Raw genomic sequence first — 66,627 nt, 5'->3', positions numbered from 1 at the left:
GTCCCAGAACCGCCTCCTGCCCTCTCCATCCATGGTGTCCGGGCGGGATGGAGGAGACAGGGGACAGCCCTGAGCAGCTCTGGGCTGAGCGCAGGATGTGTCCGGCAGAGCTGGACAGCAGCGCGGGGAATGTGCTGCATTTCCAGCTGCGCTGCTCCCGCAGCGTGGCAGCCAGGCCGTGCCGCATCCTGCTGAGCTCCTGCTGCTCGCCCGGGGCTCGGTGGCCCGGCCACCCCGTCCCCTGCGAGCCACAGCTCCTGGCGAGCGGCAGAATCCGGGCTGCAGTGGCTCAGTGGCCCACGGGCCACCGAGATGCTCAAGTTTATCCAGTCTGCGCTTCCGTGCTCGGTGAGAAACCGCAGCTCTGCAGCCCCCCGAGGTGCTGGCGGCCCGGCGGGCTCCGTGTCACCCCCACTTGTGCGTGTGGCCGCCCCATTGCTCATCATCCCTGCGCCCCACACCCCCCTGCAGAACCCCCCCCACAGCCCCGCGTCACACCCCCCGCGCCCGCGCGCGACCCACTCCACGCGTGTGGCACTTGGGGGATGGGACGGACGGGACACGCCACCCCCACCCCGGAGCGCGACCCCCCCTCCCCATGTGCGTGTTCACCGCTCACCCCCCGCCCCCCGTGCGGCCCCCGCCGCCCCCCCAGCGCTGCAGCAGCAGCAGCGGCAGCGGCAGCCCGGGGGTCACCTCCCCCCGCACACACACGGCGGGGGCGGGAGCGGCGGAGCGGGGAGAGGGGAGGGGAGGGTTTTTTTGGGGTGGGGTGGGGGGGTCCCCGCCGTGCCCGGTGCTGTCACACACCGCCCCGCGCCCGGCGCATGCAGCAAGTGCCCGAGCGGCGCGCGCCGCCGCCGCCCCCGCGCCCCCCGCTCCCCCAGCCCCCCCTTCTCCCTTCCCTTCCCCTCCCCACCGCATCCGCCGCCGCCGCCGCCGCCACCGGGGCCCGGCGCGCTGCGCGCCCGCTCCCGGCCGCGCTCCCGGCCGCGCTCCCGGCCGCGCTCCCGGCCCCGCTCGCCGCCGCCGCCGCCGCCGCCTCCGCCGCGCTCCCCCGGGCGCGCCCGGGCACCACCGGCTGCCGCCGCCGCCGCCGCCGCTCGGGGATGGCCAGCCCGCTGCTCGCCGCGCCGCGCCGGGGCTACACGCGCTGCTAACGGAGCGCAGGTAAGGGCGGCCGCGACCCCCTTCTCCGGTGCGCCGGTATCTCCCCCCTCCCCTCTCTCCGGTGAAACCCTCCCCCCCCTCGCCTCTTTCCCGGTGCGGCGGCTCCGCTCCCCCCCGGCGCGGCGCAGCGGGGGCGGCAGCTCTCCGCCGATGCGGGCTGCGGCTGCCGGTGCTGCCGCTTGGCAGAGCCCCGCTTCCACCGGGGACCCCCCCAGCTCAACTTTCCTGCCCCGGCGGTGGGGCTGCGGGAACGGGGAGCTGCGGGTGCCCCGTGCCCGGTGCTCGGTACCCCCGGGGCGGCCCCGGCCCTGCCGGGAAGTTGCGCGGGGCTGCGGCGGCGCGGAGGGCTCGGTACCGGGGCTGCCTGAGGTCCCCACCTCTCCCGGCGCTGCCGATCTCCTGCTCCCGGTTCTTCCCCCCCTCTGCCGGTTCTCCCCGGTTCCCCGGGGTCCCGCTCCCCCTCAGGACGCTGGCGCCCCCAGCCAGGCTCCGTTTCCTCCCTCGCGGTGCCAATCCCTCGCCTTTAAAACAGCGCGGAGGGGCTGCACGCGTGCCCGCGGGCACACGCGTGTTCCTGGGCGCACCGCGGTGTGTCACACAGCAAGGCCACGGGTGGGTGCGGGGCTCCCTGCTGGCATCCCGGCTGCGGGCACACGTGCGGCTTGTGCCAGCCTGGCCCGCGTGGGTGCTCGGCGGGCTCGGTCACGCCGCGTTGTCACCCCCCGGGCAGGGCCCTGGGGACTCGGCACGCACCGGGGGCCGCGTGGGCGGGCGCGTCGGCGGCTCCCCGGGGGTGGGTGGGTGGGTGGGCTCGTGGGTGGGTTTGCAGCCCTCCCCCCGCGTGCCGGAGCTTTGTTCGGTGCCAGCGTGGGGGGGGCCGCCGTGCCACGGCACCCGTGGGCGTGCGGGAGGGCACACGTGGGCACCCAGCGTGTGCCACCGCGGGCACGTGCGGCTGGCAGGTGGCAACCGGGGCTTGGGGCGAGCTGCAGCCCAGGGCTTGGTGGCACCGAGCGGTGCCAGGCGTGTGCCCCACGCCGGTCACTTGTTGAGGACGGGGAGGATTTTCCGCAGCCGGAGCGGGGAGGGGGGACAGCGCGGCGTGTGAACAACCCTTCGCTTTTCTAGGTCATGTCACTGCTGGCTGCGCTGCCTGGCGCCTGGCAGCAGCCGGGGCCGCCGGTGACGCGGGGAGGTGGCCCCGGGGTGGCCGAGAGCCCGGCCGGGGGTTCTGTGCGGGGCGCACGTGGCGCTGGTGGCACGGGGCTGGCTCCGAGCGGTGGCACCGGGGTTGTCCCCGGTGGTTGGGGACAGACTCGTCCCTCCTTTGAAAGCCGCGTCTGAGCTGAGGGGGGTCGTGGGGAGGCACCGTGGGCTCGCATGGGGAGGAGCGGGGTGGCGCAGCTGTTGTCGCTGTCACCGTCAGCGTCACCTGGCTGCTCTCCAGCCGCCCTCAGCGGGGAGGGTCCGCTCCCCGTGCCCAGCGGGGCTCCTTGGTGATGGCACGGTGGCACTGGCAGTGCCAGCCCCGCTGTGCCTGGCAGCAGCGACTCTCCCAGGCCTGCCCAGTCGCTTGTCAAGCCTTGTCACCAGCCCCTGCTTTGATCCAGGATCCTACAAATTCTGTGCTGGAGAGAAAATGGACTCGGAGCCGGCACAGCGGGCGCTCGCTCTCGGAGCAGGAGCCGCGTGGCAGAGGGGCTCCAGCACGGGCTGGGACACGCTGCCAGCTCTTCCCAGCTCCCTCTGGTTCTTCTCAGCACCTCCAGGATCTTTGGCAGTGGGATTTTCTGCCTGGAGTCTCTCCCTGCCGTGCTGGAGATGGGCGCTCGGCTCTTCCCGGTGGAGAGCTCTGCCCTGGCACTGCTGTGGGAATAGATGGGAATTCCACCCTCCAGGGTGTCCCCATTGCTGCCAGATCGCCACATCCCTGCTTCTCAGACGGGATGGGGCTGCAGGATGGACTCCCCACATCCCCGTGCCTGGAGGAAGATGATGCTCCATCCCTGGGCTGCCTCAACCCTTCTCCACGGGAGTTTGGACTGAGGCCCTGCAAACTCATTTCCTACCACGGGCCCGTCCTCTAATGGGGACGGGGCTGGCTCGGGGCCACCCGGCTGGGCTGCCAAACGTCAGAAGCGCTGTAGCTGCTCACGAGGGCCATCGTGTCCCTCTGCGCTGCTCCTGTCTGCTCCTTCTTGATGTCCTCCAAGAGCAGGATGGAGTCCCTTGTCCTCCCTGGAGCACCTCAGAGGCTCCTGGGTCTGGATGAGAAAAAAAATCCCCCTTTTGGGATGAGCACAGAACTCCCTTTTGAGCCTCCCTGTGTCTCCCAGAATGGAGCTGATGGAAAAGAAGGACTCACATCCCAAGGATATGGAAGAAACTCCTTGGAAGAGGCTGTGGGAGTGCCCCAGGGACCCCCCCCAACCCTGCAGGTCCAGGGAGGGAGGCAGCACTCCCCATTCCCTGGCAGAACAAATCCCTAATCCCTGCGGAGATCTCTCTGTGCTGTCTCCCGGCCTTGCTTTTGGAGTGGAGTTTTACCAACAGCAGTTAAGTAAAATAAATAAAGGGGCCTGTGCCTGCCAGTGCCGGCGAGGCCGTGCCAGGGATTGGCAAAGCAGCACCATTAATTACAGCCCGGCTCCAGGAGAGGCCGTGGCAGCACGCCGGGGAGCCAGAGGGAGAAGGGAGACGTGGAATCGTGGAAGGGAGGGGAAAACGCGGTTCTGGGCACTGAGGGAACGGTGCCAGAGCGGGTGGGAGCTGCTGGGGTGTCGCTGTCCCTGCTGTGTGTCCGTGTGTGCAGTGCAGGGGTCTGTGGGTCCGGGCTGGAGGCTGGGAGTGCAGCGGGGTTATCCCAGGAATGGGGCTGATCTGCTGCCGGAGGGGCTGGGAAGGCTCAGGATGCCCCAGCTCAGTGCTGGGGGTCCCCTGGAGGTGTTTTGGAGCAGGTTTGGAGTCTCCAGGTGCCTTTGAGCAGCTGGGGAAGATCCTGGGGGCTGGAGGGTGCTGAAGGTTCCCCTGGAGGTGTTTTGGAGCAGGTTTGGAGTCCCTGGGTACCTTTGAGCAGCCAGGAAGGATCCTGGGGGTTGGAGGGTGCTGACGGTTCCCATGGAGGTGCTTTGGATGCCTCTGAGCATCTGGGGAAGATCCTGGGGCTCGGAGGGTGCTGAGGGTTCCCCTGGAGGTGTTTTGGAGCAGGTTTGAAGTCTCTGGATGCCTTTGAGCAGCCAGGGAAGATCCTGGAGGTTGGAGGGCACTGTGGGTCCCCATGGAGATGTTTCAGAGCAGCTTTGGATGCCTTTGAGCAGCCAGGAAGGATCCTGAGGATTGCAGGGTGCTGAGGGTCCCCATGGAGAAGCTTTGGATGCCTTTGAGCAGCTGGAGAAGATCCTGGGGCTCGGAGGGTGCTGGGAACTGCTCGTTGTGTTTGTCGCTGTCACCGCCGGGTGGGCAGGGATGGGATCCCATGGGATGGAGCCTCACGGCCGTGCCTCACAACCTGCTCGTTTCTGCAGGGAAGCGAGGCTGTTCCATGGTGTATCAACCACCCAGGACGCCCCAGCCTTTCCTTACTTTTTATTCCTTTATCCTAAGCCATGTCCATGTTAGGAATTTTCATGGATCAGGTCTTTTTTTCCGTGGATTTTGTATTTTCTACAGCCTGTTAATAGAACAGTTGGGTTAAAAACCACATCCCTCCACCCCCCCCAAATCTCCTTTACTCTGCCATTAATCGTTTCTCAGATTATTGATGTCGAGAGGTTTAGTGCTGCCCATTTATCACTTTTTTTTTTTGGGATTGGTTGCTTGTCCCTGGCTTTTCCTGGCTGGGTACCGTCACGATCTGGGCTCCTGCCGTGCCGGGTTGATGGAGCTGGACCGGGATCCAGCCAAAATCCAGGCAAAACATCCTCAGGGAAACAACCTGTTTGTGCGTCGGGAGCAGTGCCGTGCCGTGGCCAGGGAGAGACGAGCCCCGCTCGGATCCTGCTTTTCCCGGAGCGATATTCCAGCAGGGATGGAGCCCGGCTTGTCGCTTCCCAGCTCTGTGATGGCTCTTTAAAAGCTTTAATTAAAGCTTTAAACCCACCCCCTTCCCTGCGCCCGGGCGGGAACAAAGGCAGATGGAAGGGGCTGGAGCGTGCCAGGCTGTGCCCGGGTGACATCGCCGTCCCCGGGGAGCACCAGCCACCCTCCAGCGAGGCGCGGGGGGGGGTCCCTGGGTGGTCTCCAGCTGCCCCCAGGGACCCAGCAGCGCTGCCGGGATGCGGTCACGGCTGTCGGGGGGTTCAGCGGGGGTTTTGGAGGCGGCGGGGGCGATGCCAGCCGGGCGGAGAGCGCAGGCGGTGACGCTGCAGGGCTCGAGGTCCCCGCAGCGCTGCCGGGTGGGGGGCACGGTGACCCCTCACCCCGCCGGGTGACTCGGTGGCCCCGATGTTAAAGGAGGAAATATTTTCACTGCGGCGGCTCCAGCGCTGCAGGGAGCGAGGCTGGTGCCGAGCGAGCTCTGCCCGGTTCGGTTCAGCCCCGGCAGGTTTTTGGGGCTGGGAGGAAGCTCCTCATATCCCAGAACAGCTGGATCATGCGTGCCTGGAGAGGTGAGGCGGGGGCTGCCCGGCTGTGTCCAACCCCGACCCTTCCAGCAGCGGGAGGGATGGATGGAGGATGGATGGAGGATGGATGGATGGATGGATGGATGGATGGATGGATGGATGGATGGATGGTGGTGCCGGAGCGTCCCTGCTCGCTGCTCCGAGGGAAGCAAGCACCATCTTGTGTCCCTGCCAGGCTGCGGGAGCCCCAGGAGCTCGCTGCAGAGCAGCGGCGTGTCCCTGCCTGACCTCCTCCTCCTCTCCCTCCTCCTCCTCCTCCTCCTCCTCCTCCTCCTCCTCCTCCTCCTCCCCCCCAGCTCTCCCGGAGCAGCGGAGGGGGCTGCGACTCTCTGGGAGTCCCCCGCTCCTTGGTGCCCGCGGTGCTCCCCGCTCCGGCTGCAGCTGGAATTTGCTTCTTTTGGGTCTCTCCTGTTGCATTTCCTGGGGTCTCCGGATTCACTCCCGGAAAACGGGGATTTCTTCTGCCCCACATCCCCCTGCTTGCATCGGGGAGGTCCAGCCCGGTTCTGCTCCACGCCAGCCCCGGCGTGGGGGGAACGCCAGCACCGACCCCCCCGTGCTGCCGGGGCGGCAGGAGCCAGCGCCAGCCTGTTGCATGAGAATCGGGATATTTTTAGCTCTCTAATGTCCCCGGAGTGGCTCCAGCGCAGGCTCGGCCAAGGCTCCGTGTCCCTCCCGGTGAGCCGGGGGATGCCCCAGTATCGCCAGGGGTGGCTGGGATTGGGATTTGCTGTTTGGGGGTGGAGAAGGGCAATCCCCGCTCCGTGCCAAGCGCTCGGCATCCCCAGCACACGGCTGGGCGGAGGCGAGCGGCGACCTCAGCGATTTTGGAATCAACCTCTGCCACGGCGTCTGGCCCTGTGGCCACCTCCGGAATGTCCCCTGCTGTCCCCAGGGCTGTCCCCTTGCCACCGCTGCCCCGGGCACAGGCTGAGTGATGCTGACACGTGCGCGGCGGCCTCGGCCTCTGTAGAGCCGCGCTCCGGGCTCACTTAATAAGGCCAGCGCGTGCATTATTTTATTAATGAGGTATTAAAAAGCCATTCACGGTGATGCTCTGCATTCCCAGAGAGGTATCCGAGAAATCTGTGCTGAGCAGCGGCTGCTCACGCTGTGCCCGGCTCTCAGATATGGGGACAGCCACTCTGCTGGGGTGTCACCGTGCACCCCGAGCTGCCAGCCTGTCCCCACCGAGCTCCAGGGCACCAGAACCAGCTCCAAGGGATTTTGTAGCCCTGTCTGAAGTTGTTCGGTGGCTCCTTGCCCAGGCTGTGCTGGGCCAGCTCGGGGTGCGGGGGTGTGAGCTGAGAGCGGGGGGAGTCACTGCAGTGGGGATCTGTGGGGCTGGGTCTCTGCTCTGGTGCTTTTGGGGTGAAGTCCTCGCTCTGTGCTGCACTGTCCCCAACCTGGGGACTCCTTGGAACAGCAGGGAGTGTCCTGAGACCCTGCGAGGTGGCAGAGGAGGACACGGACCAGGAGGGGACACGAACCGGGAGGGACATGGGGTAACTGCGATGCTGCCCCCACACCGGGCTCAGGGCAGGCTGCTGACCCCCAGTGACCAAACCTCCGGGTAAACATCTGTCCACGTGTCCACCTGTCTGTCCGCAGGGCAAATGCCATAGGATGACCGCTGCTGGTCCCCTCTTACTGGCTGTGATATCGTCTGTCCTGTGGCTCACGCGGGGCTTCGACCCGGCTCCCAGCGCCTGCTCCGCCCTGGCCTCCGGCGTCCTCTACGGCTCCTTCTCCCTCAAGGACCTGTTCCCCACCATCTCCTCCGGCTGCTCCTGGACCCTGGAGAACCCCGACCCCACCAAGTACTCGCTCTACCTCCGCTTCAACCGGGAGGAGCAGGTCTGCACCCACTTCTCGCCCATGGTGCTGCCGCTCGACCATTACCTGGCCAACTACACCTGCGACCCCCGGGGCGAGGCCAGCCCCGCGCCCACCCGCCAGCACCCGGAGCAGCAGCAGCAGGAGGAGGAGGAGGACGAGGAAGCCGAGCTGGAGCTGTGCGAGGGCACGGGACCCTTCACCTTCCTGCACTTCGACAAGAACTTCGTGCAGCTGTGCCTGGCGGCCGAGCCCGAGGCGGCCCCGCGGCTGCTGGAGCCGCAAGCGCTGGAATTCCGCTTCGTGGAGGTGCTGCTGATCAACAACAACAACTCCAGCCAGTTCACCTGCAGCGTGCTGTGCCGCTGGCTCGAGGAGTGCCTGCAGGCTCCCGGCGCCCGCCGCTGCGGCTTCACCCACGCCGGCTGCAGCTGCCAGGCTGAGAGCCCTCCGACCCCCCGGAGAAACGGCACCCGGCCCCCGGCACAGCCCCTGCCCACCCCGGTGCCCCCCGGCCCCGACTGCTGCCCCACCGAGCTGCATTCTGCGAATGCCAACGAGCTCGAGCTGCCCGAGGTGCCGCACGGTGAGTGGGGAGCGGGGGTGGACCCGCAGGGCGGGGCAGGGCAGGGCAGGAACGGGCAGGGTGGGGCAGGGCAGGAATGAGCGGGTTCTGCGGGGAATGGGGTGGTGGGGGCTGTGTGTGGAGCAGGGAATTGTGCAGTGGGTGGATGCTGCTTGTGAGAGCTCTGTGGGGCTGGAAGTGCAGCTGGGAACTGTGAATGGAGCAGGGAATGCATGGGATTGATCCTGGGGCTGGAGGTGCCAATGGGGCGTTGAGCATAGAGCAGGGAATCCATGGAATGGATGAATCCCGCCTTAGCCCATTCCTTATTGCTGGAAGTTTCCAACGGGACACTGTGCATGGAGCAGGGAATCCATGGGATGGATCCTGGGGCTGGAAGTGCCAATGGGGCGTTGAGCATAGAGCAGGGAATCCATGGGATGGATGAATCCTGGGGCAGGATGGTGCCAGTGGGGCACTGGGCATGGAGCAGGGAATCCATGGGATGGATGAATTCCGCCTGAGCACACTCCTTATTGCTGGAAGTTTCCAATGGGACACTGTGCATGGAGCCGGGAATCCATGGGATGGATGAATCCCGGGGCAGGATGGTGCCAGTGGGGCACTGGGCAAGGAGCAGGGAATCCATGGGATGGATGAATCCTGAGCACACTCCTTATTGCTGAAGTTTCCAATGGGACACTGTGCATGGAGCCGGGAATCCATGGGATGGATGAATCCCGGGGCAGGATGGTGCCAGTGGGGCACTGGGCAAGGAGCAGGGAATCCATGGGATGGATGAATCCTGCCTTAGCCCATTCCTTATTGCTGGAAGTTTCCAACGGGACACCAGGCATGGAGCAGGGAATCCATGGGATGGATGAATCCCGGGGCAGGATGGTGCCAGTGGGGCACTGGGCATGGAGCTGGGAATCCATGGGATGGATGAATCCTGGGGCAGGATGGTGCCAGTGGGGCACTGGGCAAGGAGCAGGGAATCCATGGGATGGATCCTGGAGCTGGAAGTGCCAATGGGGCGTTGAGCATAGAGCGGGGAATCCATGGGATGGATGAATCCTGCCTTAGCCCATTCCTTATTGCTGGAAGTTTCCAACGGGACACCAGGCATGGAGCAGGGAATCCATGGGATGGATCCTGGGGCTGGAGGTGCCAATGGGGCATTGAGCATAGAGCAGGGAATCCATGGGATGGATGAATCCCGGGGCAGGATGGTGCCAGTGGGGCACTGGGCAAGGAGCAGGGAATCCATGGGATGGATGAATCCTGAACACACTCCTAATTGCTGGAAGTTTCCAACGGGACACGATGCATGGGACAGGGAATCCATGGGATGGATGAATCCTGGGGCAGGATGGTGCCAGTGGGGCACTGGGCAAGGAGCAGGGAATTAATGGAATGGATGAATCCTGCCTGAGCACACTCCTTATTGCTGGAAGTTTCTAACGGTGCATGGAGCAGGGAATCCACACAAAGTTCAACCCCGTGGAGCTGCAGCCTGGGTGGCTCAGCCGTGCCCGGGAGCACCGCGGTGACCCCGGGGCTGAAGCCACGGCTGCTCTGGCACATCCCCCGTGGCTCCCTGGCCTGGCTCGCCGCCTCCTCGGCACGGGGCAGGAGCGGGAGCCGACCCGCTCTGCCTTGGTGGAGACGTGGAAAACAATTTGCAGGTAAAATGACCCTTTCCCGTGGCAAATTGCCCTTGACTGCTGCAGCCCCGGCGCTTGTTATTCCAGGCAGGGTGTCACGGCCGGGCTGTTAACCAGGCGGAATGAGGCCATTCGCTCGTGCCGGGATTGTAGGAGCGGCTCCGGGATCGGGGCCGCCTCACCCTGCTGCTGCCCGCCTCTGGGATACGGGGATTTCGGCACACATCTGGCCAGATGTGCCCTCCAGCAGCCTCAGGGTGATGCGCGGGGTCTTTATCTGGCAGATTAGGTGGCAGGGCCGGGCCGGGGGTGTAGAGATAATTTCATTGGGCTTTAGCATTTATTTCAGGAGCTAAATGTCATTACGGGCAGATCCCCCACTAAATCCCCGGTCCGTTACAGCTCGAAATCGTCTCATCCCGAGGGGAGCTGCTTGAGCTGATTTTGTTTTATGTTTTTTTTCCCCCGTTTTTGTTTTTTTTTTTTCCCCTCTAAATACCGCTGCCCGTGGGGATTAAGAGCTCAGCGCCAGGGTCAGGTGCCAGCCCCAAGGTCGGGTTGGCTGACCCTGTGCCCGAGGGGTGACACCTGTGGTGGCCAGGGAAAAATGGAATCGGGGATGAGATGGAGGAATGGGATCGGGGATGGGATGGAAAAGTGAGATCGAGAATGGGATGGAGGAATGGGATCCAGGATGGGATGGGGAAACTGAATCTATGATAGGATGGAAAAGTGAGATCTAGGATGGGATGGGGAAACTGAATCTGTAATGGGATGGAAAAGTGAGATCCAGGATGGGATGGAGAGGTGAGATGCAGGATGGAATGAAAAGCGGGATCCAGGATGGGATGGAGAAATGGGATCCACGATGGGATGGAAAAGCTGGGTGCAGAATGGGGTGGAGAAGTGGAATGCAGGATGGGATGGAGAAGGAGGATCCAGGATGGGATGGAGAAGCAAGATGCTCCTCCAGGGGATCCAGGATGGGATGGAGAAATAGGATCCCGGAGAGAATGGAGAAATGGGATCCAGGAGGGAATGGAGAAATGGGATCCAGGATGGGATGGAGAAATGGGATCCAGGAGAGAATGGAGAAATGGGATCCAGGATGGGATGGAGAAATGGGATCCAGGAGAGAATGGAGAAATGGGATCCCGGAGAAAATGGAGAAATGGGATCCAGGAGAAAATGGAGAAATGGGATCCAGGAGAAAATGGAGAAATGGGATCCAGGAGGGAATGGAGAAATGGGATCCAGGGTGGGATAGAAAAGCAGGATCCAGGATGGGATGAAAAAGTGGGATGGAGGAAGGGAATAGAGATGGGGATGCTCCTCCAGGGGATCCAGGACGAGATGGAACAGCAGGATGCTCCTCCAGGGGATTCAGGACGGGATGGAGAAGGGAGATGCAGGACAGGATGGAGAAGCAGAACGCCCCTCCAGGGTATCTGGGATGGGATGGAACATCAGGATGCTCCTCCAGGGGCTCCAGCAGCTCCCCAGGGTGTCTCGGCCGGGTTGTTTCCCCCGATCCTGGCGCAGGGCGCTGCCCAGGGGTGTCCCTGCAGAGCTGGCAGCGCTCAGTGCCACATCCCGCCTCTCCTTCTGCCACGGCCGCAGCGCAAACTCCGGCTCCTTCTCCAAATTACATTTGACATTCAATTAGAGGCTGGAGCGCTCTGGGGGGGGTTCAGTGTTATTGCGGTGCCGGAGCCGCGGGGGTGTCGCTCAGCCCCTCGTGCCACACCGCTGCCACCGTCCCCGCTCGGTGTCACCGCGCCGAGCCCGCAGCACAGAGCGCCCTTCATGCTGCCGGGGGGGGGGTCCCGGGCTCCCACCTGGCCTCCCCCCGGCCCCCCGGGGCGGAGAATGGTCGCCTTTCAGGGCGATGGTGGCACACAGGGCCGGGGGGCTGAATGGCGCCTGTGAGCCGAGGCTTGGCGGGCGCCCAGCGCTGATCTCAGCGGCTCCTCCGCCGCAGCGACGTGGGGCTGGCACCGGCCCAGAGCCCCCCCAGAGCGCTGACCCCGGGGTCCCCCCGCCCGCGTCATCCCCGCCCTGGGGAGGCTCTCCCGGAGGGGGATCCGGGCCGGAGGCACGTGGGAGGAAAGCGTGGATGGGTTGGAGTTTTGTGGGATTTGCTTTGGGTGCGTTCAAACCCCGCTGCTCCAAGGTTTTAAGACCCCCAAAAGGATGACCCCCGCTCTTTTTGATGACCTCCAGGTGACCCTGCCGTGTCGAGGCCGAGCAGCTCCAAGTTTGGCTTTCCCACACCCCAAACCCATCCCGGCTCAGAAACCAACCCGCAGCGAGGTGCTGCTGGCACAAGGGCTCAACCAGCACCTCGGGTCCCCAAAGGAACACCCCAGATGTCCCCAAAATCACCTCCGACCCTTGCACCCCCCTCTGGGGGACCCCCGGGCAGGGCGGGGTGCGGTGCCGGGTTTGGCCGCAGCCTCCCGGCGGTGACAGCCGAGGATTTAGTGCTCTCTGAAGGAAATTGAATTTGGTGTCTCTGTCGAACACAGCCAGCGAGAACGCCCTCATATATCCTCGGGATTTATGGTTTTCCCCGCGCTCCTGCTGTGCCGCGTGTAATTCTGCTGCTCCCGGGGAGGGGGGATGGCCCTGTGGGGAATTCGGGCCCCACAGAACCCCCGGGCACCCCCTCAGTGTCTCCTATTCCACCGGGAATTCCGTGGAGTGGGATGTCCCACATTCCAAGGACAGGATCTGAGGGTGCCAGCCGGTTGAGGCAAAACTCGGCAAATTTGGGTTGTTTTTTTTTTGACAGCACAACCAGCGGCAGAGCAGGCTGTGCTCCCCGCCTGGGGCTGGCTGTCCCTGCTCCGTGTCCCAGCGGGAGCCACCATGTGCCAGTGCCAGGTGTCCCCGTGCCACCTCCACGCCTTGGGGACATCGCTGTGTTTGACAGCAGCTCAACGAGCCGCCTGTGCCACCCCTGGCTGCTCTGCATTTTTGGGGGTGACATCCCGCACATCCAGCAGGGATGAATCCGTGGGATTTTCACAGCGCAGATTTGGGGACAAGAGTCCCTCCGGAGGACAGGGAGGGTTGTGGGGGTGGCCGGGGGACGCGTCCCCCCGCGCCCGTAGCCGCGCCCCCCGCCCAGCCCCGCACATGCCAGTTAATTTCACGCCAAGTGCTCTTGATGGATCGCTTGTTATTTTTGGTGAGCCGAGCCATAAATTGGTGCCACCTCGCTGCAGCAATGGGGACGGGGGAGCACCTCCGCCTGGCACGGTGGGGACACGGGCACCCTGCCTGCTCCAGGGACCTGGCACCCCGGGCTGGGGTCCAGCTGCCACCCCGGGGACAGTTTTGGGGTTGATGTGACACAGTTTTGGGGGGCTGGGAGCGTGCTCAACCAGGGGTTGCTCTCAGGGGGGCTCAGCATCCCTGTAACCCCCTGAAATGTCCTATGCTGGCCTGTCCCCTGTCCCCATCCTGTCCTCAGCCCTGTCCCAGCCTGTCCCAACCTGTCCCCTGCCCTGTCCCCTGCCCTGTTCCCTGTCCCCTGCCCTGTCCCCAGCCCTGTCCCAACCTGTCCCCAGCCCTGTCCCCAGCCCTGTCCCCTGCCCTGCCCTGTTCCCAGCCTTGTTCCCTGTCCCCTGTCCCCAGCCCTGTCCCCTGTCCGCTGCCCTGCCGTGTCCCCTGTTCCCTGTCCCCTGCTCTGTCCCCTGTCCCCTGTCCCCAGCCCTGTCCCATGCCTGTCCCCAGCCCTGTCCCCTGTCCCAGCCCTGTCCCCTGCCCCGTCCCAGCCTGTCCCCTGTCCCCAGCCTGTCCCCAGCCTGTCCCAGCCCTGTTCCCTGTCCCCTGTCCCAGCCCTGTCCCCTGCCCTGTCCCCAGCGCTGTCCCCTGTTTCCCCTGTCCCCAGCCTGTCCCCAGCCTGCCCTGTCCCCTGCCCTGTCCCCAGCCCAGCCCTGTCCCTAGCCTGTCCCCAGACCTGTCCCAGCCCTGTCCCCAGCCCTGTTCCCTGTCCCCTGTCCCAGCCCTGTCCCCTGTCCCCAGCCCTGTCCCCAGCCCTGTTCCCTGTCCCTGCCCTGTCCCCTGCCCTGTCCCAGCCTGTCCCCTGTCCCAGCCCTGTCCCCAGCCTGTCCCCAGCCTGTTCCCTGCCCTGTCCCCTGCCCTGTCCCCAGCCTGTCCCCAGCCCTGTCCCCTGTCCCCTGTCCCAGCCCTGTCCCCTGTCCCAGCCCTGTCCCCTGTTCTCAGCCTGTCCCCTGTCCCCTGCCCTGCCCTGTCCCAGCCCTGTCCCCTGCCCACTCTCATTCAGGCGTTTCTCTCTCCCAGGCAATGCGGTCGAGGAGAACCAGAAGGTGAAGACCCAGTGGCCACGGTCAGCGGATGAACCCGGGGTCTACATGGCCCAGACAGGTACCAGGAGCAGGCAGGGGGACACTGGTGACACCAGGCTCGTGCACCTGGGGTGACAGAGATGGAGAGACTCCCTTTAGCTTCCTGCCCACGCACTGGCTTAATTTGCTCCATTTATATATTTTTTCCTCTGCACTTTCCTCCGAGGGTTGTAAAGCAAAGAAAAAAAAAAAAAAAGAAAAAAAAATCTATTAATTGTTTCGTTCAAATGTATTTATTTGGCAAATCCATCTGGGTAATTTGAGCGTGCTGCTCCCCCCTCCTCAGCCTCCCTGATTTATGGTCGGAGGGCTCGGAGGCGAGCGGGAGATGGATGAGCCGCGGCTCTGCTCCATGTGCCTGGCGTGCAGAATTCCAGAATTCCCGGCCACACTCGGCTGCTCACGGGGGCTCTGCCCCGCTGGGGGCTCCTGGGTGACCCCAGCGGTGACCCTGTGTGACACAGAGCAGCCCCAGCACGTTGTCACCGCCGCGGGTGACACGGAGCCCGCGTCCTGCCTGTCTCCAGGACAAATGGGTCCCCTTTGGAGCCCTCCCCATTTATCCCGGTTTAATTGAAACGGATGGGCTCTGCTGCTGGGCTGTCCACGAGCCTCAGAGACATCATCAACCTTAATAAGAGCCGCTTGTTGTAAATGTCACCGTGTGATGGGGTGGGGAGAGAGGGACGTGGAGGGCTGTCCGTGCTGCCCGGGCTGATCCTACCCAGTGCCCGGTGCCCACTGCCCACCCTGCCCAGTGCCCACTGGTGACCCTGCCCGTGCTGATCACTGCCCACTGCCCACCACCCACCGCCCACCCTACCCACTGCCCAGTTCCCACCCTGCCCAGTGCCCACTGCCCACCCTGCCCGTGCTGATCATCCTGCCCATGCTGCCCACTGCTCACCCTGCCCACCCAGCTCACCCTGCCCGTGCTGATCACTGCCCACTGCCCACCCTGCCCACTGCCCACCCTACCCACTGCCCAGTTCCCACCCTGCCCATTGCCCAGTGCCCACCCTGCCCGTGCTGATCATCCTGCCCATGCTGCCCACTGCTCACCCTGCCCACCCTGCTCGCCCTGTCCGTGCTGCCCACTGCTCACCCTGCCCACCCAGCTCACCCTGTCCGTGCTGCCCACTGCTCACCCTGCCCACCCTGCTCGCCCTGTCCGTGCTGCCCCCTGCCCACCCTGCCTGCATCACCATCACCTCCCAGGGCGGATCCTGTCCCTCCCCCCAGCTGCCATCCCGTGCTCCAATCCCTTCTCCAGCTCTATCTGATGCTGAGCCCAGTGACACCCTCAGTGCCACCCGTGTCACCCACCCCTCATCCTCCTCCGTGTCACCCACCCCTCATCCTCACCCCGCGCTCACCAGCGCCACCCACCCACCTCCCTGCCCCGTTCGCGGCACTGCGCCGGTGGCGTGTCCCTGTCCCCGCGGGCTCTCAGGCTCGCTGTCTCCCTCAGGGGACCCTGCGGCGGAGGAGTGGTCGCAGTGGAGCGTGTGCTCCCTGACGTGCGGCCAGGGCTCCCAGGTGCGGACGCGCTCCTGCGTCTCCTCTCCCTACGGGACGCTGTGCAGCGGGCTGCTCCGGGAGACCCGCGCCTGCAACAACACCGCCACCTGCCCAGGTACGGGGGACACCGGGGACACCACCGGGGACACGGGGGACACCACCGGCTCCCCGCAGGGCTGAGCAGCCGGATGGGGACACAGAGGATGCGTTGCTGGGACATCTCTGGGGTGTCCTCGGGGTGTTGTGGTGGATGAGAAGGGCGGCTTGGCGCGGTTCTGGTGCCCACCCTGCGCTGGGATGCTCCGAGTGCTGCTGGCATCCTCCGTCCTCTCTTGGGAAACCGCAAGGGAGGTGTCTGAAACGGGAGCCCTGCACCCTGTGCCCCGCCAGCAGGGCTGCTGATGGGGATGTGGCTCGGGGGCTCCGTCCTCTGCCAGCTGTGGGCTCCTCCTGGATGGATGTCCCCGAGGTTTTGTGCTGGAGCCGGGGGGATTTGGAGCCTGGCATTCCGAGAGGTTCCCGGGGCTGAGCTGCTGGGTGCCGTGAGGGAGGTGACAGGCGGGTGACAGGCAGGATGCCGGGGGTCGCCTGTCTGTCCGTGGTGCTGTCCGTGCGTCTCGTGTGGAAATCAGAGCGACCTCAGGATGTCACGGTGGCAGCCGCACTGCCCTGTCCCACCCTGGGCTGTCTCAGGGGATTGTCACCTCTGGGACACGCAGTGTCGGTTCCCCTCCCTATCTGGGGGTGCAGCCCTGTCCTGGCACCCCGAGGACATTGAGGTGGATCATCCTTTAGGATGGCCCCGATCCTTTCCTGGGAGCTCCTGTGTGTCTTTGGGGGGGAACATGCGCCGCCAGTGCCGAGACCCCAAAAGAGAGGCTGGAGCAGCAGAGGGGCGGCAGCGGCAGCGCTGCCAGCTCAGGGATTCGGTTCGATGGCTGAGCTGAGCCCTGCGCAGGGCAGGAGGAGGAGGAGGAGGAGGCTGGAGCCCCGGGCTGTGCTGTGTTGCAGTGCCCGGCGCGTGGCAGGCGTGGTCCCCGTGGAGCCTGTGCTCGGTGACCTGCGGGCGGGGCGCCAGGACCAGGAGGCGGCTCTGCGCGGCCTCGCGGCGCCGAGGGATGGCCTGCGAGGGCCCCGAGCTGCAGGCCAAGCCCTGCAATATCGCGATATGCCCCGGTCAGTACCTCCCTCTCCCCACGCTCCTTCTTCCCGCCGGGAATGCCAGGAGACGGCGCCGGGAGGGTCGCGCTGGGACAGCAGGTGTGACACTGAGTGCACCGTGCTGTCCCCCCTGGAAATCCAAAATCAGACCCCAGTGTGGTCAGGGAACCACAGAGGAGGTGGCTCCTTCCCTCCCCATCTGCTGCGTGTGGCACTGGGGTGGCACGGGGAGGTGACAACTGCAGGGTCTGTTTGCACACAGGTGGCACTGCCACACCTGTCCCTTGTCCTGCGTGCCAGGAGTGGCCGTGGTGGCGGCTGTGGGGTTTCTGTGGTGATGGGCAGGGATGTTGTGTCTTGGATGGTGTCCCCATGGGGACCCCACGTCACCCTGAGCAGGGGAGGGCGGGAGCTGCTCCTGCAGCAGCTCTGGCAGGGATGTGGCACCCATGGCACAGCTCTGGCCACGGCCAAAGCCCTCTGGAGCCTCGAGCTTGGCAGGGCACCATGCCAGGGATGCTGGATTTGGTTGGAAGTGATGCCAGTGGTGCTGGATTTGGCCAGAAGTGATAACAGCGATCTTGGGTTTGGCTGGGAGTGACACCAGGGATTCTGGGTTTGGTTGGAAGAGATGCCAGAAATTCTGGGTTTGGTTGGAAATGATGCCAGAGATGCCAGATCTGGTTGGAAAGCAATGCTGGAGCTTCTGGATTTGGTAGGACCGATGCCAGAGATGCTGGATTTGGCCAGAAGCGACACCAGGGATTCTGGATTTGTTGGGAAAGCAATGCTGGAGCTTCTGGATTTGGTAGGACCGATGCCAGAGATGCTGGATTTGGCCAGAAGCGACACCAGGGATTCTGGATTTGTTGGGAAAGCAATGCTGGAGCTTCTGGATTTGTCACGACCAATGCTGGAGATGCTGGGTTTGGCCAGAAGTGACACGAGGTATTCTGGATTTGGTCGGAAATGATGCCAGGGATGCTGGATTTGCTTGGAAGTGATACCAGGGATGCTTGATTCGGCAGGACTGGTGCCAGGAGTGCTGGATTTGGTTGGAAGTGATACCAAGTATTCTGGATTTGGCTGAAAATGATGCCAGGGATGCTGGATTTGGTTGGAAATTATGCCAGGGATTCTCGATTTGCTTGGAAAGCAATGCTGGAGTTTCTAGATTTGTCAGGACCGATGCCAGAGATGCTGGGTTTGGCCAGAAGCGACACCAGATATTCTGGATTTCATTGAAAATGATGCCAGGGATGCTGGATTTGGCCAGAAGTGACACCAGGGATGCTGGATTTGCTTGGAAAGCAATGCTGGAGTTTCTAGATTTGTCAGGACCGATGCCAGGGATTCTGGATTTGGTTGGAAGTGACACCAGATATTCTGGATTTGGTTGGAAATGATGACAAGGATGTTGGATTTGCTTGGGAAACAATGCTGGAGTTTCTGGATTTGTCAGGACCCGATGCCAGAGATGCTGGGTTTGGCCAGAAGTGACACCAGATATTCTGGATTTGGCCAGAAGTGACACCAGGGATTCTGGATTTGCTTGGAAAGCAATGCTGGAGTTTCTGGATTTGTCAGGACCGATGCCAGGGATGCTGGGTTCGGTTGGAAGCGATGCCAAAGTTGCCAGAAATACCAAATGTGGCGCGAGCAGCACCCGGGTCCCCACTCTGAGCGTGCCCCTCGTGTCACAGCCGCCGTGGGGCCGGTCCCGTGGGCCCGTAGGTCGGACCCGTCGGCCAGGACGAGGAGGGAGCTGACGCCGCTGTCCTTGTCCCCGCAGTGGAAGGGCAGTGGCTGGAGTGGGGCGCCTGGAGCCGCTGCTCCGTCACCTGCGCCAACGGCACCCAGCAGCGGACGCGCAGGTGCAGCGTCTCGGCCCACGGGTGGGCCGAGTGCCGCGGGGCCCACGCCGACGCCCGGGAGTGCTCCAACCCCGCCTGTCCCAGTAAGGCCCCGCGCGCTTCTTGGGGTTTTGGGGAGCGGGGGGACGCCGCCGGTGGCGCCCGGAGTGCCTCCGCTGCGGAGAGGGAGCCTGAGGGCGATGCCAGGGATCCCCGGGCGCGGCTCAGCTGCAGGTTGGCGCTGTCCTCGCGTTGGGGCGCGTTGGGGACCCGCCGGTGCCAGGCGGCTGCGGGTGCGGCCGTGCTTTGGGTGTAAAAGCATGAGGGACACCTCGCGTGTGCGCACCTGGCGCGGGATGGACCGCGGGGTCCTCACCCCGTCCTTCCATCCCGTGGTTCCATCCCGTCCTCCGAGCCGCTGCCTGCTCCGCGGGAGAGGCGGCGGCTGGTGGCGGCCGCGCCCATGGATGGTGGCAGGGAACGAGTGGCATCTGCAGCAGGATGCCAGTCTGCTCGGAAAGAGATTTCGGTCGCCCATCCATGGATTTCACACCCCGCGGGATTTCGGCTCACAGCGCGGGCACGGGGGGGTGGCGGGGGGGCAGCGCCGACGGTGCCGCTGTCCACGCGCGGAGCCGGGTGTCCCACAGCGTCCCCATCCCCACAGCAGACAGCAAGTGGGGTCCTTGGAACCACTGGAGCCTCTGCTCCAAGACGTGCGACACCGGCTGGCAGCGGCGCTTCCGCATGTGCGAGGGCACGGGCGTGCAGGGCTACCCCTGCGAGGGCACCGGCGAGGAGGTGAAGACCTGCAACGAGAAGAAGTGCCCAGGTAAGGGGGTACCCCCCGCCCCAGCGCCCCTCACCCCACACCTGGGCGGTGCTGATCCCCCCTTTCCCCCCCCCAGCTTACCACGAGATGTGCAAGGACGAGTACGTGATGCTGATGACCTGGAAGAAAACGGCCGCCGGGGAGATCATCTACAACAAGTGTCCCCCCAACGCCACAGGTGACACCAGGTGTCCCCAGGGCTGCAGTGGGGCAGGGTGGGTGGTTTTGGGGTCGAGCACCTCAAAACCTCAGGGGCAGTGGGTGGCATGAGGGACAAGTGGCCCTCTGACCTGGAGCAGAGTAGCAGGGGGTGGCATTTGGGTTGAGCCACCCCAAATCCCCAGGACAGAGGGTGGCACCGGGTTTGAGCCACCTAGAGACAAGCAAGGGACAGAGGGTGGCACTGGGGCCAAGAACCCACAAATTCCAGGGGCAGAGGGTGGCATTGGGGTCAGGTACCCCTAAACTCCCCTGGCCTTGGAGCAGAGCAGGGGCTGGTGGGGTTGAGCCACCCCAAATCCTCAGGGACAGAGGGTGACATTGGGGTTGAACCACCTGGAGCAGGGCAGGAGGTGTTTGGTAACATTGGGGTCAAGCACCCCCAAACCCCAGGGGCAGAGGGTGACACTGGTGTCAAGCACCCCCAAATCCCAGAGACAGAGGGTGACATGGTCTTAAGCACCCCCAAACCCCAGGGACAGAGGGGATCATTGGGGTTGTGCCACCTGGAGCAGGACAGGGCGTGGTGGGTGACATTTGGGTTGAGCCACACCAAATCCCCAGGGACAGAGGGTGACACTGGTCTCAAGCACCCCAAATCCCACGGGGAAAGGGTGACACTGGGGTCAAGCACCCCAAACCCCAGGGGGAAAGGGTGTCACTGGGGTCAGGCACCCCAAATCCCCAGGGGCAGAGGGTGACACTGGTCTCAAGCACCCCAAACCCCAGGGGGAAAGGGTGGCACTGGGGTCAAGCACCCCAAATCCCCCGGCCCTGGAGCTGTGCAGGGAGCTGTGGGTGGCACTGCTGTGCCAGGAAGGGGTTCCAGTGCCAGCCCCAATCCCAAATCTCCATCCCAGGGACTGCCAGCCGCCGGTGCCTGCTGAGCCCCCACGGCGTCGCCTACTGGGGTGTGCCCAGCTTCGCCCGCTGCGTCTCCCACGAGTACAGATACTTGCATCTCTCAGTAGGTGCCCGCTCTGGCACGGCCCCTTCTGTCCCCTGCCCCTGTCCCCGGGGCTCTGTCCCATCCCTGGCACCCCTCTGGCGTGGGGAAACTGAGGCAGGGCTGGCTGGGTGGGCTGGGGAAGGGGATCCCATCCAGGCTGTGTCCGTGGGAAGGTTCCCTCAGATCCCCATGGAATCCCCTGTGGGGTGGGAATAGGGATCCCGTCCCTCAGCTGGTGGGGGGTTCTGGTTGGAGTTGTGTTCCTGAGTGTTTGGGAAAAGGTTTTTGGGATGGGGATGATACCCCCTGACCCCTGTGAATGTCCCCAGACCACCCTGCATGTCCCCAAACCCCTGTGAATGCCCCCAGATCACCCTGAATGTCCCCAAACCTCTGTGAATGTCCCCAGACTCCTGTGAATGTCCCCTGACCCCATGGAATGTCCCCAAACCCATGTGAATGTCCCCAGACCCCATGGGTGTCCCCAAACCTCTGTGAATGTCCCCAGACTCCTGTGAATGTCCCCTGACCCCATGGAATGTCCCCAAACCCATGTGAATGTCCCCAGACCCCATGGGTGTCCCCAAACCCATATGAATGTCCCCAAACCTCTGTGAACGTCCCCAGACCATCCTGGATATCTCCAAACCCCTGTGAATGTCCCCAGACCCCATGGATGTCCCCAAACCTCTGTGAATGTCCCCAGATCACCCATAGATGTCCCCAAACCCCTGTGAATGTCCCCAGATCACCCAGCATGTCCCCAAACCCCTCTGGACTCCCTCACCCCGCACATCCCGCCGCTGCCTTAATTACCTTAACTACCACAATTAGCTCTGCATTGTCCCCGGGGCTCTGGGGACAACAAGGGACACTCAGCACTGCCGGGGGGTGGTGGCAGCGGAGTGACGCCGCTGTCCCCACCCCTGTACCAGCTGCGGGAGCACCTGGCCAAGGGCCAGCGGGTGCTGGCAGGGGAGGGCATGTCGCAGGTGGTGCGGAGCCTGCTGGAGCTCATGGCCCGCAAGACCTACTACAGCGGGGACCTGCTCTTCTCCGTGGACATCCTGCGCAACGTCACCGACACCTTCAAGAGGGCCACCTACATCCCGTCCTCCGAGGACGTGCAGGTAGCGGGCAGGGGGGACAGAGCCGGGGTCCCCTCCCCGGGGAGGTGGCGGTGGCTCGGTCGGTGCCCAGCCCCGCTGAGCCCCGTCCCCGCAGCGCTTCTTCCAGGTGGTGAGCTACATGGTGGATGCGGAGAACCGGGACAAGTGGGAGGATGCTCAGCAGGTGAGTGGTGCGGGAGAAGGTGTGGGGGTTCTTTCTGACCCCCAGGGGCGGTACAGGCGCCAAACTCCGGAGCTCTGTAGGGTCCTACTCTGAGCTCTTGGCTCTTGCTTGTCGGGTAATTCTCTAAACAAGCAAAGCAGCTAATAGTTAAAAAAGTTATTTATTACAGAGCTCATCTTGTTACAAAGTGCATGTTATTACAAAGCACATCAGTCTCAACAGGCAATAGCAAAAATAGTGGCAAGCAATGGCAAAAGGAGCAGCAATAAGCAAATGGCTAGAAGCCACAATGGCTAAAAGTACCAACTCTCCCCAATACAAACTCTTATATAGGATTTTTCCAACAAGCTAAGACACAAACTGGGACCACCTCTCCTTGACCTATTAGAATTCCAGTTTCTTAGCACAGCAGGCTTCGTAAAGAACTATGCATAGAATCTGTCTTGTTCTATCTAAGAAATGTCAGCAATATAAGAATATTAGACTATAGCTCTATGTCTAAGCACTGTCTACAGCTGTGGGCTTGGAGCCTCCACTGCAGATCTCAGTGTGTTAAAACCTTCCCTAGAACTCACACTGCTGCTGTGGCATTTGAGACCTTTCACTTACTAAAAACATCAGAACTCACCCTAAAACTTATTCAATCCCTGCACTCTGATTTCTGTCTGAAGAATTCAGAGAGTCCCTGACTCATGACTCCAACGGGGGGAGGGTGGGTGGTGGCAGCCGGGGTGTCCCCACCACAGAGGTGTCCCCAGCGCGGTGACACATCCCCGGTGGCGGTTCCAGGTCTCTCCCGGCTCCGTGCACCTGATGAAGGTGGTGGAGGATTTCATCCACCTGGTGGGGAACGCGCTGAAGGCTTTCCAGAGCTCCCTCATCGTCACCGACAACCTGGGTGAGCTGCGGGGCAGGGCGGGGACACGAGGGGACAGAGTGGCGGGGCAGGGCGGGGACATGAGGGGACACAGGAGCAGGGCAGGGCGGGGACATGAGGGGACACAGGAGCGGGGCAGGGAGGGGACAGAGCGGCGGGGCAGGGCGGGGACATGAGGGGACACAGGAGCGGGGCAGGGTGGGGACATGAGGGGACACAGGAGCAGGGCAGGGCGGGGACATGAGGGGACACAGGAGCGGGCCAGGGTGGGAACACGAGGGGACACAGGAGCGGGGCAGGGTGGGGACATGAGGGGACACAGGAGCGGGGCAGGGTGGGGACACGAGGGGACACAGGAGCGGGGCAGGGTGGGGACATGAGGGGACACAGGAGCGGGGCAGGGAGGGGACACGAGGGGACAGAGCGGCGGGGCAGGGCGGGGACATGAGGGGACACAGGAGCGGGGCAGGGATGGGACAGAGCAGCGGGGCAGGGCGGGGACATGAGGGGACAGAGCGGCGGGGCAGGGTGGGGACATGAGGGGACACGGGAGCAGGGCAGGGTGGGGACAGAGCGGTGGGGCAGGGCGGGGACATGAGGGGACAGAGCGGCGGGGCAGGGCGGGGACATGAGGGGACACGGGAGCGGGAGGTGACAGCGGTGTCCCCCACAGTGACCAGCATCCAGCGCGAGCCCGTGAGCGCCGTGTCCAGCGACATCAACTTCCCCATGAAGGGGCGGCGGGGGATGAAGGACTGGGCCCGCAGCTCCGAGGACAAGCTCTTCATCCCCAGGGAGGTGCTGAGCCTCGCCTCGGCCGGTGAGCGGGGGCGCCCAGCTGTGCGCACAGCTGGCAGGGCGGGGCGCACATCTGGAGCGGTGCGGGTGTGCCCGTCTGAATGTCCCCGGAGGGCTCGGGACGGCGCGTGGGTGTGCGAGGTGCACATCTGGAACTGTGCACGTGGGTGTGAGCCTGCACATCTGGAACTGCGCACGTGGGTGTGGGGCTGCACATCTGGAACTGTGCATGTGTGTGGGGGGCTGCACATCTGGAATTGTGCACGTGTGTGTGGGGCTGCACATCTGGAACTGTGCACGTGGGTGTGGGGGGCTGCACATCTGGAACTGTGCACGTGGGTGGGGGGCTGCACATCTGGAACTGTGCATGAGTGTGTGGGGCTGCACATCTGGAACTGTGCACGTGTGTGGGGGGCTGCACATCTGGAACTGTGCATGAGTGTGTGGGGCTGCACATCTGGAACTGTGCACGTGGGTGTGGGGCTGCACATCTGGAACTGTGCACGTGGGTGTGAGCCTGCACATCTGGAACTGCGTATGGCGTGTGCGAGGTGCACATCTGGAGGTGTTGTGAGCGTGCACATCTGGGAGCGGGCAGGGGCGCGCACAGGTGTGAGTGTGTGTGTGTGTGTGCACATCTGGATGTGAACGTGTGAGTGAGCCTGCACAACTGGATGTGCGTGCACGAGCGAGCCTGCACATCTGGATGTGAACGCCTGAGAGCTTGCACATCTGGAACTGTGCACCTTTTCCTGAGCCTGCACATCTGGAGCTGTGCGTGTATGTGTGAGCCTGCACATCTGGATGTGCACGAGTGTGTGAGCCTGCACATCTGGAGCTGCGCGCGAGTGTGTGAGCCTGCACATCTGGAAGTGCCTGGGTGTGCGCACACGCGGCCGTGCACATCTGGAGGCGCCGCGCGCACGGGCGCTGCACATCTGGTGCAGCTGCGAGCTCACGCCTGGCTCCCGTTCACACACACACACGTGAGCGGCATCCCCGGGCGTGTCCAGGTGACCAGGCGTGCTGGGGGAGGGGCCAGCGCACATCTGGGCGCACATCTGGCGGCCCCGCGCGTCACCGAGCGCCTGGCTCTCCCCGCAGAAGCCGAGGAGTCGTCGCACTTTGTCATCGGGGCGGTGCTGTACCGCACGCTGGGGCTCATCCTGCCCCCGCCCAGGTGAGTGGCACCGCCCGCGGTGTCTCCTGCTGTCCCCCGGCCTGTCACAGCCCCGTGTCCCTTCCCGCAGGAGCCCCCTGGCTGTCACCTCCAAGGTGCTGACGGTGACCGTGCGCCCGCCCACGCGGCCCGCGGAGCCGCTCGTGCTGGTGGAGCTGTCCCACATCATCAACGTGAGTGTCCCCTCCCCTGGCACCGGGAATGTCCCTTCCCATGTCACCAGTGAGTGTCCCCTCCCCTGGCACCGTGAATGTCCCTTCCCTCATCACTGTGTCCCTTTCCCATGTCACCATGAATGTCCCCACATCACCCACATTAATGTCCCTTCCCATGTCACCAGTGTGTCCCTCTCCATGTCACCGTGAATGTCCCTTCCCACATCACCAGTGAGTCTCTCCTCCCATGACATCAATGTAAGTGTCCCCCTCCGATGTCACCGATGTGTGTCCCCCTCCCCACGTCATCAGCCTTTGTCCCCCTTTCCACCCCGTGACTGTTCGTGTCCCTCGTCACCACTGAAAGTGTCCCAGTCCCACGTCACTGTGAGTGTCCCCCTCTGCGTCACCCACACAAGTGTCCCTTGTCCCACTCTGTCATTGTGTCCCCCCCTGCGTCATCCACACAAGTGTCCCTTGTCCCACGTTGTCATTGTGAGTGTCCCTTCCCACGGTGTGGCACTTCCTCATCATCAGCCGTCCTGTGTCATCACCACCACGAGTGTCCCCTTCCCCTCCCACCCCACGGATGTGTCACCCCCTCAGTCTCACGTGGGTCCCTGTCACCTGCAGGCACTCAGAGCCGGCAGTTCCCGTTTGTGGCACGGTCCCTGTGCCCACGGTGGGGACAGGCCAGCCCTGGGACACCCGGGGATCTCCTCGCGGGTGGGGGCAGGGCTGGGGAGGGCTCTAACCTGTCCCCGTGTCCGCAGGGCACGTCCCACCCGCAGTGTGTCACCTGGGACTACTCGAGGACGTGAGTGAGGGGCGGGAACACGGGGACACAGGGACACAGGGACAAGGGGACACAGGAACACATGGGCAAGGGGACACGGGGACATGGGGACACGGGGGCATGGGGACACAGGGACACGGGGACACAGGGACACGGGGACATGGGGACACAGGGACACAGGGACACAGGGACAAGGGGACACAGGAACACATGGGCAAGGGGACACGGGGACATGGGGACACGGGGACATGGGGAGACAGGGATACAGGGACACGGGGACACGGAGACACGGGGACATGGGGAGACAGGGATACAGGGACATGGGGACATGGGGACACGGGGACACGGGGAGACAGGGTGGCAGTGCCGGGGGGACTGCTGGGAGGGAGGGGAGCAAGGATGGGAACAAGGATGGGAATAGGGATGGGAACAGGGACGGTAACAGGGAAAGGGGAAACGGGTGGGAACAGGGATTAGAACAGGGATGGGGGAACAGGGATGAGAGCAGGGGTGGGAGAACAGGGATAGGAAGGATGTGGGAATAGGGACGGGAGCAGGGATGGGGGAACAGGGATGGGAACAGGGATGGGAGAGCCGGGATGAGCAGCAGGAACGAGCAGCCGGGACCATCCTTTCCCGTACCCCAGCCCCACCGCACGGGTGATTTGAGCTCCCGCGGGATCGATGTGGCCCCGGAGCCGCGGGGCCGCCCGCGCCAGGCTGCCAGATGTGATTTGTTAGCGCTGGCAGGAATGAGGGAAAGTAGGGCAGGAAGGGGGGCGGGCAGCGCTGCGGGGTGGGGGAGGGCACTGCCAGCCCCCCTGCCCAGGTAGCCGCGGGTGCGCCGCACTCCGGGGTCACTGGTTCCAGTTCATCCCCCAGACCGGTGGGAGGTGCTGGCTGGGATGAGCTGGGCAGGTCAGCCCGGTGCTGGGAACAGTCCCCAGCGGTCCCACAGACCCAGTTCCCGGTTTTCCTGATGTGCTGGGAGCTGTGGCATGGCAGGGTCACCCCTCTCTCTGCTCCCTCATCACGGGGGTCCCCATGACAGGAGGGGTCCCTGTGACAGGAAGGGTCCCCACGGTGGAGAAATCCCTTTAACGGGAAGGGTCCCCATGATGGAGAAATCCCTTTAACGGGAAGGGTCCCCACAGTGGAGAAATCCCTTTAACGGGAAGGGTCCTCGTGATGGAGAAATCCCTTTAACGGGAAGGGTCCCCATGGTGGAGAAATCCCTTTAACGGGAAGGGTCCCCATGATGGAGAAATCTCTTTAACGAGAAAGGGTCCCCATGGCAGGAGGGGTCCCTTTAACAGGAAGGGTCCCCATGGCAGGAGGGTCCCCATAAAAGGAGGAGTCTCCATGATGAGACTCCTTTCTAACAGAAAAAGCCTCCATGACAAAAGTGTCCCCATAAAAGGAGGGTCCCCATAAAAGGAGGAGTTCCCATGGTGGAGAAGTCCCTTTAACAGGAAGGGTCTCCATGGCAGGAGCGCCCCCAAGGGCAGGAGGGGTCCCCATGAAATGAGGGGTGCCCATAAAAGGAGGAGTCCCCATGGTGGACAAATCCTTTCTAACAGGAGAGGTCCCCATGACAGAAGGGTCCCCAAAGCAGGAGGTGTCCCCACGGCAGAGGGGTCCCTAAAGCAGAGGGGTCCCCATAAAGGGGGATCCCCACGGTGAGAGGGAATCATCACCCCCCTGTGAGGGGACACAGGTGCCAGGCGGCTCTCGGGCTGTCCCTGCCTGTCCTGCCACTGCCCCCCAAACCCCCAAACCCGTGTGGGATGATTAATCCCGCACCCTTCCCACTGCAGCGCTCCCAGCAGGATCATCCGGGGCAGGGACAGCTTCACCCCCTCCTCCCCCAGCTCGGGGGGTCCCCTGGCAGTGCCCGGGCAGGGCCAGGAAAGGGTTAACAGCGGAGAGGCGCGAGGGGCTGCGCGTGTTTGATCGTTTCAAATTGCTCTGCCTCGCTCTCTGCTCATTAATCAGGGATGCTGGCTTGGGAAACTGGGACACGGAGAGCTGCCAAACCCTGGAGACCCTCCCGGCGCACACCAAATGCCAGTGCCGCCAGCTCGCCACCTTCGCCGTGCTCGCCCAGCTGCCCAAAGACCTGGTAGGGGACAGGGGACAGGCTGGGGACACGGCGGGTGGGTGGGGTGACCCCCGGGCTGAGAGCGGGGGGGTCCTGAGGGATGGGCACGGAGCGTTTCCTGCTAGGACAGGGTGGGCACTGCAGGGTGGGGGTGTCCAGCAGCAGGCAGGGGAAGGGTCCCCAGAACTCCCCCAGAACCCCCAGCAGGGCGGGTTTGTGCGGGCATGGCCCCCAGGAGGGGAGGGGGCAGCCCTGGCCCCCCACCCCATTGTGTCCCCGTGTTGGGAGGAATGTGCCACCACTGTCACCAACCCCTCTGTGGCACCCAGGGGTCTCCCAGGGTTCAGAGGAGGCAGGGGTCTGGCAGGGAGCAGTGTGGGGGGGTCTGGGCTCAGCCTGTCCCCCCCCCCGGTGTCCCCCCCAGGCCATGGACCCCTCGGGGACACCGTCGGTGCCGCTGATGATCGGCTGTGCCGTGTCCTGCATGGCCCTGCTGACCCTGCTGGTGATCTACGCCGCCTTCTGGAGGTGACCCGAGGGCACCTGGGCACCTGGGGGGCACCTGGGGGGCACCTGGGGGGCACCTGGGGGGCACCTGGGGGGTGGGGCCGTGCGGGGAAGGGGGTGACAAAGGGGGACACGGCGCCAGGGAAGGCTCAGCAGCAATGGGATTAATGGGAATGGAAAATGTGGGTGGGAGGAAATGCCTGGGCTGGCCCAGGGCAGCGCCCACCCAGTGGTGGCGTGGGGCAAGGGACAGGGACAGGGACAGGGAGAGGGACAGGGACAAGGGACAAGGGACAGGGACAAGGACAGGGACAAAGGACAAGGGACAGGGACAGGTTGGTCCCCCGGCCCCACGCCGCTCCTGCCGCAGGTTCATCAAGTCGGAGCGCTCCATCATCCTGCTCAACTTCTGCGTCTCCATCCTGGCTTCCAACATCCTCATCCTCGTGGGCCAGTCCCAGATGCTCAGCAAGGTGGGTGCCACCCCCTGCCACCCTCGGTGGGGTGCCAGGCCACTCGCTGGCTCCCAGCAGCAGATTGGATTTGGATTAACTCGATCCCGGGATTAAATCCTCTGTGTACCGGTGGCTTTGACACAAACCTCGCCGTGGGCGTGGCGGTTTAACCTCTGCGCTGCCGGGCTCGTGTCCCCCTGATGTCCCCGTGTCCCCACCCCGCAGGGCGTGTGCACCATGACCGCCGCCTTCCTCCACTTCTTCTTCCTCTCGTCCTTCTGCTGGGTGCTGACCGAGGCCTGGCAGTCCTACCTGGCGGTGATCGGCCGGATCCGGACACGCCTGGTCAGGAAGCGCTTCCTGTGCTTGGGATGGGGTAAGATCCCGGCCTGGGTGAGAGGGGCGCACCCCTCTCCCGTCCCTGGTGCCCCCCAGGCTCATCAGAGGGGAAACTGAGGCACGGTGGAGGAAAGCAGAGCCAGGTGGTGGCACGCTCAGGTCACGGGGAGCTGTCAGAGGAGCCCCGGGGGCTGGCACAGGCTGTGGGGACAACGCCACCTCCCTCCAGCTCCTCCAGCCTCCTGTCCCCTCCCCAGGGTTGCCAGCCCTCGTGGTCGCCGTCTCCGTCGGCTTCACGCGGACCAAAGGCTACGGGACAGCGAGCTAGTACGTGGGGACAGGGGACAGGGGACACGGGGGCTGCTGCGGGAGCCGGGCACGGCCCCAGGGCTGTCCCCTGACGTGCCACCCGCGGTCCCTGCAGCTGCTGGCTCTCGCTGGAGGGCGGTTTGCTCTACGCCTTCGTGGGACCCGCTGCTGTCATCGTGCTGGTGAGCCGCCCCCGAGAGCCTTGGACCCCCCAAAACCCACCGGGGGGGGGGGGGGGGGGCTGCTGCCGCGGGCAGGGGGGTCCCTGCCAGCCCTGACCCCCCCTCCCGCAGGTGAACATGCTGGTGGGCATCATCGTCTTCAACAAGCTCATGTCCCGCGACGGCATTTCAGATAAGTCCAAAAAGCAGCGAGCTGGGTAAGTGCCCTGCGCCCCGCGGGGGGGTCCCTGGGGCTGCCCCCCGCCCCCCGCGCCCTGCCGGGGGTTGGGCATGGGAGGGACCCCGGCAGCGGGCTGAGGGTGGGGCAGGTTTCACCGCATCAGCGGGCGCCGGGGGCCGAGCCCGGGGGAGCACAGCCCCTCGTTGGGGCAGAATTTGGGGGGGCAGCCACCCTCGGGGGAAGGGGGGTCCGCAGACCGCATCCCCCCCTCCGTGCCCGCCCCCTCCCCTGCCGCTTGGCCACCCCCCCTCGCCATTAACAGCTGCCGCCCCCGACTAACCCGGCGCTCTCTCTTTCTCTCTCTCTCTTTCTTCTCCTCCTCCCATTCGCTTCTTGCCTGTGTCCGTCCATCCATCCCTCCACCCATCTGTCCATCCATCTGTCCATCCCCTCCCCGCCGTCCTGCCTTGCTCCCCCCACCCCTTCCCCGTGCCTGCATCTCCCCCCACCCCCGGTCCTGGCCCGGTCCTGGCCGCGGGGCGCCGGGGGGGCGGTGGGCTCGTAGCTCCGAGCCCCCCCCGTGCGGCAGCCTGCTGCTGAAATGCACCAAGTGCGGCGTGGTGTCCAGCGCGGCCATGACCTCCGCCACCGCCAGCAGTGCCATGTTAGTGCCCGTCCCGCGCCCGCCGCGCCCCCCGCCCCGAGCACAGCGCGGGGGGGGCTCTGGGCATCTCCCCGAGGGGGCTGGGGGGCGCGTTGGGGGTCCCCGAGGGGAAGGAAGGGTGACGCTGTGTGCTCGGGGCGGGGTGTCCCATCACGTCTGCATGGCATGGCTTCCCATGGCAGGTCACCTCATCGCTGGGGTTGGGGGGGCTCTTCTGGCCTGGGGGTGTGGGGGTGTCCCCGGGACCCTCTTCCCGGCGTGTGAGCTCCAGAGGCTGCCCGAGTCCCTCCTCAGGGGGGCTTTAGTCACAACAGAGGCAGCCCTAAAATTCACTGCTAAAAAAAAAGGAGAAAAAAGAAAAAAATCCCCTCTCTGCCGTTCAGGTGGCCGTGGGACGGTGGCGGTGGCCCAGCGTCCCCTCCCCCAGCACCCTGTGGCTGTGTGGGGACAGGGACACAGCCTGGGGGAGGGGGCTGCAGCCCGCAGGTGTCCCCAAACCTCAGTTCCCAGCCAGCGCCGGCTTGGGGACACCGAGGAAGAGGGGACAGCTGGGTGACACAGCCCCGGCCATGCTCGCGGGGCGCGGGGCGAGGCTGGGGGGCTGCTGCGGGGGAGGGGGGCGGTGCTCGGGGGGGGCTGTCCCGGGGCTCCCCCAGCCGCACGGGCTCACCCCGGCCCCTCTCTCCCTGCGCCAGGGCATCGCTGTGGAGCTCCTGCGTGGTCCTGCCTCTGCTGGCGCTGACCTGGATGTCGGCCGTGCTCGCCATGACCGACCGGCGCTCCATCCTCTTCCAGGTCCTTTTCGCCGTCTTCAACTCCGTCCAGGGCTTCGTCATCATCACCGTGCACGGCTTCCTGCGCCGAGAGGTGGGGAGGCGCCGGAGGGGCGCCGGGGCCAGCCCTGGCCGCGGGGCCGTGACCGGCTCTGTCCCCGCAGGTCCAGGACGTGGTCAAGTGTCAGATGGGGGGGTGCAGGAGCGAGGAGAATGAAAACTCGCCCGACTCCTGCAAGAACGGGCAGGTGCAGATCCTGGTGAGTGGGTCCCCCCCTGGAGACCCCGCCGCTGCCCGTGCCGGCCGTGCTGCTTCATTTCCCCGTCTCTCTCCCTCTCTTTCTCTCCTCTCTCTTGTCGCTCTCTCCCCTCTTTCTGGATTTTTATAGACAGATTTTGAAAAGGACGTTGACCTGGCGTGTCAGACAGGTGAGCTCTGTTGTCACCGTGCCACACCTGCGAGGGACAGGCAGCACGAGCCAGGGGGTGTCCCCCGTGTCCCCCCACCCTCCGTGGGACCCTCAGGGCTGGCTCTGACCCCGCTCCCTGCCCACAGTGCTGTTCAAGGAGGTGAACACCTGCAACCCCGCCACCATCACGGGCACCTTGTCCCGCATTTCCCTGGACGGGGACGAAGACCCCAAGCTCAACACGACCTCGGAGGGCGGCCTGGGCTTCTCCAGCCTGCCCGGGAACATCCCCCCCGCCAGCATCCTGGTGCAGGTGCCCAAGATGACGCCCAACGTGGTGGCGGGGCTGACGGAGCTGGGCGAGCCGCCGGCGCAGCAGCTCAGCCTGGAGGCGCCGGGTCCCGTTTACCTGTGCACGGAGAGCAGCCTGCGGCCGCTGGAATACGGCTGGATCCGGGCCCCCGAGCCGCCCCGAGAGAGCGATTACATGATGCTGCCCCGCCGCACCGGCAGCCTCAAGCCCTTCCCCCGGGACGAGGGGACGCTCGGCGGCGGCGCGGAGGAGGCGGTGCCCGGCGGGACGGCGCGGCCCGGCGGCGGAAGGCGATGCCTACCCCGGTTTTGTGGCCGTGGATCACGTCAATGTGAACCTGAACCAGCCCTACGCCACGGTGAAGGCTCCCTACGGCCTCCAGTTCAAGCAGCACCCCACGGTGAGGCAGATCCTGGCCTCGGAGCTGTCGGAGCGCAGCCGCACCATGCCCCGCACCGTGCCCGGCTCTGCCATGAAAGTGGGGTCCCTGGAGGTGAGCGGGGGGCCGGTGCCCGTGGGGACACGTGTGGGGGTGGGGTGTGTGCGCCAGGACACGAGTGCACGTGTAGGGTCGCATGGATTCCCCCCCTGCCGTCCCTCCGTGTCCCCAGCCGGGCATGGCCTGGGGCTGGCATGAGCCCCTAAACCTGATTCGCCCTCATCCCGGGCCTGCAAAGACCTTTTTCCCTTTTCTTCTCCCTCTCCTCCCCCTGCTCCTGCCTGTCCTCCTGCCAGAGGAAGAGGTTGCGGTACTCTGACCTGGACTTCGAGGTAAGTCCTGCCATGGAGGTGTCACCGGTGCCATCATGGGGGGCTGACCCGGTTTGTCCCCACTCCCTTTACCCCTCCAGCAGCTCCTGAGCTCTGAGGGGTTTAGACCAGGCAGTAACAAGTGTTGGCTCTGGATTAAAACACCGATGACGAGCGCGGAGTGGGCTCTGCTGCTTGTCTGGGATGGGGACAGGGACAGGGACAGCGACACAGGCAGTGCCGATGGCCACAGGCTCTGCTCTGCCCCCGCAGAAGGTGATGCACACACGGAAACGTCACTCCGAGCTCTACCACGAGCTCAACCAGAAATTCCACACGCTGGACCGGTACCGGGCTCCATCCACCGGCTCCTCCAAGGTGAGGTCCTGGAGGTCCCATCCTGCCCTGCTCTGAATCCTTTACCTCCTCCTGCATGGACTGTGGCACCCCGGGGAGACTGGGGACACCCCGGGGAGATGGGGGACACCCCGGGGCGCTGCCGAGCTGAGCGTTGGGGTTTTTCCGTAGCGAGAAAAGCGATGGAGCGTCTCATCGGGCGGCGGGGACAAGAGCACGGGCAACGTAAGTTCCTAAAACCCCCTCTGGGGGTTGTCCCATCCCACCCTGGAGAGGGCTGGAGGTGGCTGTGGGGCAGAGCCAGGCCACAGCTGCCCGTCCCCGCCGCAGGATGTGCCCGGCCCCGAGGAGCAGCGGCCGAAGGCTCCGGCGGCACCGCCCAAGCCGTGGAGCACGTTCAAGGCGATGACACTGGGCTCGCTGCCCAGCGCGCAGCGGGAGCGGCTGGAGCTGTGCCGGGCAGACTGGGACAGCCCCTGCGCCGGCCTGGACGCGGCCGACGGCGACTTCCAGACGGAGGTGTGAGCCCCGCGCCCACCGCCGCCGCCTCCGCCCCGTGCGCGGCCCCGGAGCCGCCGCGCTGCGTTTGCTCCGCGTTCTGGGGGTGGGGAGGGGGTCCCTGCCCGGCCGGAGCCGTTTCCCCCACCCCCGGGAGAGCCGCTGCCCACTCGTCCCCCTCCTGCCACCCCCCGGGCGCGGGTGTGGAGGGGACCCGCGCCATCCCCCCCTCCCCAAAATGCTCACCCACGCTCACGCCTGCACCCTCCCCCGGGGCAGGACCGGCCCTCAGTCGAGGCCCTCAGACCTTTGTTCTTTTCTACCGGGATGTTCCTTCACGCCGTGCACCGTGTGCACGCGAGCGGCCGCCCCCCGGGACCTCCCCCCCCTCCCCAAAAAACCCCGGGACCCCCGCGGCCGCCCCCTCCCAGCCCTCCCCACCGTCCCCACCCCACGGGGCAGGTGCTGTCGTTGTTGGAAATAAAAGTTCACTCTCTGTGGTGCCGTGGGGCCGCGGCCGCCGCCTCGTGCTTTGCCTGGGGGTGGCTGTCACCCACTGCACCCCCCTACCCAAAAATCCGCCCCGGGCAGGGCTAATCCTGCACCCACGCGCTGCAAATGAGCATCTGATCACCGGAGCCGGCAGCAGTAATTATGTAGTAATTAATGTGTGAGCAAATTAGGGAATTTAGAGGCCGTGGCCTCACGGAGCCGCTCCGGGTGGGCTGCCCGGCACTGCTGGAGCATCCTGGAATCCGGAGCTGGGGGATGCTCAGGAGATGGAGCTGGGGCAGCAGGAGCAGCAGCCGAGAGTGGGAATGCCCGAGCGGGAGCAGTGTCGGGACACAGGTGCTGGAGGGGAGGAATTCTCTGTTCGGTGGCTCTCAGCACATCTGGGATGAGAGATTTTCGTCCATGGTGTGGATCACGGCACCAAAAAACAAAACTTCCTGCTGTGAGTGCCGTGGCTGTGCCATGCTGGGAGCAGATCCCGGTCACGGCTGCTCCTTCCCTCTGGAAAAGCGTCCCGAGCTTCCGGAGGGCTTCCCTTGGGCAGGACAGGCTTGGGAAGAGCAAGGGGCACTGCTCAGTTCGGGTTGGCCACTGGCCAGTTCAGGTTGGTGGTCATTGCCCAGTTCAGGTTGGTGGTCATTGCCCAGTTCGGGTTGGTGGTCATTGCCCAGTTCAGGTTGGTGGCCACTGCCCAGTTCGGGTTGGTGGCCACTGCCCAGTTCGGGGGCTACTGTTCAGTTTGGGTTGGTGGCCACTGCCCAGTTTGGGTTGGTGGCCACTGCTCAGTTCGGGTTGGTGGTCATTGCCCAGTTCGGATTGGTGGTCACTGCCCAGTTCGGGTTGGTGGCCGCTGCTCAGTTCAGGTTGGTGGCCACTGCTCAGTTCGGGTTGGTGGCCGCTGCTCAGTTCAGGTTGGTGGCCACTGCCCAGTTCGGGTTGGTGGCCACTGCTCAGTTCGGGTTGGTGGCCACTGCTCAGTTCGGGTTGGTGGCCACTGGCCAGTTCAGGTTGGTGGTCATTGCCCAGTTCAGGTTGGTGGCCACTGCCCAGTTCGGGTTGGCCACTGCCCAGTTCGGGTTGGTGGCCACTGCCCAGTTCGGGTTGGCTACTGCTCAGTTTGGGTTGGTGGCCACTGGCCAGTTTGGGTTGGTGGCCACTGCCCAGTTCGGGTTGGCTACTGCTCAGTTTGGGTTGGTGGCCACTGCCCAGTTCGGGTTGGCTACTGCTCAGTTCGGGTTGGTGGCCACTGCTCAGTTTGGGTTGGTGGCCACTGCTCAGTTCGGGTTGGTGGCCACTGCTCAGTTTGGGTTGGTGGCCACTGGCCAGTTTGGACCACGGGACAGGACAGGAGATGCTGCTCCCAGCCCCAAGCGCCCGTGCTGGGACACGGGGACACGATGTGACCCTTGGGGTGGGGGAGCCTCTCCCCAGCCCCAGGGGATGGAAGCACCAATTTCACCCCCCAGTTCATCCCAGTTCGGGTTTGGGGTGCGGGGAGAAGCCGTTTGGGGGTCCCAGCGTGGTGATGAAGAGGAGGGGGTGGAAGGAGCCGAATTACTCCACTGCCACCTCCTGAGGGGGATCCAGCTGTGCGGGGAGGGGGCTGGCACGAGCACGAGGATTTTGGCTGCCCGTGCCAGGGGTCGGGACTGTGGGTGACAGGTCCTGGCACAGCCGGGGGCTGCCGGGGGGCTCCCAGCCCCACGGAAGGTGTGGGTCAGGGGCGCCATCCCCTCCTTGGGGTGTCCCTAAAGGCAGCCACATCCTCCGGCTCTGGTTTCTGCCACGCACTGGGATCCCCCCGCCCCCTTTTTGGGGGATCTGGGGCCTGCTCCAGCTCCCCTCCTCTCCCTCCCAGCCAAACGCGGCCGCGAGAGGCAGAGTCAGGGTTTCCTGGGGCATCTGTTGGCGATTAGCAGCTTTTATTACTCATGGAGACGCCAGATGGGGCGAGGGAACGGAGCCCGGGCCAGAGGCACAGGCTCGTGGCGTGTCCCAGCACAAGGGGACAAGGGACAGCCCCAAATCCTGCGGGATGGGGGGCACGGGGCGGGTCAGAGCAGATCGCAGAGCTCTGGAGCCATTTTCCATCTGCAGCTCCCTTCGAGGCCAGGCTGTGTCCCCCCAGTGCCAAAAATGTGGAGTTTAAGGGGGCGGAAATGATGGAGAAGCGGCTCTGAGGCTGCGCGGCCGCGGGGGGGACGGGAGAGCTTCGCCCTGCGCTCTCCGGGGAAAGAAATTTCACCAAAAAGAGGCAAAAGTGCTGCTCTAGCACCGCGGATACAAACGGCCCGACGGAGCTGGAAAGAATTCCTGCAGGCGCTTTCCTTCCTGACTGGAATTAGGCGGGGAGGGGGGGGTGGAAGTGTGCAGAAATTAATGCTGAGCCGCTGAAATCCTCGCCGCAGGAATTCCCTCCTGCGCCTTGGCCAGGCCGGCAGCTGCCCCTGAGCCAGCGCGGTCCGGACGGCGTCATCCCAACCCTCATCCCCTGGATTTGGGGAGTTTTTTTGGGGGGGTGCTGAGCTCGGTGTGAGAAGCGGGGAGCCCCAGGGTAACAAAACCGCCGCGGTGACGCTTGGGGCTAAGAGGCAAAATTATCTCCAGCCCGAAAATTGTCGGGCTCTGCTCCGGCTTGTGTTTTTTGGCAGGCGGCGCGGCAGTTTCTTGGAAGCACAGCGTGCCTCTGCTTTTTTTCCATGCTGGGATGGTGGGCAGGGGCTCCAGGATCCTGCTTTCCATCCCCCCGCTCGGCGCCGCTCCAACAGCCAGTTCTGGGGAGGCGGGATCCAGATTCTTTTTCCCCTCTGGAAAAGCCGATCCCGTGCACGCTGGAACAGCAACGGGAAGCGGGAGCTGCGCGCAGCGGAGTTTTCCACCCTGGGGGATGTCGGGGTCACTTTGTGCCACCAAGTTGGGGACACCCTGGGAAGTGAGGGAAACTGAGGCACGGGTTGTAACCCCTCCGAAGCGATTTGCAGATGAATTGCGAGCTGGAGAGGATGGGATGGGGCTGCCCTTCATCCCTGCTCCGCTGTGGGGCCAGTTTTGGGGCCGTGCCCCCCACTCACAGCACACACAACCCCCCCAACCCTCCCGCCCCGGGTTCATCGCTGCTGGGTGGCCCCAAACAAAGAACAGCTCGAGGTGAACAATCACCCCAAACGCTGAAACGAGGAAAGTTTCGCTGTGTTTTCGTTCCCACTTGCTTTAATTACCCTTAATTACCTCAGCGGGCACCTCGCGGGAGCGTTGTCACCACGTCGCCGGCACTGGGGCTGCCCACGACAGCTTATTTACTGCCTCTGCCTAACCAGCAGTTGTTAATTAGCGAGTTTATGGAGATCCATGCGTCCCTCACGCGTCTGTAAAGCTGCAGCCTAAATAGATCCATCACAATTTGGGAGAAAACTCAGCTGAGCCATCCTGAGGGTCCTGTGCCATCCCAGCTCTGCGACGCAGCGATGCCAGCGGATGCTCGCATGCCCCCAGACCCAAAATTTTGGTTTTTTTGGGCTGTTTTTGGGGGATCAGGGCGGCCTGGCACGCATGGGGATGGGAGGATGGAGCGGGGCAGCCGGGCCCCGGGGCAGCATTCCAGGCTGGCACGTCCCAGCGGCGCGGGGCTGGATGCTGGGAGCCGGGATGGGCGCCGGATCCCTCCGGGGCTTGGCAGAGCTCCGGGAAATCAGCAGGGCTCTGGGAAATCAGCAGCTCTGCTGCTGCTGGGGACGTGGGAGGGATGGTGGCAGCGATCCCGTGCCAGCGCTCTGACCCCGGGCACCTCGCACTGAGAGCCAGACTGTCCCCAGGCCACCCCAAGGGACAGGGAGGGGACAGCAGCTCCGTGTCACACAGCGGGCTGGCTGTCCCCGCGCCTCGGGGTCTGCCCGGGGCTGCTCCTGGGGAGGAGCATCCCTGGGGAGCGCCGTGCTTCATCCCGGCCAGCGGTGCTACCAGCGGTGCCAGCAGCGGTGCCAGCAGCGGTGCCAGCAGCGGTGCCACCAGCGGTGCCAGCAGCGGTGCCAGCAGCGGTGCCAGCAGCGGTGCTGCTCTCAGCTCCCGGCGGGGAGGAAGAGCCGCTCCGCAGGGATGGGCTGCACCCCACCCCCCCGGGATTGGGGTTCCCCTCTTCTGGGCCGGGGTCCAGCGCCCGGAGTGGGGGAAGGAGGGTGGGGAGGGAGGGAAGGCGCTGCCGGGGGAGGCGCCCGGGGGTGGAGGAGGAGGAGGAGGAGGAGGAGAAGGGCGGGGATGCGAAGGCGGGCGGCGGTCCGGGCCCCCCCTGGTTGTGGGGGGGGTGGTGCGGAGGGCGGGCAGCGCTTGGGGGGCGGCTCGGGCCCCCCCTCTTCCCCGGGAGGGAGGCGGGGAAGGCAGCGGGGCGGCGCGGCGGCTCCCGGTGTCCCTCGGCGGAGTTGCCGGTGTCCCGCGGCGGAGTTGCCGGTGTCCCGTACCCACCCCGAGCCCCGCAGGTGAGCCCGGGGCAGCCCCGCACCGGGGGCGGGCGGAGCCCGGCGGAGCCCGGCCCTGCGGCGGGACGGGACGGGACAAATGGGGATTCCCCACGAATTACCGGAGTTAATGACGCCCCGGGGCCGCGGGGACCCGCCGGTGCGGAGGGTGCGGCGCAGGGAGGGCGGGGAGCGGAGCTGGGGTGTGGGGGGCGCAGGCAGTGCCAGGCCAGGGGAGCCGGGTGGCAGCGCAGGGGACAAGTGTGAAGGGGTTGGGGACAGGGGGCGGGAGAGCCCCGAGCAGGCAGGGCCGGGGGTCCCGGGGCTGTGCGGGGATGGAGAACAGGGATGCACGTCCCGCGCTGGCAGCAGCCCTGCAGCCGAACGTGTCCGGTCTGTCCCGGCCCCGGCTCCTGCCTGCAGCCCGAGCTTGCCTCGTGGCAGGAAGCTGCAGGGAGGCCAGGTCGGGGTGACCTGCAGGGACACCCCGGGATCCACGGAACGGGAGGCGGAGGGACCTTCCCGCGTGGGTGCGGGCAGGAGGTGCCGGTTCCGCTCTGGGGAATCTCAGCCACGGCATTTCCGAATTTTGGGGTAAATCCGGGTGCTGGGCTTTGACACACAGCGATGCTGGGATGCTGAGGCTTGGGGTGGGTGTGGAGCAGATGGATGGGGGCCACGCTGACCCCCCAAAAGAGCCAGAGCCAGGAGGGTCAGCGCCACTCCACGCTGGTGGCTTTCCTGGTGTGGGCAACCTCGCGGGTTTGTGGCCAACCTCACGGGTTTGTGGCCACCAGGTGCCCATCCCGGGGTCTCTCCCTTGCAGGCAGCCGTGCCACGGGCACCATGAGGGGTCTCTGGGCCCTGGCGCTCGCCGGGCTCGTCAGCGCCTGCCAGGGGAAGGAGCTGCTGCCAGCGGAAGGTAAGGACCGCCGGCAGCGAGGGCTCGGGAGCCGCCTCCCTCCTTGGCTACCTGGGGCAGACCCGGGTGGCCGGAGACACCGCGCGCTGCGCCAGGACTGCAGCGCTGGCTGCGGAATGAGCCAAGCTCAGCATCCCGTGCGGGCCAGGGAGAGCTGAGCCCAGCGAGCCCGGGACACCCCGACACCGCCCCCACAGCCCTGGCCATCCGGGAGGGATGGGGCTTGGCCCGTGTCCGGCCGGGGGACACTCGGGGCCGGCCGGCAGGGTCCGGGGGGTCCGGTGAGCCGGGACAGCTCCGGGCAGGGTGAGGATGCACGGAGCTCCCGAGGGAGGTTTGGCCTCCAGCTGCGAGTCTGGCCATGATGGTGGCGTGTCCACGCGCGGCTGGGGACAGCGGGACGGTGGCCGAGCCCAGCCCTGCCGGGGTGTCCCCGATGAGCTCCGGGCTGCGGGGGAGGAGCCGCTGGGAGCGACGCCGTGGTTGCATCAGGCTCGGTGGGGGTGGAGCGGTGGCTCGGCCCGGGGGGCTCGGGTTTGCCCGGGAGGTGACACTGTCACTGTCACTGTCACCGTCACCCGCTCCTGCTGCCCGCCACGGCGTGTGCTCCCGTGTCCCGGCCTTTCCTGAGGGACAGAGGGTTGGACAGGCGAGGTTTTCCCTCGAGATCAGCAGCAGGGCTGGGAGAGGCTTCAAAGGGATCACGTGCGGTGATTTCTGCTCTGCTTTGTGTCCCCTGCCCTGCTGAGGGTGATGTCGGCCCCCGGCTGTGACATTCACAGCTCGCACTGCTGTGCCTCTGGCTGGGGTCCCCAGGGCCAGAGCGTGTCCCCACACCGCTGCTGGTGGTGACAAACCCCTGGACAGAGGGTCTGGGGTGGTCAGAGACCCCCCCAGGAACATCCAAGGAAAAAGTGGGAGAATTTTGTGTGCCCATCCCACTCCAGGGCCGGTTTGCATGGATACAAAACCAATCCCTCTCTCCCTTGTTTACTCCTTTGTCTCGCACCTCCCAACATCTGGCGCATCTGGAGGTGGGTCGGTGCTGCCGGAGCTGTGATTTATCCCTGCGAGCAGCAGCAGCACCCCCGTGACCGCGCCTGACACGGCATTTCCTGCGCCTCAGCTCCGCCTGTCCCCGAGGGCCACCAGCTCCGAGCTGTCACCGCCACGGGACAGCAACGGGCGGCTCTCGGTGACACTGTGGGTGTCCCTGGCACCCGTCCGAGTCTCCTGATGCTGATTCCAGCTGTCTGGAGGCAAAACAGAGCTGGGAAAACATTTCACCTGCGGAAGGCTCTGTCCCCTCCGAGCTGCTCCCGGGGCGTCCCTGCTCCGCTCCTCCCCTCTCCCGGGAGCGGGGTTTGCTCGGTCTGGGCTCCTGGCAGCACCCCGAGCCCCTCCTGGGCTTGGGGAGCTCTGTGTGCTCCCACCCTGCTTGGGGACACTGCAGTGACAGTGATGTGCTGGTTTCTCTCACAGGGGAGCAGTGCCCGCAGCTCTGGGATGAGGATCTGCTTGGGGACAAGTATGAGAATGTCACAGGTAAGGAAACTCCCTCTCAGGGGTACCCCGGGTAGGCTCTGTGTCCTGTCTGGGGACTGTCACCTGTCCCAGGGCCAGCTCTCACGGCCCCTGCCCTGTCCTGCAGGTTTTAACCTGATTAAAAGGTTCGACCTGCTGAAGATCTCGTCCATCAAGAAGATCCGCGGCACGCGGGGGCCGGCGGTGCTGCGCCTGGGCACCGTGCCCCTGGTCCAGCCCACGCAGTGAGTGACCCTCAGTGACCCCTGAGTGACCCTGAGTGACCCTCAGTGACCCTCAGTGACCCCTGAGTGACCCTCAGGTGACCCAAAGCTCCTCCAGGCACCATCCCTGGGTGTTGTAAATTTGGGATTTGGGTGAAGCTGAGTGAGCTGTGCCCTCAGCTCATGCCAGGGATGCCAGGCAGCTCTGTGGGGACCCTGGGGACACCGGGGCTGCCCCAACACCTTCCTCCTCGAAGGTAAACCCTGGGCTGCCACGGTTCTGCTGGGTGGTGGCCAAACCCTGGGCAAGCAGGGCTCTGTGGCTGCTCTGTGGTTGCTCCAGATGAGCTCCAGAGGCTGCTCAGCTCCGAGCAGGCACTGCTGGGTGCGTGTGGGGGGGGCCACAGAGGAGCTGGCCTTTGTCCCCTCTGTCCCTGGTGCCCACGGTGCCAGGGCTGGCAGGGACACTGCAGCGTGGCAAAGTGGGAGCAGCTCCAGCCCCTGCAGGAAGCAGCTGTGGTTTGTCCCCACATCGCCCCAGGCTGGGCATGGGGCTCTGCAGAGGGCGAGGAGATCCAGCCCGGGCAGCCAGATCCCGGGATGGATTTGGGATGGCTGGTGGATGCTCCAGGCTGGTGTTGCTTTTGGCTGAGGGATTCTGGCATCCCAAATCCGGCTTTGGGGAGTCTGGAGGTGGGGACAGCCCCACAGCCAGGCTGTGAAATGCTGTGGGTGCCCACCCAGCTCAGTGCCCAGGCAGGGTGTCCCTGTGCCCCGTGGAGCTCTGGCCTTGTCCCAGTCCCTGTCCCTTGGCCCTGCTCCAGAGCAGTGGCTTGGAAAGCTGCGGGTGTGGAGCCAAGGCCAGGAGCAGAGCAGAGCCCGGAGCAAATCTTTCCAGTGGTTTAATTGCCGTGGGTGAGCTGGGGAAAGGCTGCCACAGCTGCCTTGGGGATGATGGATGCATTCCCTGGCTTCCCAAGGACAAAATTTTGGGATAAGAGCACAGCCCTGGGCGCTGCAGCCACCTCAGCAGGGGCAACTTTGGGGTGCAGTGTGGGGCTGAATCCATCTGGGGTGCCACCAGTGGGGACAGATCACAGCAGGACCCACGGGGGGTTGTCAGGGTGGTGCTGCCACCTGGAAGTGCCCTGTGGATGGGTGTCACCATCCTTGGGGCCAGCTCCATCCCCAGAGCACCCCACAAGGCTCAGCCCCCCCAAAACCTGTCCCCACAGGCAGGTGTTCCCCCGGGGGCTGCCCCCCACCTTCACCCTGGTGCTCACCTTGCTGCTGAAGAAGAACAGCACCGGGGAGCACTGGTACCTGTTCCAGGTCACCGACCGGCAGGGATACCCCCAGGTACAGCTGGGAATGTGTCAGGATGCTGGGATCTGCCGGGGGAAAGATCAGGGGTGGGATCAGGGTGGGATCTGCCGGGGGGGAGATCACGGGTGGGATCTGCCGGGGGGGCAGGCCAGGGGTGGGATCAGGGGTGGGATCCTGCCGGGGGGCAGATCAGGGGTGGGATCAGGGGTGGGATCTGCCGTGGGGGCAGATCACGGGTGGGATCCTGCCGGGGGGGCAGATCAGGGGTGGGATCAGGGGTGGGATCTGCCGTGGGGGCAGATCACGGGTGGGATCCTGCCGGGGGGCAGATCACGGGTGGGATCAGGGGTGGGATCTGCCGGGGGGCAGATCACGGGTGGGATCCTGCCGGGGGGGCAGGTCAGGGGTGGGATCAGGGTGGGATCCTGCCGGGGGGCAGATCACGGGTGGGATCAGGGGTGGGATCACGGGTGGGATCGTGCCAGGCGTGGGATCAGAGGTGGGATCCTGCCGGGGGCCAGATCAGGGGTGGGATCGTGCCAGGAATGCGATCCTGCCAGGGGTGGGATCAGGGATGGGATCACGGGTGGGATCCTGCCAGGGGTGGGATCAGGGGTGGGATCCTGCCCGGGGTGCGATGGTGCCAGGGGGGCAGACACAGCAGGGACCAGCCAGGAGCCATCCCTGAGCGCGACACTGTCCCCTGTGTGCCCAGCTCTCCCTGGCCGTGCACGGCCCGGAGAAAAGCCTGGAGTTCCAGGCCAGGGCGCCGGGAACCACCTTCGTCAGCGCCGTGTTCGCGGGCAAGGCCGTGGCGTCGCTGTTCGACGGGCGGTGGCACAAGGTGGCGCTGGCCGTGCAGGCCCGCGCCGTGTCCGTGCACCTGGACTGCGCCTCCATCTCCTCCAAGCCGCTGGGGCCGCGGCGAGCGCTGGCCCCGGAGGGCAACGCCTTGCTGGGGCTGGACGCCGTGCGGGGCAGCCCGGTGCGGGTGAGTGCAGCGGGGCCGGGGCGGCTCCGCCCGCGGGGTCCGGCCGGCTCTGACCCGCCGCCCGCGTCCTGTCGCAGTTCGACATCCAGCAAGCCCAGATCTACTGCGACGCCGAGCTGGCCAGGCAGGAGGGGTGCTGCGAGATCTCGGCCAGCGGGGTGAGTGCCCCCGAGTGTCCCTAAGTATCCCTGAGTGTCCCTGACTGTCCCTGAGTGCCCCTGAGTGCCCCCGAGTGTCTCCTGAGTATCCCTGAGCGCCCCTGAGTGTTCCTGGGTGTCCCCTGAGTGTTCCCTGAGTGTCCTCGAGTGCCCCTGAGTGCCCCTGAGTGCCCCTGAATGCCCCCGAGTGTCCCTAAGTATCCCTGAGTGTCCCTGACTGTCCCTGAGCGCCCCTGAGTCTTCCTGGGTGCCCCTGAGTGTCTCCTGAGTGTCCCCGAGTGCCCCCGAGTGTCCCCTGAGTGTTCCTGAGTGGCCCCGAGTGTCCCCTGAGTGTCTCCTGAGTGTCCCTGAGTGTCCCCGAGTGCCCCCGAGTGTCCCCTGAGTGTTCCTGAGTGCCCCTGAGTGGCCCCGAGTGTCCCCGAGTGTCCCCGAGTGCCCCCCAATGCCCCCGAGTGCCCCTGAGTGCCCCCCAATGCCCCCGAGTGCCCCTGAACCCCAGTCCCGGCCGGACCCCGGAACTGCCCAGTGCACGCTCAGGGTTTTCCCCACTGCGGCGCAGTGAGGGCAGGTCTGTCCCCTTGGTGTCACCGCCTGTCCCCGCGGCCCCGGCTGTCCCCCGCAGCCTCCCCGCTGTCTCCCCGCAGTGCCAGACGGAAGCGCCCAAGACTCGCCGGCAAGCGGAGCTGATGCAGAGCAGCAACCTCATCGAGATGGTGCCGCAGCCCGAGGGCCGCGTGTTCACCCGCTGCTTCTGCCTGGAGGAGCCGCTGGGCACCGTGAGCTCCGGCAGCGCCTCCCGGCCCCATCCCGGTCCCAGTCCTGACTCTGACTCCATCCCGGTCCCATCCCAGTCCCATTCCTGACTCCGACTCCATCCCCAGCCCCATCCCGGTCCCAGTCCTGACTCTGACTCCATCCCGGTCCCATTCCTGACTGTGACTCCATCCCCGGCCCCATCCTGGTCCCAGTCCTGACTCTGACCCCATCCCGATCCCATTCCTGACTCCGACTCCATCCCTGGCCCATTCCTGACTCTCACCCCATCCCGGCCCCATCCCGATCCCATTCCTGACTCTGACTCCATCCCCAGCCCCATCCCGGTCCCATTCCTGACTTCGACTCCATCCCGGTCCCATTCCTGACTCTCAACCCATCCCCAGCCCCATCCCAGTCCCATTCCTGGCTCTGACCCCATCCCCACCTCGGCCCCATCCCGGTCCCATTCCTGACTCCAACCCCATCCCCACCCCCGGCCTCATCTCGCTCCCATCCCAGTCTCCATCCCCGGCCCCATCCTGATTCCCGTCCTAGTCCCCATCCTGTCCAGGTCGCTATCCCGATCTCCAATCCCAGCCCCATCCCCATTCCCATTGTTCCCATTCCCATTCTCATCACTGTCCCCGTCCCCATTTCCATCCCCACCCCATCCTCATCCTGTCCCCGTCTCGACCCGTCCCCATCCCATTCCTGTCCTCATCCATATCCCTGTCCCCATCCCATTCCTGTCCCCATCCATATCCCTCTCCCCATCCATATCCCTGTCCCCATCCATATCCCTGTCCCCATCCCATTCCTGTCCCCATCCCATTCCTGTCTCGGTGCAGCCACGTTGTTCCAGCCCCTGGAAAATCCCTGCCTCACTTTTTCCAGCTGGAGTGAGGTTCGGGAGGGAGGTGTCCGTGTCCGAAGGGAATGAGGGAGGGAAAGGCTCCTGTGGTGCCACCGCTGCCTCATCCCCGTGTGTCCGGGCAGGAAAACCCGGGATTCATGGAAAAGGGTGGGATAATCCCGGCAGGTACCACCAGGCGCTCCTCCCTTCCTACAGGAGCCGGGGAGAACCTCGGGAAGGAGCAGCCTGAGGGACGATCCCAAGGAAAAGGTGACGCTGTGCCAGTCCTGTGCTCTGCCCCGCTTCCAGCGCCATTCCCGGTGCCACCCCCTGTCCCAGCCCCAGGCTGGCTCTGTCCCCGCCGCATTTGGGAACGGCTGCTCCGCTCCCCCGAGCAGGAATTGAGGCCCCACTCGCTCCGTGCTGCTGCTGGAGCCATCCCAGCTCTGGCCAAGGGCCTCTTTGTTCCCTCCGAGCGTCTCCGGAGCGCTGCCAGAGCTGGGAAACGTCTCCAGCGCTCCTGTTCCTCATCCCTGAATGTCTCTGGGATCCCTCATCCCACAGGGGATTCATCGCTGTGTCCTGGGGGAGGGATCGTGTCAGGGGTGGGATCAGGGGTGGGATCAGGGATGGGATCGTGTCAGGGGTGGGATCAGGGGTGGGATCAGGGGTGGGATCGTGTCAGGGGTGGGATCAGGGATGGGATTGTGCCAGGAAAGGGATCCTGACAGGGGTGGGATCCTGCCAGGGATGGGATCAGGGATGGGGTCCTGCCAGGAGTGGGATCCTGCCAGGGCAGGGATGGTGGCAGGGGTGGGATCAGGGGTGGGATCAGGGATGGGATCCTGCAAGGAATGGGATCAGGGATGGGATTGTGCCAGGAAAGGGATCCTGCCAGGGGTTGGGTTCCTGCCAGGGATGGGATCAGGGGTGGGATCCTGCCAGGGCAGGGATGGTGGCAGGGGTGGGATCAGGGGTGGGATCCTGCCAGGAGTGGGATCGTGCCGGGGTGGGATCCTGCCAGGGCAGGGATGGTGGCAGGGGTGGGATCAGGGGTGGGATCAGGGGTGGGATCACGGGTGGGATCCTGCCAGGAATGGGATCCCGTCAGGGATGGGATCAGGGGTGAAATGGTGGCAGGGATGGGATCCTGCCAGGTGTGGGATCGTGTCAGGGGGGCCGATCTGGGGTGGGATCCTGTTGGGGGTGGGATCAGGGCTGAGATTGTGCCAAGAATGGGATCGTGCCAGGGATGCAGATCAGGGGTGGGATTGTGCCAGGAATGGGATCCTGAGAGGAATGGGATCAGGGGTGGAATGGTGGCAGGGATGGGATCCTGCAGGGGTGGGATCCTGCCAGGAGTGGGATAGTGGCAGGGGGGCAGATCTGGGGTGGGATCGTGCCAGGGGTGGGATCAAGAGTGAAATGGTGGCAGGGATGGGATAGTGCCAGGGGGGCAGATCTGGGGTGGGATCCTGTTGGAGGTGGGATCAGGGCTGAGATTGTGCCAGGAATGGGATCGTGCCAGGGATGGGATCGTGCCAGGGATGGAATCCTGGCAGGGATGCAGATCAGGGCTGGGATTGTGCCAGGGGTGGGATCAGGTGCTGGAGGCCGTGGGGACACAGCCACGTCCTGCCTGTCCCCAGTCCCGCGGGAGCAGAGCCGAGGTCAGGCCACGAACACGCAGGGACAGCCAGGCCAGCCCTGGTCACCCCCCAGGGAGCACACAGGGCGGGATTCCCTTCTCCATCGGGAATTCCCGGTGCCCAGGGAGCTCCAGGGCTGGGGGGAGCTGCTGCGGGGGGATCCCCACGGGCGTGGGGTGCCCAGGGGAGCGGGGAGGGGCTGTGGGGTTTGGGGTGGTCTTGGGGTTTGGGATGGTCTGGGGTTTAGGGTGCTGTGAGGTTTGGATGCTATGGGATTTGGGGTGCTGTGAGGTTTTAGGGTGGTGTGGGGTTTTAGGATGCTGTGGGGTTTTAGGGTGCTGTGAGGTTTTAGGGTGCTGTGGGATTAGGGGTGCTGTGGGGTTTGGATGCTATGGGATTTGGAGTGCTGTGGGATTTAGGGAGTTGTGGGATTAGGGGTGCTGTGGGATTTTAGGGTGCTGTGGGGTTTGGGATGCTGTGAGGTTTTAGGGTGCTGTGAGTTTTTAGGGTGCTGTGGGATTTGGAGGTGCTGTGGGGTTTGGAGGTGCTGTGAGTTTTTAGGGTGCTGTGGGATTAGGGGTGCTGTGGGATTTTAGGGTGCTGTGGGGTTTGGGGTGCCGCGTGGAGCCGCTCCAAGCTCCCTCCCCCGTCTCCTGCAGTGCCCTCCCTGCTCGGCCCGGACGGCGCCAGGAAATGTGAGTGTGGCACTGCACGGGCTGGGCTGTCACCTGGGGGTGCCAAACGCCACCGGGCGCTGCCACCAGCGCCCCACAGCTCCTCCTGGCCCGGGACAACATCTGGAAGGCCCCTGATCCTGTCCAGATGTGGCCCCACAACCGCTGGCTGGGTGTGGGGGATGGCAGGGGGTGTTTGGGACCCCTCGGGCCCCGTGGTGGCACTTGGGGACAGAGCTGGGAGGATGGGGACGAGGTGGGCTCAGGGATCTCCCCATGGCCTTGGGGACACTTTCTCCTGTCCCCACAGGTCACCCTCGGTCCCCCAGGGCCAAAGGTAAGTTTGTCACCGCCCAGGACACCCAGAGCTGCAGCGGGAATGTGGGAATGGGAGAATGTGGGAATGGGGAATGGGGAATGGGGGAATGGGGGAATGTGGAATGTGGGAATGTGGGAATGGGGGAATGGGGGAATATGGGAATGGGAGAATGAGGGAATGGGAGAATGAGGAATGGGGGAATGGGGGAATGGGGAATGTGGGAATGTGGGAATGTGGGAATGTGGGAATGGGGAATGGGGGAATGGGGGATGTGGGAATGTGGGAATGGGGGAATGTGGGAATGGGGGAATGGGGAATGTGGGAATGGGGGAATGGGGGAATGTGGGAATGGGGGAATGGGGGAATGGGGGAATGGGGAATGTGGGAATGGGGGAATGGGGGAATGTGGGAATGGGGGAATGGGGAATGGGGGAATGGGGGAATGGGGGAATGTGGGAATGGGGGAATGTGGGAATGTGGGAATGGGGGAATGTGGGAATGTGGGAATGGGGGAATGGGGAATGTGGGAATGGGGGAATGGGGGAATGGGGAATGTGGGAATGGGGGAATGTGGGAATGGGGGAATGGGGAATGTGGGAATGTGGGAATGGGGGAATGGGGGAATGTGGGAATGGGGAATGTAGGAATGGGGGAATGTGGGAATGGGGGAATGTGGGAATGTGGGAATGGGGGAATGTGGGAATGGGGGAATGGGGAATGTGGGAATGGGGGAATGTGGGAATGGGGGAATGGGGGAATGGGGAATGTGGGAATGTGGGAAAAGGGAATGGGGGAATGGGGGAATGTGGGAATGGGGTAATGTGGAATGAGGGAATGGGGGAATGGGGGAATGTGGGAATGGGGGAATGGGGGAATGTGGGAATGTGGGAATGTGGGAATGGGGGAATGTGGGAATGGGGGAATGAGGAATGTGGGAATGGGGGAATGGGGAATGGGGGAATGGGGGAATGGGGGAATGTGGAATGTGGGAGTGGGGGAATGGGAGAATGTGGGAATGGGGGAATGTGGGAATGGGGGAATGGGGTAATGTGGGAATGGGGGAATGTGGGAATGGGGGATGGGGAATGGGGGAATGGGGGAATGGGGAATGTGGGAATGTGGGAATGGGGGAATGGGGGAATGTGGGAATGGGGTAATGTAGGAATGAGGGAATGGGGGAATGGGGGAATGTGGGAATGGGGGAATGGGGGAATGTGGGAATGGGGGAATGGGGAATGTGGGAATGGGGGAATGTGGGAATGGGGGAATGGGGGAATGGGGAATGTGGGAATGTGGGAATGGGGGAATGGGGGAATGGGGGAATGGGGAATGAGGGAATGAGGGAATGGGGGAATGGGGGAATGTGGGAATGGGGGAATGGGGGAATGTGGGAATGTGGGAATGTGGGAATGGGGGAATGTGGGAATGGGGGAATGTAGGAATGTGGGAATGGGGGAATGGGGGAATGGGGGAATGGGGGAATGGGGGAATGTGGGAATGGGGAATGTGGGATGGGGGAATGGGGAATGGGAGAATGTGGGAATGGGGGAATGTGGGAATGGGGGAATGGGGAATGTGGGAATGGGGGAATGTGGGAATGGGGGATGGGGGAATGGGGGAATGGGGGAATGGGGAATGTGGGAATGTGGGAATGGGGGAATGGGGGAATGTGGGATGTAGGAATGAGGGAATGGGGGAATGGGGGAATGTGGGAATGGGGGAATGGGGGAATGTGGGAATGGGGGAATGGGGAATGTGGGAATGTGGGAATGGGGGAATGTGGGAATGGGGGAATGGGGGAATGTGGGAATGGGGGAATGGGGGAATGGGGGAATGTGGGAATGGGGGAATGTGGGAATGGGGGAATTGGGAATGGGGTAATGTAGGAATGAGGGAATGGGGGAATGGGGGAATGTGGGAATGTGGGAATGGGGGAATGGGGAATGTGGGAATGTGGGAATGGGGGATGTGGGAATGGGGGAATGTGGGAATGGGGGAATGTGGGAATGGGGGAATGGGGGAATGGGGAATGTGGGAATGTGGGAATGGGGGAATGTAGGAATGAGGGAATGGGGGAATGGGGAATGGGGGAATGTGGGAATGGGGGAATGTGGGAATGTGGGAATGGGGGAATGGGGGAATGTGGGAATGGGGTAATGTGGGAATGGGGTAATGGGGGAATGTGGGAATGGGGTAATGTGGGATGGGGTAATGGGGGAATGTGGGAATGGGGTAATGGGGGAATGTGGGAATGGGGGATGTGGGAATGGGGGAATGGGGAATGGGGGAATGGAGGAATGGGGGAATGGGGGAATGGGGGAATGGGGGAGTGTGGGAATGGGGGAATGGGGGAATGGGGGAATGGGGGAATATGGGAATGGGGGAATGTGGGAATGTGGGAATGGGGGAATGTGGGAATGTGGGAATGGGGGAATGTGAGAATGGGGGAATGTGGGAATGGGGGAATTGGGAATGTGGGAATGGGGAATGGGGGAATGTGAGAATGTGGGATGTGGGAATGGGGGAATGTGGGAATGGGGGAATTGGAGAATGGGGGATGTGGGAATGTGGGAATGGGGGAACCGGGGAATGGGGGAACCGGGGAATGTGGGAATGTGAGAATGGGGGAATGTGGGAATGGGGGAATGGGGGAATGGGGGAACCGAGGAATGGGGGAACTGGGGAATGTGGGAATGGGGGAATGTGGGAATGTGGGAATGCTGTTCCATAGCAGCCCTGCCAGGAGCTGCGGGCACACACGGGGACCTGGGGACACCCTGTGCTCGTTTGTCACCCTGTCCCCTTTGTGTCACCCTGTGGGTGTTTGTCACCCACCCTGTGCCCGTTTGTCATCATGTGCCCTTTGTGTCACCCACCCTGTCCCCTTTGTGTCACCCTGTGCCCGTTTGTCCCCCTCCCTCCGTCTCTTGCAGGGCACCAAGGGCGAGCGGGGCCTCCCTGGCACGGCCGGTGGCAAAGGGGACAAGGGTGACCGTGTGAGTGTCCCCATCCCCGCTGTCCTTGTCCCCTGTCCTGTCCCCTCCCGCTGGGGGGCTGCTCCCTGCGGGGTCCCTGTCCCCCAGATCCCCCACCCTCATCCCTGAGCTGCCTCCCCCCCTGCAGGGCATGGACTGTGTGCGCACCCACCCCGGCGGCCCCGTGCAGGTGAGACCCCCAAATCCCCCCCAAATCCCCCCAAACCCCCTCCCCATCTCTGCCTCCCCTCTCACCTCCTCCTCCTCCTCTCCCAGTGTGCCGAGGGGCCGCGGGGTGAGAAGGGGCAGCGTGGGCAGGTGGTGAGTGACACTGGGGACACTGTGGGGACACTGCGGGGGTGGCCCTGCCCTGGGCTGGGCTGGGGGCGTGTCCAGCTCCGCGTGGGCATGAAAGGAGCAGGAGGTGACCCTGCAGGAGCCCACCTGGGCACCTGCACCAGCCCACCTGGGCACCTGCACACGCCCTGTCCGTGTTTCCCGTGCAGGGACTCCCGGGCCCAGCTGGCACTGAGGGGCAGAAGGTGAGTCCAGCCCACCTGTGGGTCCTGGCATCACAGCTGGGATGGTGGCAGAGGTGCCAGGACCCGCCAGCACCAAGCTGGGCAGCTTGGGTGACACCACAGGTGACACCACAGGTGGCACCATGGGTGACATCTCTCTGTCCTGCAGGGCCAGAAGGGTGACAAGGGCGATGGGGGCCTGCAGGGCAAGCCAGGGCGCCCTGGGCGTGATGTGAGTAGTGCTGGGTGGTACCTGGGCACCCCTGGGCACCCCTGGGCATCCCCCAGGTGGGGGGTCCAGCCCCAGGACCCTTCACATCCCGCTCCCCTCCTGGCAGGGCCGGCCTGGAGAGATCTGCGTGGTGGGGCCCAAGGGCCAGAAGGTACCTGGGGGTTTGGGGGTGATGGGTGGGGCACCTGGTGGCACTGCCAGCGCTGACACCCCCCCCAATTGTCCTCCAGGGTGACCCTGGCCTCGTGGGGCCTGAGGGCTTGGCTGGAGAACCGGGACCCCCAGGCAAGCCAGGCTCTCCTGGGGTTGGCATTCCAGGGAAGCCGGTGAGGACCCCAGTGCCATGGGGGGCACTGCCATGGGAGGGGCGAGGTGCCACCCCGCAGGCAGGGCTGACCCCACCCTCTTTCCCTTTCAGGGTGACCCCGGTGGCCCCCCAGGTGCCAAGGGAGAGAAGGTGAGTGGAGGGAAGGGGGTCCCAGCTGCCCCCTTGTCACCATCCACTCAACCCCAGCGGGAGTCGTGATGGTTCCTTCGACCCCAGGGTGCAAAAGACAAACACCAAGGGACTCAGGTTTTGTTCAGCAGAAAGCAGCAATGCAGTTTATTGAGTGAAAACAATTCAGTTTTGTGATAGACAGAGAGATAGAGAAAGGATGGGATGTAGCTACCAACGGAAGGGACACATCCTCTTGGTCATCCAATGATAGATGCATCTTCAATCCCTTGGAGAGAAAGAGATCTCAGAGTCTCTTTAGGAAAGTCACTTTTTATAGTCCTTTTCCAAAGTGAGTGGCCTCTGGCCTAAAGGTGGGAGATTTATGGACTGTTGTATGTGGAGATCATTGCTCCAAAAAACAGGTGCTGGAACAGGCGCTGTAAGCAGCACAGTGTGCCATGGCAGCACCAGCACAGCACAGACAGTGCTGGGCAGCACCAGCACAGCACAGACAGTGCTGGGCAGCACCAGCACAGGCACAGACAGTGCTGGGCAGCACCAGCACAGCACAGACAGTGCTGGGCAGCACCAGCACAGCACAGACAGTGCTGGGCAGCACCAGGCACAGCTACAGACAGTGCTGGGCAGCACCAGCACAGCACAGACAGTGCTGGGCAGCACCAGGAACAGGCACAGACAGTGCTGGGCAGCACCAGCACAGCACAGACAGTGCTGGGCAGCACCAGGTACAGCACAGACAGTGCTGGGCAGCACCAGGGACAGGCACAGACAGTGCTGGGCAGCACCAGCACAGCACAGACAGTGCTGGGCAGCACCAGGCACAGCACAGACAGTGCTGGGCAGCACCAGGAACAGGCACAGACAGTGCTGGGCAGCACCAGGCACAGCACAGACAGTGCTGGGCAGCACCAGCACAGCACAGACAGTGCTGGGCAGCACCAGCACAGCACAGACAGTGCTGGGCAGCACCAGGCACAGCACAGACAGTGCTGGGCAGCACCAGGCACAGTTACAGACAGTGCTGGGCAGCACCAGGCACAGGCACAGACAGTGCTGGGCAGCACCAGGCACAGCACAGACAGTGCTGGGCAGCACCAGGCACAGCCACAGACAGTGCTGGGCAGCACCAGGCACAGCCACAGACAGTGCTGGGCAGCACCAGGCACAGCACAGACAGTGCTGGGCAGCACCAGCACAGGCACAGACAGTGCTGGGCAGCACCAGGGACAGGTACAGACAGTGCTGGGCAGCACCAGCACAGCACAGACAGTGCTGGGCAGCACCAGGGACAGGCACAGACAGTGCTGGGCAGCACCAGCACAGCTACAGACAGTGCTGGGCAGCACCAGCACAGGCACAGACAGTGCTGGGCAGCACCAGGCACAGCACAGACAGTGCTGGGCCAGCATCCACCTGGGCCAGGCCAGAACTCAGGTCAGAGTGGTGGGTCCTGGGTCTGTCTCTGATGATGGTCCTGAGCAGATCAGAGAAATTTCAGACTGATTCTTACACCCCAGAGCAGCCTGGCAGGGCAGGGGGGCTGTGCCATCCCATCCACAGCCCGATCCCCACGGCTGAGCTGGAGCCATCAACCATCAAACTCCGCCTGGGTGGCCCAAGGACCCGGCTTGGGGGGACAGGGGTGTCACGGGGGCCCAGGGTTGTGCTGTTCCCCCTTGCTGAGCTCAGCTCTTCCCATCTCTGGCTGCAGGGCAGCCCGGGAGCTCCTGGACCCGGAGGATCGCCTGGGACACCCGTGAGTAGCAGCAGGCGGGAGCCAAAGCCGGGGTCAGGGCCGGGTTCCTTGGCTCGGGGTCGGGGCTGCTCTTGGCCCGAGAGGTGACGGGTGCCGAGCTGGGGAGCCAGGAGGGCTTTGGGAAAACCAAAAGCACCGCTCGGGGCCAGCATCGTCCCGTGACGCGGCTGGCGGCCAGCTGAGGGGTGCTGGTGTCACCGCTGGGGGCTCCCTGAAGCAGCCCCCTCCCCACTTTTCTCCCGCAGGGTCTCCCCGGAGTCCTGGGGCCCAAAGGAGACAAGGTGGGTGCGGTGACAGTGACAGGGTGACCACGGGCACATCCTGGGGGTCACCCCCCGCCCCCCAGGCGCTGTCTCACTGCTCCCACCGCGCAGGGCGAGCCGTGCGAGGTGTGTCCCACTGTCCCCGAGGGGATGCTCGGCGCCATCGGAATTCCCGGCAAGCCGGGACCCCGCGGAGAGCCCGGAGCGCCCGGCAGGGACGGGGTCTCGGTGAGTCTGAACCCGGGGATTCGCGGGGTGCAGGGCAGAGCGGTGTCACCCCAGCAGCCCTGATGTTCTCTCTGTTTCCCCAGGACGCACCCGGCCCAGCAGGACCCAAAGGGGACAGGGTAGGTGACACGGGGAGGGCTGAGCTGTCCCCAGCTGGGTGACACCGAGCACCGTCCAGCTCCTGCTTTTCCTTCCCAGGGAGACCCGGGCATCCAGGGGATGAAAGGGGAGAAGGTGAGTGTGTGACCCTCTGTGCCACCCCCTGCTCGGCCGCTGTGGCCCCTGAGCTGTCCCCTCCTGCCGTGCCAGGGGGACTCGTGCCTGTCCTGCGACCTCCGCGTCCTCGCCGCGCTGCACCGCGGCCCCGCCGAGGGGCTCGAGGGGGAGCCGGGGGTGCCGCCGGTGAGTACCGGGGTGGGACCCCCCTGTCCCACGGCGGGGTGACCCCCGGGGGTGCTGCGGGTGACCCCCGGGGGTGCTGTCGGTGCCGGTGAGTGACCATCTGGGTGTCCAGCAGGGCGAAGTGGGGCTGTCCAGTCTGGCTGGGATCAAGGGCGAGAAGGTGAGTGACCCTCCCCCGCCCGCTTTTCACATCCCTGGGATGAGTGGGAATGGCTGGATCATCCCATGGGGTCGGGGCAGGCTGATCCTGACCTTAATTCTGATCCTGATCCTTATTCTGATCCTGATCCTTATTCTGATCCTGACCCTTATTCTGATCCTGATCCTTATTCTGCCCCTGACCCTAATTCTGCCCCTGACCCTAATTCTGATCCTGGCCCTGATTCTGATCCTGACCCTAATTCTCATCCTAACCCTGATTCTGAACCTGGTCCTAATTCTGCCCCTGACCCTGATTCTGATCCTGACCCTAATTCTGATCCTGGCCCTGATTCTGATCCTGGCCCTGATTCTGCCCCGACCCTGCTCTATTTCAGGGGGACAGTGGCCATGTGGGACCCACGGGCAGACCGGTGAGTGGGGACACTGTGGGGACACAGGGTGGGGCAGGAGGGGTCTGGGGGTGCCGGACCCGAGTTTTGGGGACCGTGGTGTCACCTCTGCTGTGGATTCTCGGCGCAGGGAATCCCAGGAGAGAAGGGAGATCCAGGAGCGAGGGGGCTCAAGGGAGAGAAGGTGAGCGCAGCCTTGGGGACGCGCCTGTCCCCGCCCTGTCCCTGCCACCTCCCCGGCATGGCACAGGGCCGTGAGACCCCCCCGCTGCCGCCGTGTCGCGGTCCCCAAAGCCAAACCCAGCCGCGATGTCCCTCCGCAGGGTGAGCAATGCGGGCAGTGCCCTCCCAGCCCGCAAGCCCTCCAAGGGACAGCGACCGTGCTGGCGGTGCCGGGGCCACCGGGAGAAAGGGGTCCTGCTGGCCCCCCGGGCAGAGCGGTGAGTGCCCCCCGTGCCCCCCGTGCCCGTTTTTTGGGGGATGCCCCACCCTGACCCATCCCTGCTTTTCCCCAGGGCAGACCCGGCGGCGCTGGCGAGAAGGGACAGAAGGTGAGAGGGACCCGGGGTGGCTCCCAGGGGTGGCACAGGGCGCTGTCACCCCCGTGCCAGCCTTGTCCCCTCTCTTCGCCAGGGTGACGCTGGCAGCCCCGGGGACGCGGGCACGCCGGGCATGGCCGGTGTCCCTGGGCTGTCGGGTGAGCCTGGCATCAGGGGACCAGCCGGCCCCAAAGGCGACAAGGTGAGATGGTGACACATTCTGGGCAGCCGCACGCCGTCCCCGCCGTGTCCCCAACCCTGCTGTCCCCTCCCCGCAGGGAGACGCCTGCGAGCCCGGCCCCGCCGTGCTCAGGGACGTGTCGGGCGTGGCGACCATCCCGGGACAGCCCGGGCCCAGGGGCGAGCAGGGCCCGCCGGGCATCGGGCAGCCGGGCAAACCCGTGAGTGCCACCCCCAGGGCCACCGCGCCGGGTGCCATCGTGTCCTCGGGGTGACCCTGCTGTGTTTTAGGGGAAGCCGGGGCTGCCGGGGGTGCAGGGCCCCGCCGGGCCGAAAGGGCTGCAGGTGAGTGGGGTGTGGGGTCCTGGGGACACCCCACTGCCTCTCTGTGTCATTTGTGGGGTCCTGGGGACGCCTCACTGCCCCCCGTGTCCCTAGTGGGGTGCAGGGGACACCTCACTGCCCCCCGTGTCCCTAGTGGAGTCCTGGGGACACCCCTCTGCCCCTCTGTGTCATTTGTGGGGTGTGGGGTCCTGGGGACACCCCACTGCCCCTCTGTGTCATTTGTGGGGTGTGGGGTGCAGGGGACACCCCACTGCCTCTCTGTGTCATTTGTGGGGTGTGGGGTCCTGGGGACACCCCTCTGCCTCTCTGTGTCATTTGTGGGGTCCTGGGGACACCCCACTGCCCCTCTGTGTGCCTAGGGTGAGCCAGGACCACGGGGGATCGGCCAGCCAGGACCGCAGGTGGGTTTTGGGGTGCATTTGCTGTCCCCTGCTGTCCCCTGCCGGGTGGCTCTGGTGCCTTTCACACACTCTGCTTTTCCCAGGGAGACCCCGGGAGCCCCGGACCCCCCGGACCCCCTGTGAGTAGGTTTGGAGTTTTGGGGTGCTGTGGGTGACGGGGCAGTGAGTGGCGGGGTCACACCCCTGCTATCCCCCTGTGGGCGCTGTGGTGGCTTTGGGGACAGCACTGTCCCCTCACTGGGAGGAACCAACACCCTGTCCTGCCCCCAGGGCCCCCCCGGACCGCAGGGACCCCCGGGGACGGCAGCAGAGAAAGGTGCCAAGGTAAGGGAGTGTCCCCCAGCCCTCGGTGTCCCCCTGCTCCCCATTCCTGCTGTCCTTCCTCTGCAGGGCTCTCCAGGCCCCAAAGGTGCCACGGGACCCCCTGGACCACCCGGGAGCAGCGTCACGGGGCCACCTGTAAGTGCTGCCCTCCAGCGTGGGCAGTGCCACCCTGCTGCCACCCTGATCCCGGGTGAGCCAGGGAGTTTTCCTCACCCTCCTCTTCCTCACAGGGGCAGCCGGGGCTCCCCGGGTCCAGCGGGCAGCCGGTAGGTGCTGGGGGCTGTGCCAGGGGGATGTGCCAGGGGATGTGCCAGGGTGTGGGGTTCTCCAAACTCTGGAGCTCTTAGGCTCCTGCTCTGAGCTCTTGGGCTCTTTGTGAAGTATCTTAAATAAGCGAAGCAGCTAATAGTTAAAAAGGTTGTTTATTACAAAGCACACCGGTCTCAGTACGCAGACAAGCAATGGCCAAAAGCAATGGCAACAAAGCAGAAAGGCAAAAGCCACAATGGCTAAAAGCACCAACTCTCCCCAATACAAACTCTTATATAGGATTTTTTCAACAAGTTTAGATGCAAACTCAGGCCACCTCTCCTTGACCTATTAGAATTCCAGTTTCTTAGCACACCAGGTTACATATAGAGCTACACATACAGTCTATTTTGTTCTAAGAAATGTCACAATATAAGAATATTAGACTATAGCTCTATGTCCAAGTCCTGTCTACAACTGTGGGCTTGGAGCCTCCACTGCAGATCTCAGTGTGTTAAAACCTTCCCTAGAACTCACACTGCTGCTGTGGCATTTGAGACCTTTCACTTACTAAAAACACCAGAACTCACCCTAAAACTTATTCAATCCCTGCACTCAGATTTATCTCTGAAAAATTCAGAGAGTCCCCTGAGTCACTGACACCAGCACCGGGGGCTGGGGGGTCCCACGGTGGGTGGGGGGCACCGGGGGCTGCCCTAACTCCCGTTTTCCTCTGGCAGGGGGAGAAGGGCGCCCAGGGAGAGAAGGTGAGTCGGGGTCCGGGTGGATCCGTGTCCCCCCCGTGCCGCCCCCTGCCCGCCCTGCCCTCACCCCCTCTGCCCGCAGGGAGACCCCGGCGAGTGCTCCTGCCCCTCCAGCCCCCGCCAGGACCCCAACTACAACGGGATGCCCGTGAGTGTCACCCCCTGCCGGCTCTGTGTCACCCCCCGGCCCCGTCCCACCCTCCCAAATTCTCTCCCCTGTCTCTCCCCCCCAGGGAGCCCCAGGATTATGGACCGGCATGTCCTGGCAGCCCCAGCCTGGCCCGCAGGTCGGTGCCGCCCTCGCCGCGCCCCTCCCACCCCCTTTCACCCCTCGCCTCTCTCTGATTGTTTTTTGGGGTTTTGCAGGGTCCCCCCGGAGCTCCCGGCCCCCCTGGCCCGCCCGGTGCCCCGGGTCGCCAGGTGAGCGATGGGTTGGGGTGGGGGGAAGCAGCAGCGGGAGGAGCGGGGCCCGTCCTGATCTTTGAGCTTTGAATATTCCCTTGGATTTGTGGATTTAGGGAATGCCGGGACACAACGGCTTGCCCGGACTGCCCGGACCGGCTGGAGACCTGGTAGGTGGTGACAACTGCCGTGGCAATGTCCCCATGGCGGGGACAATCCCTCCATCCCTCCATCCCTCCTTCCATCCTCCATCCTTCCATCCCTCCCTCTTTTCCAGGGACCTCTGGCCGTCGTGGCTGAGAGGAACATGGAGGTGCTGAAGGTGAGAGGCTGGGGATGGGGTCACCCTCCTGCCCTGGGGGACCCCTCGGGGCACCCCTGACTCCCCTTTTGCCCCCAGACTCTCTGCGGGGACTGTGCCCAGCTGCAGGCAGCCCTGGAAGCTCCTGGGCGAGTGGAGGGGGAGAAAGGGGATGGGGGCATGCCGGGTGCCCCTGGCAGCGAGAGCTGTGCCCGGGTGAGTGTCCTCAAAACTCTGGGTGGGAATTTCGGGGGGATTGGGACATGCTGAGTGTCCCTGGCAGAGCTGTACCCTGGTGAGTGTCCCCATAACTCTGGGTGGGAATTTCGGGGGGATTGGGACATGCTGAGTGTCCCTGGCAGAGCTGTACCCGGGTGAGTGTCCCCATAACTCTGGGTGGGAATTTTGGGGGATGGGGTCATGCCGGGTGCCCCTGGCAGAGCTGTGCCCGGGTGAGTGTCCCCAAAACTCTGGGTGGGAATTTCGGGGGCGTTGGGACATGCTGAGTGTCCCTGGTAGAGCTGTGCCAGAGTGAGTGTCCCCAAAACTCTGGGTGGGAATTTCGGGGGGATTGGGACATGCTGAGTGCCCCTGGCAGAGCTGTACCCTGGTGAGTGTCCCCATAACTCTGGGTGTGAATTTCGGGGGCATTGGGACATGCTGAGTGCCCCTGGCAGAGCTGTGCCCGGCTGAGTGTCCCCAAAACTCTGGGTGGGAATTTTGGGGGGATTGGGACATGCTGAGTGCCCCTGGCAGAGCTGTACCCTGGTGAGTGTCCCCAAAACTCTGGGTGGGAATTTCGGGGGCATTGGGACATGCTGAGTGTCCCTGGCAGAGCTGTGCCAGAGTGAGTGTCCCCATAACTCTGGGTGGGAATTTCGGGGGATTGGGACATGCCGGGTGCCCCTGGCAGAGCTGTGCCCGGGTGAGTGTCCCCAAAACTCTGGGTGGGAATTTCGGTGCCCGACATCCGAGGTTGGAGAGGCGCTCCCGAGTCCCGGGGAATTGGATTTTGTGGGAATTGGGGGAAACTCCGCGCTCTGGACGCGCTTTGGGGACACTCTGGGAATGCGGGGACAGCCCTGGGAAGGGACAGGCTCGTCCTCTGTCGCATCTGGGTGACTCCAGGTTTTTTTTTCCCAGTGCTTTGCCCAGTTCCCGCGAGCGGAGGAGGCTCGGGTGAGTGGCGCTGGTGTCCTGGTCGCACCCCCTGGTCCCCAGGGATGGTCCGTGCTGGGCACCCGGGGCTGTCCCCGTTTGTGGGGGGCTCAGGAGCGGGCGGTGGGCGGTGGGCAGAGCCATCCCGGGCTGCTGATGTGTCCCCACTGCCCGCAGGGTGACAGCCCTGACTGTGCCGGTGACCCCGGGCTGCCGGGTGCCCCAGGAATGCCAGGAGAGAGAGGAGAGCAGGTGGGTGCTGTCCAGCCCATCCCCGGACCCTCTCCCGCCATCCCAGCCCGTGCTGGGGGCTCGGGCAGGTCCCTGTGGTCACACCTGGCACCCCCACCCCTCCCCAGGGTTCCCCAGGACTGCGCGGACCTCCAGGACCACCCGGGCCCATCGTAAGTAGCCCAGCCCGGGGTTGGGGGGGGTCCTGGGGGGCTCAGAGCCCCTAAAAGCAGGTGGCCAAAGGGGCCTGGCACCCTGCCCTGAGGCCGTGGTGGCAGAGGCACCAGAGGTGTGACACGGCACGGCACGGATGTCCCCGTGGAGGCTGGAGAAGGAGGTGAAGCTGCTGCCAGCCCGGAGGTGGAGCAGGAGCTCCGTGGCACCCCCGGGGCTCAGCCCAGGCTCCCCCAGCGCCTTTTCCAAGCTGTGACCTCCCTGTTTCTCCCCTCAGGGCCCCCCGGGCTTTCCTGGAACGCCGGGCGCACCCGGACTGCCCGTAAGAACGCAGCACGGCTCCGCTCTGTGCCCTGTGTCGCTGTCGCTTGGTTTGGCTGTGTCCCTCGTCCCTGTCCCCGCCGGGAGCAGCCGCAGCACAGCTGCCCCTCCCCTCCCCTTCCACTCCATCTCCATCCTGCCATTGCCACTCCTCCATCCCGAAGCAGGGGGTCCCGGCGGACCCGCGATGATCTTCCTCAGCTCGGGGACCTGGCGCCGGCACTCGCCACCTGCTGGGTCCCTTCGCCACTGCGCCACTGCTCCAGGTGTGCCGGGGACCTGCCACCTCGGCTGGGTGACCTGTCACCGAGGATGGTCACCGGGGACACCCCTCGTGGGGACCAGGAGGATCCTGTGTGTGGCCGGTGCTGCCTGGGTTCATCCTCCTCCTCCTGTGGTCACTCATCCTCCATCTTCATCCTCCATCTTCATTCTTCATCTTCATCCTCCATCTCCATCTCCATCTCCATCTTCCATCTTCATCCTCCATCTTCCATCTTCATCCTCCATCTCCATCCTCCATCCTCCATCTCCATCGTCCATCCTCCATCCTCCATCTCCATCGTCCATCCTCCATCTCCAACTCCATCCTCCATCTTCATCCTCCATCCTCCATCTCCATCCTCCATCTCCATCCTCCATCATCTCCATCCTCCATCCTCCATCCTCCATCCTCATCTCCATCCTTCGTCCTCCATCCTTCATCCTCCATCTTCCATCTGCATCATCTTCCATCTCCATCATCTTCCATTTCCATCTCCATCCTCCATCTCCATCATCTCCATCATCTCCATCTCCAATCTCCAATCTCCATCATCTCCCTCCTCCATCCTCCATCCTCCATCCTCCATCCTCCATCCCCATCCCCATCTCCATCTCCATCTCCATCTCCATCTATCTCCATCTCCATCTCCATCTCCATCTCCATCTCCATCTCCATCATCTCCATCATCTCCATCTCCGTATCTCCATCTCCATCTCCATCTCCAATCTCCAATCTCCCTCATCATCTCCATCTCCAATCTCCAATCTCCAATCTCCATCCTCATCCTCGTCTCCACGCTCCCGCTCCCGCCCGCTCGCTCCCACAGGAGCCGGTGTTGGGGCTGTGCCGGCGGCTCTCGGAGGATCCTGCACTCCTGCTCGTGTCCCCTCGCCGTGTCACTAATGTCACCGTCACCCACGGGCTCTCTGGGCTCTCTGTGGGCCGTGCTCTGCGGTGTGCCAGTGTCCTGTTGTTCTCTGTCACCTCGGCACCGTGTCACTAACCCACCCACCCCGGAGCTCCCCGTGGCTCCAGGCTGTCCCCGTGTCACCCCGGGATGATGGAGCCCCCCAGGGCTGATCTTTCCAGGGTGACAGCGCCAGGGTTTGAGCGTCCCCACCACACCTGGGCACTGCCCCCTGTGCCTGTGGGGTGGAGGGAGCCCAGGCAGGGCCCCAGCAGGTCCCACAGACCCGGGAGGGGCTGTAGGAGACCCCCCTGCATCTCCTCTCTTCTCCCACCAAGGGTCTCCAAGGGGAGCGTGGCCCTGCGGGGCTGGCCGGAGCCAAAGGGGAGCCGGTGAGTGCTGTGGGACGAGGGGACAGGGGGACATTGGTGGCACCTGGCTGGGGCACTGCAATGTCACCGTCCTCACGCACAGGGACCTCCAGGACAGCCTGGCTACCCCGGGGCCACGGGGCCCCCCGGCCTTCCCGTGAGTACTGGGGGCACCAGGCAGACCCTGCCGGCCCCCAGCCCCCTCGGGGGCCCCCGTGGCCCTCCTGAGACCCCCCATGTCACAGCCATCCGTGCCCCAAATCACATCCATGCCCCATGTCCCCTCTGTGTCCTATGTCCTATCCCTGTGCCGTGTCCCATTCAATGCCCCAAATCCCATCCCAGTACCATGTCCTATCCATATCCCATATCCCATATCCCATATCCCAAATCCCATATCCCATATCCCATATCCCAATCCCATATCCCATATCCCATATCCCATATCCCATCCCTGCCCCAAATCCCATCCCTGTGCCCCAAATCCCATCTGTTCCCCAAATCCCACCCATGGCCACTGTCCTGTCTGTGCCCCATATCCCATCCCTGACTCAAATCCCATCCCCCCGCCTGCCCCAAATCCCATCCCCGTGCCCCAAATCCCATCCGTGCCCCAAATCACATCCATGCCCCAAATCACATCCGTGCCCCATATGCCACCTGTGCCCAATGTCCTTTCCATGCCCCATATCCCATCCATGCTCCATGTCCTATCCATGTGCCATATCCCATCCCTGGCCCAAATCCCATCCCTGCTCCATATCCCATCTCTGTGCCATGTCCCACCCATGCCCCAAATCCCATCCATGCCCCAAATCCCATCCTTGTCCCAAATCCCATCCTTGTCCTGAATCACAGCCATGTCCCATATGCCACCTGTGCCCAATATCCCATCCCTGTGCCATGTCCCATCCATGTCCCAAATCCCATCCATGCCCCAAATCCCATCCATGCCCCGTGCCCCAATTCTGCCCCATATCCCATTTATGCCCCAAATCCCATCCATGCCCCAAATCCCATCCATGTCCTGAATCACAGCCATGTCCCATATGCCACCTGTGCCCAATATCCCATCCCTGTGCCATGTCCCATCCATGTCCCAAATCCCATCCATGCCCCAAATCCCATCTCTGTGCTGTGTCCTATCCATGCCCCATGTTCTATCTGTGCCCCAAATCCCATCTATGCCCCAAATCCCATCTCTGTGCCATGTCCCACCCATACCCCATATCCCATCCATGCCCCAAATCCCATCTCTGTGCCTTGTCCCACCCATACCCCATATCCCACTGATACCCCAAATCCCACCCCTGCCCCACGTCCCACCTTGTCACCCTCCCTCCCCAGGGCATCAAGGGCGAGCGAGGCTACGTGGGTCCCCCAGGAGAGAAAGGGGAGCTGGTGAGTCCCTCAGTGGGGCTTGGGGCTCCCCCAGGTGCCCCCTCTGTGTGGGATCCTTCCAGCCACATCCCCCTGACCCTATTCCCATCCTTTTAGGGACCCCCTGGCGTGGATGGGCTGCCAGGTCCCGTGGGGCCAGCGGTAGGTGCCCACCCTGGGGGCTGTGGGGTGGGTTTGGGATCTGTGGGGTGGGTTTGTTTGGAGTCCCTCCTGCCTTCACTCAGAGCCAGGATTTAAAAATACACCAAGGAAACGGATTTTTGGGTTTGGTTGTTTATTAAATCTTATCAAAAAGTAAATCTTATCAAAAATAAGCCAGTAAAATGGAAGAAGATCCAGCTGCTACAAGGTGTCCTAAAGCTACACAGTTCAATAGAGAATTAATACTTATATTATTTATTATTATTTATTATTATTTATTATTAATTATTTATCATTATTTACTTTTAACCTAATAATTAATTTCTGTCAGTGTGACCCTGATTGACTAGCCTATTACCTAAAACAGTGAAGAAGAAGGAAGATGATCTTTCATCTTGTCCCACACCTATTACTGTATTATAAAAACCTCAGGTTTAAAACCCTTCACCGTGTGAAATCACACATTTCTATTTAACTACACACCCACGATTTTAACTCCATCGCTCAAATTTGGAAGTTTGAGTTGGAATTTGAGGCTCCAAGGCCTCAGGTCAAAGGCAGGGGGTCAGTGCCAAAAAGCACAGAAATCCCAAAAAATCCCAAATTTCTGGGATCCAACAATCCCATCTCTCCGCAGGGTCCCAGGGGTGAGCGTGGACTCCCAGGAAGTGCTGGAGAGAAGGGGGACCAGGTGAGTGTCCCCAAAAGGGGACGGGACCCCCAGGACCCCCACGGGGTGTGGCTGTGGGGTCTGGCTCAGCTCTTGTGTCCCCACAGGGTTTCCAGGGCCAGCCTGGCTTCCCGGGACCTCCGGTGAGTAAATCCCACTGGGAATTTTGGGAACATCCCGCTGGGAATTCCAGCACTGTGGGGTGCCTGTGGTGTGTCCCTGTCCTGGTTTGAAGGACAGGTGGCTGCCAATAAAGGCAGGAGCTTCTCTTTGAAATGGAGAATGGAAACCCCCTCCCTCCAAATTATTATAAATTTGAAATTAAGGGGCTCTCAGGCAAAGAGATGGGAATTAGGAATAAAGGTCTGGTTTTCCTCTGGAATCCAGTGGGAAGAAGGTTCCTTGGTGTCCCAAATCTCAGTTTTTCTCTGGGTAGGAAATGTTTGGCTCCTCCCCTGGCTGGAGCATCTCCCAGTGGGATGATGGAATTTTATCAGTCATGCCCTGGGACTCAGTGGCCATTAACAGGAGATATCTCCTGGAGGGAGGATGGGCTGTGGGAAGATAAAGATGATTGCCCAGCTGGTTTAAAGATGGCCCATGAGCAGAGGATATCTCCATGGAGATCAGGGTCACTGCCCCAGCTGGGTTAACAGATGGGACAGAATCCACATTTCTGGCCACATCAACCCAACACAGTCCCCATGTCCCCACAGCACCAGGGGTGGGGACAGGGGGTTCCACAAGGGGGACACAAGTGGGGTGAGATCAATCTCCAGATCAATCCCATTAAAATAAGCTGGAGAAGAGCGGGATTTATGGGCTGGGCTCTTCTGCTGGGATCCCCCTTCACCCCACACCCCTCTCCTCCTTAGGGTCCCCCTGGTTTCCCAGGAAAGGCGGGTCCAGCGGGGCCACCAGGGCCTGTGGCCGAGAAGGTGAGTGCCAGGCACGAGTGTCACCGGGCAGTGGCTCTGTGCTGTCACCGCTGTCCCTCGGGCTGTGCTGGGTTCGGTGCCAGCCCCGCCGTGCCCGTCACCTCCTGTGGCTCCTGCAGGGCAGCGAGGGCGTGCGAGGCCCCACCGGGATGCCAGGACCCCCCGGGCCCCCCGGACCCCCGGGAATCCAGGTAAGAGCCCCTCTGGGTGTCCCCTTGGGTGCTCCTGGGAGCTCCCAGGGACCTGTTCCCATTCCCAGAGATCTGTTCCCATTCCTAGAGATCTGTTCCCATTCCCAGTGACCTGTTCCCATTCCAGGGGCTTGTTCCCATTCCCAAGGATCTGTTCCCATCCCCAGGGACCTGTTCCCATTCCAGGGCCCTGTTCCCATTCCAGGGCCCTGTTCCCATTCCCAGGGACCTGTTCCTATTCCCAAAGATCTGTTCCCATTCCCAGGGTCCTGTTCCTATTCCAGGGCCCTGTTCCTATTCCCAGGGACCTGTTCCCATTTCTGTTCCCATTCCCAGAGATCTGTTCCCATTCCAGGGATCTGTTCCCATTCTCAAAAGTATGTTCCCATTCCCAGGGCCCTGTTCCCATTTCTGTTCCCATCCCCAGAGATTGGTTCCCATTCCCAAAGATCTGTTCCCATTCCCAGGGTCCTGTTCCCATTCCCAGGGACCTGTTCCCATTCCAGGGCCCTGTTCCCATTCCAGGGCCCTTTTCCCATTCCCAGGGACCTGTTCCCATCCCCAGTGACCTGTTCCCATTCCCAGTGACCTGTTCCCATTCCAGGGCCCTGTTCCCATTCCCAGTGACCTGTTCCCATTCCAGGGCCCTGTTCCCATTCCAGGGCCCTGTTCCCATCCCCAGTGACCTGTTCCCATTCCAGTGCCCTGTTCCCATTCCCAGTGCCCTGTTCCCATTCCCAGTGACCTGTTCCCATTCCCAGTGACCTGTTCCCATTCCAGGGCCCTGTTCCCATTCCCAGGGCGCTGTTCCCATCCCAGTGCCCTGTTCCCATCCCAGTGACCTGTTCCCATTCCCAGTGACCTGTTCCCATTCCAGGGCCCTGTTCCCATTCCCAGTGACCTGTTCCCATTCCCAGTGAC

The 66,627-nt window shown here is 63.9% G+C and overlaps 2 protein-coding genes across 5 annotated transcripts in view; both read left to right on the top strand.

Annotated features, from left to right (window-relative positions):
- Positions 1-5,887: 5,887 nt before the first annotated feature.
- ADGRB2 (adhesion G protein-coupled receptor B2) lies at positions 5,888-34,198 on the top strand. Its single transcript, XM_056509428.1, is given in 33 exon segments — positions 5,888-5,902; positions 7,404-8,214; positions 14,172-14,255; positions 15,708-15,872; positions 16,769-16,933; positions 18,711-18,875; positions 19,439-19,603; positions 19,680-19,781; positions 20,683-20,789; positions 21,707-21,901; positions 21,996-22,064; positions 22,854-22,962; positions 23,615-23,761; positions 24,844-24,919; positions 24,990-25,092; positions 25,848-25,891; positions 27,866-27,992; positions 28,396-28,499; positions 28,849-28,951; positions 29,159-29,309; positions 29,530-29,599; positions 29,697-29,763; positions 29,875-29,960; positions 30,489-30,587; positions 31,283-31,454; positions 31,525-31,620; positions 31,750-31,789; positions 31,917-32,358; positions 32,360-32,576; positions 32,819-32,854; positions 33,107-33,211; positions 33,362-33,415; positions 33,521-34,198. Coding segments are annotated over 33 exon segments (4,686 nt in total). The 3' UTR covers positions 33,716-34,198.
- A 4,368-nt stretch (positions 34,199-38,566) lies between these two features.
- Positions 38,567-66,627, top strand: part of COL16A1 (collagen type XVI alpha 1 chain) — a 33,452-nt gene continuing 5,391 nt past the window's right edge. The window contains exons 1-57 of one of the 4 annotated variants that reach the window (XM_056509393.1): positions 38,567-38,670; positions 39,476-39,571; positions 41,054-41,116; positions 41,223-41,340; positions 42,555-42,678; positions 43,361-43,636; positions 43,714-43,794; positions 44,439-44,570; positions 45,620-45,673; positions 47,712-47,747; positions 48,037-48,063; positions 50,979-51,041; positions 51,169-51,210; positions 51,297-51,341; positions 51,527-51,562; positions 51,711-51,773; positions 51,880-51,924; positions 52,004-52,099; positions 52,192-52,230; positions 53,945-53,989; positions 54,235-54,270; positions 54,364-54,480; positions 54,564-54,599; positions 54,679-54,714; positions 54,790-54,882; positions 54,998-55,042; positions 55,419-55,454; positions 55,564-55,617; positions 55,757-55,873; positions 55,949-55,984; positions 56,067-56,174; positions 56,251-56,373; positions 56,444-56,497; positions 56,857-56,898; positions 56,982-57,017; positions 57,169-57,222; positions 57,289-57,357; positions 57,453-57,488; positions 58,212-58,238; positions 58,318-58,383; positions 58,469-58,522; positions 58,602-58,655; positions 58,754-58,807; positions 58,915-58,959; positions 59,038-59,154; positions 60,082-60,117; positions 60,274-60,348; positions 60,456-60,500; positions 60,779-60,823; positions 62,333-62,386; positions 62,469-62,522; positions 63,713-63,766; positions 63,863-63,907; positions 64,545-64,598; positions 64,685-64,720; positions 65,453-65,515; positions 65,635-65,706. In XM_056509393.1, coding sequence (XP_056365368.1) covers positions 39,496-39,571; positions 41,054-41,116; positions 41,223-41,340; positions 42,555-42,678; positions 43,361-43,636; positions 43,714-43,794; positions 44,439-44,570; positions 45,620-45,673; positions 47,712-47,747; positions 48,037-48,063; positions 50,979-51,041; positions 51,169-51,210; positions 51,297-51,341; positions 51,527-51,562; positions 51,711-51,773; positions 51,880-51,924; positions 52,004-52,099; positions 52,192-52,230; positions 53,945-53,989; positions 54,235-54,270; positions 54,364-54,480; positions 54,564-54,599; positions 54,679-54,714; positions 54,790-54,882; positions 54,998-55,042; positions 55,419-55,454; positions 55,564-55,617; positions 55,757-55,873; positions 55,949-55,984; positions 56,067-56,174; positions 56,251-56,373; positions 56,444-56,497; positions 56,857-56,898; positions 56,982-57,017; positions 57,169-57,222; positions 57,289-57,357; positions 57,453-57,488; positions 58,212-58,238; positions 58,318-58,383; positions 58,469-58,522; positions 58,602-58,655; positions 58,754-58,807; positions 58,915-58,959; positions 59,038-59,154; positions 60,082-60,117; positions 60,274-60,348; positions 60,456-60,500; positions 60,779-60,823; positions 62,333-62,386; positions 62,469-62,522; positions 63,713-63,766; positions 63,863-63,907; positions 64,545-64,598; positions 64,685-64,720; positions 65,453-65,515; positions 65,635-65,706 — 3,639 coding nt within the window. In that variant the 5' untranslated portion in view covers positions 38,567-38,670; positions 39,476-39,495. Of the gene's footprint in view, positions 38,671-38,787; positions 38,810-39,222; positions 39,244-39,475; positions 39,572-41,053; positions 41,117-41,222; positions 41,341-42,554; positions 42,679-43,360; positions 43,637-43,713; positions 43,795-44,438; positions 44,571-45,619; positions 45,674-47,711; positions 47,748-48,036; positions 48,064-50,978; positions 51,042-51,168; positions 51,211-51,296; positions 51,342-51,526; positions 51,563-51,710; positions 51,774-51,879; positions 51,925-52,003; positions 52,100-52,191; positions 52,231-53,944; positions 53,990-54,234; positions 54,271-54,363; positions 54,481-54,563; positions 54,600-54,678; positions 54,715-54,789; positions 54,883-54,994; positions 55,043-55,418; positions 55,455-55,563; positions 55,618-55,756; positions 55,874-55,948; positions 55,985-56,066; positions 56,175-56,250; positions 56,374-56,443; positions 56,498-56,856; positions 56,899-56,981; positions 57,018-57,168; positions 57,223-57,288; positions 57,358-57,452; positions 57,489-58,211; positions 58,239-58,317; positions 58,384-58,468; positions 58,523-58,601; positions 58,656-58,753; positions 58,808-58,914; positions 58,960-59,037; positions 59,155-60,081; positions 60,118-60,273; positions 60,349-60,455; positions 60,501-60,778; positions 60,824-62,332; positions 62,387-62,468; positions 62,523-63,712; positions 63,767-63,862; positions 63,908-64,544; positions 64,599-64,684; positions 64,721-65,452; positions 65,516-65,634; positions 65,707-66,627 lie in introns of those variants that run through there. The other 3 variants (XM_056509390.1, XM_056509392.1, XM_056509391.1) reach the window with 3 other exon arrangements.

The sequence above is a fragment of the Oenanthe melanoleuca genome, chromosome 23 (assembly GCF_029582105.1).
Source record: "Oenanthe melanoleuca isolate GR-GAL-2019-014 chromosome 23, OMel1.0, whole genome shotgun sequence".
NCBI classification, from domain to species: Eukaryota; Metazoa; Chordata; class Aves; order Passeriformes; family Muscicapidae; genus Oenanthe; species Oenanthe melanoleuca.
This window is presented reverse-complemented; position numbering and strand designations above follow the sequence as displayed.